Source organism: Dipteris shenzhenensis, chromosome 4 (genome assembly GCF_047967505.1).
Source record: "Dipteris shenzhenensis isolate YYH24624 ecotype China chromosome 4, Dip_SZ_1.0, whole genome shotgun sequence".
In the NCBI taxonomy this organism is placed as follows: Eukaryota; Viridiplantae; Streptophyta; class Polypodiopsida; order Gleicheniales; family Dipteridaceae; genus Dipteris; species Dipteris shenzhenensis.
In genome coordinates, this window is record NC_141599.1 from 25,496,428 (window position 1) to 25,568,516 (window position 72,089).

General features: G+C 43.3%; 1 protein-coding gene across 4 annotated transcripts; it reads left to right on the forward strand.

Moving 5' to 3' along the window:
* Nucleotides 1–17,161: 17,161 nt before the first annotated feature.
* On the forward strand, nt 17,162–57,831 carry LOC147902641 (malonyl-CoA decarboxylase family protein). 4 transcript variants are annotated; one of them, XM_087373273.1, is made up of 19 exons: nt 17,300–17,350; nt 17,474–17,538; nt 17,710–17,823; nt 18,185–18,259; nt 33,350–33,444; nt 34,043–34,133; nt 34,247–34,367; nt 34,500–34,695; nt 34,832–34,976; nt 35,073–35,163; nt 43,553–43,611; nt 43,744–43,821; nt 54,248–54,331; nt 54,497–54,663; nt 54,971–55,099; nt 56,523–56,595; nt 57,194–57,279; nt 57,360–57,493; nt 57,589–57,831. In XM_087373273.1, exons 3-18 carry the CDS (start codon nt 17,749–17,751, stop codon nt 57,469–57,471), a joined length of 1,677 nt encoding a protein of 558 aa, XP_087229399.1. In that variant the 5' UTR covers nt 17,300–17,350; nt 17,474–17,538; nt 17,710–17,748; the 3' UTR covers nt 57,472–57,493; nt 57,589–57,831. The 4 variants fall into 4 exon arrangements, with proteins under 4 accessions (XP_087229398.1, XP_087229399.1, XP_087229397.1 ...); XM_087373272.1 differs by lacking the exon at nt 17,300–17,350 and adding an exon at nt 17,162–17,250 and having other exon boundaries at nt 57,360–57,831; XM_087373271.1 differs by having other exon boundaries at nt 57,360–57,831.
* Nucleotides 57,832–72,089: the final 14,258 nt, after the last annotated feature.

The window sequence follows — 72,089 nt, forward strand, 5'->3', positions numbered from 1 at the left end:
GGAGCATGATGCTCAAAGACCGATGAGCAAGGTCCTGAACAACCGAATAGTCCTCTTGCCCCGAGCCGATGGGAAAATCCGAGGGCGACCACTTACTCCTACGAGATCTTTTAGTCTTCTCCATTGGTGGGTCTGCCATCTCAGCATCTGAGGGCTCTGAGAAGGACACCTTCTTCCTAGGGCGGCCCGGTCCACGGTTTGGAGAGGGGTCCGAGGTGGTACGACTTCTTTTCCCGAGGTCAAGGATCTCTATGTCAGAATCCTCAGTGCCTGATTCACTTAGAAGATTCACCCTTGGAATATTGGGACATTCCGTGCGATAATGACCCTTCTAGTGGCACTCGTAGCACACAACATTGGCACGTTCTCTTGGAGGGCGATTGGATTGATTTCTGATGCCCACCATCTCAAGCCGAAGATCATTCAAGGCCTTGGCTAGGTCATTGACTCCGGGTTCTTTAGCAGGAGGGGCCGCGGGAGTAGGAAGGAGGGGGGCTCGTGGGCAAGGCTGGGGAAATCTTCCAAGCAGAGGTTGAGGATATACTCCTTGTTGAGGGTAAGCATCTAAGGGAGAACCATACATTTGAGGTGGAGGCGGTGGATACATCCTTGATGAGGGGTGGGGGTATGACCCTGAGTTAGACCCCCCAGGTTGTTGTTGCAAGAATTGAGGGGGTTGCGAAGGGACAATCGTCTTCTTTGAAGCGGGGTCAGACTGAACTTTATCAAACTTTTGAGCAATCTCATGTGCTAGCACCATAGTTTTTGGATTCTCCCATTTAAGCTTGAGGCGGAATTCGTCACTTGCTCCTGCTACAAGGTAGCCCAGCACATGTTGAGTCATTCCAGCTTGAAATCTGGCATTGTCCTCTTGCATGGCAATTAAACGGTCCAAGAGCACGACCGCTCGATCCACATATCGACGCGCCGTCTCACCTTCTGACTGCTTCAATTTGCCACCTGTAGGTACACATTCTTCGGCTCCTCTTCTTTGTCTAAATACTCAATCATCGCTGCTGTTAACCTTGGCCAGCTTTGGCGAACGTTGTCGGCTTGCTTCTCATACCACACTTGAGCCAAACCCTCTAGAAATGTGGGAAGAACCAACAGCCATCTATCTTCAGTAAGAGAGTTGAGAGAAACATAACGGCGCTTGAAGGCCACAAGATACTCATTTGGATTTTCTTCAACCCGTCCACAGAACATGGGAATGTCAACCATGCTTGGAAAATGGAAAAGAGAGAGAGGAAATGAGGCTTATCTATGGGCAAACAATGGAAAGAAGTAGCTTGAACTGAAAATCAGGTGAAGATACATCCACAAAGCACACATAGGCAGAATAGCTTGAACTGAAAATCAGGTGAAGATACATCCACAAAGCACACGTAGGGTGTGACTGGTGTATTGTGAAATACTACACGGGAAGAATCTTTATCATAGAATAGCTCATGGATAATCTTAAAAGGACCAACCCTCATGATATCGCATCCATCTTTACAAGTGAGGGTTAGAGACACGGCGCTGCATGAGGTTGTTCATCAAGGCAAACAAGAATGCCATGACAAATGTCAACAGTTGGAGAGCTTGCACATCACCTTCAACTTCTTCTAGTTCTTGTTATCGCCATGCTATTTCTTCAAGGGATGTGCGGTCTGGCATCCTTCTTTTGAGCAATGTCCTTGAGGACCTTTCTGATGATCTTCCGAAGTCGGTAGACTCATATCAAATATGCCCAACACTTAGTTTCATGATGACCATAACCTTTGCATTCCTTACAAATGATCACCCTCCTTCATGGCTTGTGGAATTGTTGGCACAGTTCCAATGCTTGCTGATGTCGTGGAACCAAGCCTTCGCTCTGCACCTTCCACCTTCCACTAACTTGTTCACACACCAGTTGAGAATCTCCCTGCACCTCAAGTTGCTTGATGCGATGCTCTTGTGCCTTTCGTAGCCCAAAAATGAGTGCCGAGTACTTGGTTACAAGTACTCGCAGGTGCAGACTTGCTATAACAATACACCTCACCCCCCGGTGAAGTAAGCTTCACGCCCACACTAGTAGCCTTGGTCGAAGGTTTGTATGCTCCGTCAAATTGAAGTAGCCAAGATGTCATCACACCAAGACCAAAATCCGAACATCCCAAGTTTCTCGGTAATCCAAGATAGGTAGAAGGAGAGAGTGGGGAGAATTCAACACTTGAGCAAGACGTTCAGCACCAAATAAACTTGCAATCCTTTGTTGATAGTTTACCTTTAAACCAAAAAGAATTACAACTTAAAGCTCAAAATGAGGCACAAAGGGTTGATTAGGTACAAAGGCATTCCTTGGTCGAAACATTACCAACCATAGCCAAGCCCTAGAAACCTTTGTAGCGAGATCGAGAAGAAATCATTCAAGACGAGCTTATCCACTAGAATTAATAAGCAGATGCGCCAAATCTCCCCCCAAGCTTGGAGAACATCCCACCCTTCGAAGAATGTCACCCTTTTAATTACCTCCGATGCAGCAAGTAGCTCGATCACTGCACAATGAGTAGAAGTGAAATCAAAGTCCTCCCAGTATATCACTAGTTCTTCACCTTGAATCAACCACGGTGTATCATTCCACCCATCGTCTCCTTGAACAATGCACTGGACAATCAGCTGTTGAAGGTGGACATGAAGATCAAGAAAGAGATCTCGCCAATTGGTAGCCGTAATGAGGGGAGGACCAAGCACCAAATCCTTGAACTCATCGAGAAGTGACATAAATATCCACCCTCCTCGTGTGGCATGCATCCAAGGAGTGAACTTGAAAAAGTTCCGAATCGGCGATCTAGTAGGAGATGTGAATAGAGCACATGAAATGAAATACTTTTGCTTTTTACAGCAAGAGGAAACTCCCCATGGTTAGAGAGTTATAGTTCCCAAGATTTCAATATATAAGCAAAATCATTACATTTTCATCACTTCCTATTTGCTGGCCCATTGATAAGTCTTTCTTTTGTGAATGGGGAGGTCTTGGGTTCAATTCCCACTCCTTAATAAAAGGAGAGGAGAGGAGAGGAGAAGAGAAGAGAAGAGAAGAAGAAGATAGAGATAGAGGAGAGGGGCGCAATGTGAGGATCTGTTACAGTTTTGCAGAAGCTAAGAAATCTATCGCGACCAGAAGACGTGATCTATCCACGGCCAGAAGATGTGCGACACACACACGAATGTGACAATCATGACAAAGAGATGTGTGGGTGCACCTAGGAGACGTGCGAATGCACGCACAGGACCCCAGAGGAAGCGCAGATGTTACCAGAAGATGCACTGGAACTGTAGGCAGACTAGAGGTGCAGAAGTAAGGATGCGCAGATGCATAAAAACTGCGACCAGAAGCAGATTGGAGGCACAGAAGCTGAGAACCGCAGATGGAAGGTGTCACAGAATCACACCCAGTCGTAGGAGAAACGAATTTTATGCCACTACCCATGGAGATTTCGATCCCAACAGCCACACCAGTTCTATTACCTAGAAAAGAAATCAGGACAAGAGGCTAGACACTAAGCATGGCGACGCACAAGGGCCATAGAGGAAAGGAGAACGTGAGGGCGAAACGTTATCATGGGTGGGGAAAAGGGAGTAGAAGGGGAGGGAATGAAGAGGGAGACTATGGCACAAGGGGAAAGGGAGAGGGGAAAGAGAAGCATGTACATGATGGGAAGAGGAATGTAAAGATGGAGACATCAAGGGAAGAGGGCCATGCTTTATTTGAAAGGAAGGGAAGGGGGAAATCAAAGTACTAGCTAGGTGGCTTTACAAGAATGAGCGTGACCCGAATAGCCCCCTCCTTTTATAGCCGAGAGAGGGGGTCTCTCCCAAGAAATGCATCCTCCCACATGCATGGTGTGTGAAAAATTCTCCCATGTGGGCTAGGCGGTTATGCACTCTCAATTGTGTGCGACAACCCTTTGCTCACTTTTCCACATAAATCAAGCCCCATATCTCAAGTCTATAATACTCCCTTGGTCTCTTCCCAATTTTATAATATGTTCAAATCTCTAGGAGGACAACTGGAGGGTTGGCACAAGGAATCTTGCCACCTCATCCTATTTTCCCCATTATTTAACTTGCATCCTTGGACTATCTATACCCCCCCCACATGGGCCTATCCTACATGGAGGGAATAATCCAACATAATATCCATCTCCACCTATTTTATATTACTTCTCTCATGGACTTTAGGCCATATCTCACTAAATGCAGGCATGGGACCACCTAGGTGGAGGGGTGGCACATGGAGGAACCATGCCACCTTACTTTTTATAATATTACTACCATGGATTATGTACATCACACCTTATGGGTCCTCTTACGTGGAAGGGTGGCACATGGTCATGCCCTGCCACCTCAACCCTGGTCCCTATGCACACCATATTTTTTAATACTATTGCCACACATACAAACACACACACATATTTATGCCTTTTTCCTTAGACAAATTTATCCATAATAACACCCAGCTTTGCTGGTAGCCCAGCCTAGCGTAGGTGGTCATACACATGATCATCTAGCCATGACGTGCAATTAGATGGTTGCCATGGGAGAATTTCTCAATCATCAGAGCCAAGATCATAATAATTCAATGGGATGAGGGGGGGAGGAGCAGTGGCACATATACCCAGCTTTGCTAGTAGCCCAGCCTAGCGTAGGTGATCATATACATCATCGTCTAGCCATGATGTACGATTAGATGGTTGCCATGAAAGAATTTCTCAATCATCGAAAAATGCTAATCTGGGCAACCTGTGAACTAGATGGCCCCTCATGCAAAGTCATTGTTATTACAGTCAACTGAAGAAAGGAAAGATCAAAATAGGACATCAGATTAGCATTGAGTCAGTTCATCAAGCTGTAATAATAACAATAGTTCTCATTCTAAACTATTGTTATTACAGCCTAATACACCGACTGAATGCTAATCTAAGCTTGTGAACTCGATGGTCCCCCATGCAAAGTCATTGTTATTATAGTCTGATTTTGGCTCAATGCTAATCTGAGCCTATGAATTAGATGGTCCCTCATGCACAATCATTGTTATCATAGTCTGACTCCGACTGAATGCTAATCTGAACCTATCAATTAGTCGGTCCCTCATGCACTGTCATTGTCACTAAAACAAGCTCGGTGGCTGTTTGGGATTAGTATACTATTTGGGATTTATTGAAACAAGCGCGGTGGTTGTTTGGGATTTACTAAAGATTATATTTTGTGGGGGTTGCAGTTAATCCTAAACCAACAAAAATGCATTTCGTTGGTAGTGCCTACCTCCTCTAGCCTTAACTATCATACAACTAACCTATCATATTCATCAATGTAATGTGGGGAATCTATCGGTACATGGGTCTTCAAAGATGGCAAAGATCTCACTAGATTACATCATTGAGCATGTCAAGATGGCTTGATTTGACAGATTAGAATATGTGAACAATTACATCTTGGATAGCAGGAGAGCAAACTAGTTTAAAAACCTGACGGGTCTCGATTGAAGGAACAGCGGACGAACAGAGATGGAAAGCCACAGTCCTGCCGCTTTTGTCCTGAGCTTGATGAAGCCATTTCACAAGGGATCCCTCAATAACCCAAGATTGTTGTAGATGAGATTGATCTCTTGGAGGAGGAACATAGAGTTCCCAAGAGTGTCATTCACAAGATGGTCATATTGTATGAGGAATTGTGGGAAGGCCTTCAATACTATAAGAACCCACAGTTTGCGAAGTATGTTGCTGAAGGCTCCCACTGTGTGAAGTGTCGAGCCTGCATCCTGGAATCCTTGCATAAATATAAAGTCCTTCAGTGATCTCAGACTTTATCTCTTGTAATCTTGGATATATATTACCCAGGACTTTTTTAGGGGCTGACCACCCCTCTAATACAGTCGGCTTTTCAATAGAACTTGAGTTAAGTAGTAAATTGTCTTCTTTGAAAAAAATGTGTATTTATCCATACTTAGATACGATGGTGGTCTCTTTTCAAAATGTAGAAGAGTAAAACTTGGTTGTATACTACCTGGGTATATAACTTTAGGGGCTGACTATACATTTGGCTTTTCTATATAACTTGAGTTTTAAAGCAATAATTCGCCATTTATATGTCCTTGGATACGATTGATTCACTCAGCTGGACCTTATAATTTGAAAATGTTGCATTTAGTTGGATTTGAAGATTCTATTTTCTTATGACTGCTTCACTCATGACATGCGATTAGATGGTAATTCTAACCGTGTGGTGTGTTCTTACAGTCTATCTCAGCTTAATGCTAGTTTTCATTCTAAATTATTGTTATTATAGCCTGATAATCCAACTGAATGCTAATCTAAGCTTGTGAACTAGATGCAAAGTCATTATTATTACAGTCTAATTCCGGCTCAATGCTAATCTAAGCCTGTAAATTAGATGGTCCCTCATGCACAATCATTGTTATTACAATCTGATTGTGACTGAATGCTAATCTGAATCTATGAATTAGATGGTCCCTCATGCACAGTCATTGTCACTAAAACAAGCTCGGTGGTTGTTTGGGATTAGTATACTATTTGGGCTTTATATTTTTCCTTGTTTGGGATTTATTGATTGGGATTTACTGAAACAAGCGTGGTGGTTGTTTGGGATTTACTAAAGGTTATATTTTGTGGGGATTGCAGGTAATCCATAACCAACAAAAATGCATTTCGTTGCCAGTGCCTACCTCCTCTAGCCTTAATTGGTATTTGAGATAACCCAATCACGATTGCATGATGTTCCAACCACCGAGCTGGTTTAGGACAATCACATTAAGTCCAAGCCGAAGTCCAAGCCAGCCTGGCTCTGGTGTTTGAACTGAACTAGCCACACGGTTGCATGATATTCCAACCACCGGTGTTTGAGCTGACCCAACCACGATTGCATGATGTTCCAACCACTGAGCTGGTTTAGGACAATCACATTAAGTCAAACCAACTTGGTTATGGTGTTTGAGCTGAACCAGCCACACGGTTGCATGATATTCCAACCACCAGGCTAGTTTAGGACAATCACATAGCTGGTGTTTGAGTTGACCCAACCACGATTGCATGATGTTCCAACCACCAAGTTGGTTTAGGACAATCACATTAAGTCCAAGCCAGCCTGGTTCAGGTGTTTATTGAAACAAGCGTGGTGGTTGTTTGGAATTTACTAAAGGTTATATTTTGTGGGGATTGTAGGTAATCCTTAACCAACAAAAATGCATTTCGTTGCCAGTGCCTACCTCCTCTAGCCTTAATTGGCATTTGAGCTAACCCAATCACGATTGCATGATGTTCCAACCACCGAGCTGGTTTAGGACAATCACATTAAGTCCAAGCCAGCTCTGGTGTTTGAACTGAACTAGCCACACGGTTGCATGATATTCCAACCACCAGGTTGGTTTAGGATAATCACATAATTGGTGTTTGATCTGACCCAACCACAATTGCATGATGTTCCAACCACTGAGCTGGTTTAGGACAATCACATTAAGTCAAGCCAACTTGGTTATGGTGTTTGAGCTAAACCAGCCACATGGTTGCATGATATTCCAACCACCAGGTTGGTTTAGGACAATCACATAACTGGTGTTTGAGTTGACCCAACCATGATTGCATGATGTTCCAACCACCGAGTTGGTTTAGGACAATCACATTAAGTCCAAGCCAGCAGCTTGGTTCTGGTGTTTCAGTTGAACCAGCTACACAGTTGCATGATATTCCAACCACTGGGCTGGTTTAGGACAATCACATTAAGTCTAGGCCAGCCTAGTAAACTATCCCAAAGCTCAATCACAAACAACCACCGGGCTGGTTTAGGCAACCACTGACCTGCGTTGTATCAAGAAATGAAACAAGTAAAGTATCCCAAAGCTCAATCACAAGCAACCACTGGGATGGTTTAGGCAACCACTGACCTGCGTTGTATCAAGCATGTGTATGATGTGCTCGTCAAACATCTTGTATCCCGTCTACTTTCTACAGATGTCCTTGTTATTTGCAAAAACTCTTGAGAGATGCACGAAGAGTGGAAGCAATGTCTGATCATCACGATCCAAGTAGTGTATGGGCTTCAACAGAACACAAGAAAAGGAGAGAGAGCCTAAGTGCGGAATTCATTGCAATAGTGGTGACGTTTTGGCACAAAAATACAAGGTGTTGGTAGGGTTATCACTCTATGAACTTTAGAGTGCAGGTTAAAGCTTGTGAAGACTCGAGAATGGTATTTACCTGAATGGCATGATGTTGCTTCCTCGAATGCTACCACCAATCATGACATCACAGCTCGAATTCTTCGCTCTAATGGCAATGATCGAATGCGTGCATCTGCAACAACTGCTTCCTGCTGTTGCTCTACAAGAAATCTTCTATTCCTTGTGCCCTGACCAAGATTTTCAGCTTTTCTATCTCACAACCTCTATTTGCTTCTCTTGTAAGCCATGGCGAGCTGCATGTTACCATGGTGAGGACGATCAATGAAAGACGACAATGCCAAACCAAAACAGAGAGAAGCTAGCTAGTGAGGCAAGCAAAGAATAGAAGACAACTTACCCAAAAGAAGACAATGGCAAACCAAAGTCTGTGCAAGGTCACGTCGAGGTGCGTGCGGGTTGTAGGGTGTTTGCAAGGCGGGGGCAGGTTGCAGATACTTAAATCTTCCAAGATTTGATGGGTGAGAGGTGTGAAAATTCAAAATTTACGGGAATAGAAAAATTTCAGCCATCAAAATTTTCCCCCTCCGATGATACACGTCAGCAGAATTGGATATCCCAAACAAGTGCAATGTGGCATAAAATGCTTGAAAACACAAATAGGCCAAACGGCACGTTATCAGGTTTAGTGTTGTGTATTATTAAATGCAATGACCTTTGGCATGCTTATGAGCCATATAGAAAGCAAGTGCATGGAAAAAGAAATAATTCAAATTTGTAAATAGTGTTGGATTTATTAAAATATCTTTTCACATGCACAAATTGCACTTTTCCAACTCCTTCCATTTTAGGGTGAATCCAGATACCAATACCAACAACTATCAATGTTTTAAGACCACCATGCGCTAGTCCCAATAGTTTGGATTCCAAATTTTCAACCTGTTTTGGTTTTCAACAAATCAAAAAAAAGTTATGGCATCACTTTAGCCCAACATTGGAGGCCCATTAACCCATGCATAATAATCTCATTTAGGTGTGTCTTTGGGTTGAGGAGAAGCTCACATAGTGTACTTTAGCCTGATTACTTGGTTGCATGTATGTATAGAATAAAATTTTGATGTTTTTAAATAAATTGCTATATCCTATAGTCTTCAGGATGCATGCTTCACATGTAACATAGCACTTGTAATGCTTTAACAGTCTCATTCCAAATCCTTATTCCATAATTTTTTGCCCTCATGTTCAAGTTTGAAATGTGTACTACAACTTGAAGACAAAGTTTGCCGAATTCCGTTGAGCAATGCATAAGTTATGGGTCATGCAATATACCTATATACAGAAAAGTCCGTGAACCTCACCAAAAATGGCTACACCCAAGCAAATAATGACCCACATAGTATCATTAACCAATTTGTGAGGCTCTTGGTAATTTTCTTTTTCTGAAGTCTCTTGATCAATCTTCATCCGCACATGTGGCTTATACTTTTAAAACTTCTTACATTGGGAACTGTGGGGTAACCTTTCCACTGGTAAGGTGTTCCCAAGTAAGGGTTCATTTGCTGCGCATACTCCTTCTAGCCCCTCAGGGGACCATTCAAGAGGAGGTGGGTCAGATTTTGAGGGAGCTAGCTTTGCAAGATACAATTCAATGATCCTTGTTTGGACTCATCCAAATTCATTGAATTGTTTGGCCTTAGCTTTTCTGTGATTTCCTCCTTCAGCTTTCTTGCGGGATCTTCTGCTACTATTCAAATTTGGAGGTTCAAATTTGGGAAGCTCGACCACCATTAGGGCATGCAGAATGGCTAAGTCATTGTCAAAGACTTGATCTTCAATTTGAGCATTCTCAGCCTTAGTTTTGAGGTCCTAAGGAAAATCTGAGTCATTATTGGTATGGGTACCTTCTTCAGGTTCATTATTCCACTCGAGGTCAACCATAAAGAGTGGCACTTCTAGATCGATTGGTTCTTCATGTGTGAGTGAAGGATCTACCTGCATGACCCTAGCATCTATCTGCGAGAAGGTGGGGTCTAATGAATGGCAGGTGTCAATGGTTGCCAATGTTTGTATCCAATTATGGGCATTGCTTTGTGTATCATCCGCTATGGAATGTTGTTGTAGGAGAGCTGATTTGGTTGAGATTGTCATTGAAAAGGTTTCATCCAATGCTCTAGGCACAATTGGTTTTATTGCTCCTATCCCCACATTCACCCTGACTGCATTGTCACAATTTTGGATTGTCAATCTATCTATTCCCCAATCATGGAGGACTAATGCTTCCTGCAGCCAAGGATGTCCCAGCAAGATTTGATAGGATTTCTTAGGGAGATCCAATATTGTGAATTGAAGGGAAAAGTGGACTCCTATGACTTTTGTTGACACGTCATTCACTATTCCCAAGGGTTTTTCCCGTGAATCATCGGCAAGACGTATGTTGAAATTAGCCTTTTGCATGGGTGGGAGACCCCATTCATCATAGAGCTCCTTAGATAGAACATTTACACCTGCTCCACTATCCACTATGGCTTGGACTTCATTATATGCCTTGTGGATCAAAGGCACAGTGATGTTGCGTATGTCATCTCTCTCACCCATCCGCACAAGGATATCTTCTATGTCTCCTATAGGTGGAGGGGGGTTTGCGAGTCCAATTTAGCCTTTGAAACTCTCCCAGAGATTGGGACAATTTCGTAATAGGATTCCAATGGGAATTGACACAGGAAAACTTAGAATGCCAGAAAGTGCGGCTTCTTCGCGGGACGGTAAATTATGTTGTAGATTTTGTTGTTGGAATAGAGGCTTGAGTACAGTATCAATACTCTGTGGGGCCGTCATGGATTGGATCTTGCGCTTGCTTCTCAGCCTCAAATTGAGATCTCCACCTCATTAACCACCTTCTTCACGCTAACTCTAGGGGAGTCACACCAAAGATGATGACAATATGATAGCTATATGATTTTTAAACCCCTCAAGCTCAAAGGCTCTAGTGTTTGAAGTGTATCAATGCCAAGTATTGCCAAGTAGCTACAAATGGCAACAAACACCAAGATCATCCCTATGTTCTTGACCTTGATTGTTCACATCAAAAGTAAGTTGATCTTTCAAATATGTCAAACATGGGATCTTTTGAAGTTGTATAATTATTCCTTAGGCTACAAGACCATAAACAACTTGAGATGCCAAGAAAGCCACCATTGCATTTTGATCCCACATCACATATGTGGGTTTGACCTTTTGGAACTTAGCCGCTAGCTTTGAAGCCATCCGCAAGTAATACCTCAAATTTCATTTAGCAATTGGTACTCTCCCTTGAGTTGTTAAACTATTAACATAGAATCTCCCACAACCTTTAGACGGGTGATTTTGGTTTTGATCACTAACTTGAGCCCCACAATCAAAGCTCTCCACTTGCCGATATTGCAAGTGTACCCATATTACATCACAACTTCCACTATGATGTGCCCTAATGGTGTTTGGAAGCACTACCTTGATTGACACTTCATTCTTTAATCCTCTAGATGCCGTGTCAAATGCTAGTCTAGCCTTGTATTATTATATACCCAAATGGTTAGCACAAAACTTGTTCAAACAAATGAACCTATGAGAACTTTCCTTCCACGTACACAAAACATTCCACCATCAAGAATACAAATTATACAACATTGATTGATGCCAAACACTTACATGTAAATGAAATGAGTGATTCAAACACCTATGCACCTAGTTCTTGTTATATTCTAATACATCAGGGCTTGTTATCAAAATTATTTAGGGTTGAAAACAACTTTTTTGAGAGTCTTGATAAGCAAACTGTGTTATTTTGACCTACTTCAATGATTCTTACAAGTGCTTGCCACTAAAGCTTTGAAAATTCCCTAGAAATAGCTCATGCCTAGAATTGAAAAAGAGAACCAAGTCATCTTTCTTTGAATTAGAAATCTAGGGTCCATTTGTCGTGTTTTTCCTTGAAAGAGAATTCAAGTAGGCTCTTTCCCTATGTTTGTCTAATGAAGAGATCTCGAAAAGCCTCTACTTGATTGCTTCATGTTGTCCCAAGTTTGTTCAAGTACTATTCAAAGCACCAGAATCTTGGTTTTGATAAGTAGTTTGCATTTGGTGCCATACATTAGGAATTATGGAGTATAACATGTGCCTTTCTTATATGTTAAACTATATGTTAACTCGTGCCTTTCCTCTTGAACCACCTACTTCATGCCGACTCTCTAGGGAGTCAGACCAAACACAACAATTGACAACTATACAATTTTTTGACTCCTTGGCTTGCAAGTTCTAGCTTCTAAATCTTGTCAATACCATATAGGATTGATAGTCACCAAGTACCTGAGAAGTACCTATAGATGGAAATGAACACTGAACTGCCTATGTTCTTAACCTTGCATGTACACACCATGTTCAATTCTATGCAACACTTTGTAGCTATTTGCATGTGCACTGCAATTGCCATCCTACCTTGCTCGACCACTAGTTTAGCTTGAATGGGCTTCATGCTTATGCATGCCATGCTCTATTGCCCCAACACTTTGTGGTTGATGAAGGAAATCACATCATGCTAGAATAGTTTGTTATGGGGTAAGCTCATTCCACTTCTAGTCGCCTTGTCGCTCTACTGGACCCTGCTACCCAAATCTTATATATTTGGAATAAGCTTCATGTATTAAATTAGAACTTGATCCTTTGCATTAACCTGTCAAACATGTTCATAGGAACTCCATTCTTGGTGGTTCTAGCATACATGGAATGAACAAGATTGTGATTGGCTAGAAAGAGTCTTACTTGTTGATCTCCTTTGTATTGTTAAGGTATCACCATGCCATCTTGCTAACATGACCAATCAAACTTGATTAGAAGATTGATGTTGGTCCTTGTAGAATGTTGTTGACTTTCTCAATCAATTGAAGGAAAGACACAACAACGAGGAGGTCTTTGGAGATTATCCTTGCCATAGTGAATTGAAAAACTCAAAGAAAAATATGAGAACTAAGGAAGACGGTGAATTCTAACAACGTGTTGGTACAAAACTCAAACAATAGTGTCAAGCTTACCTTGGCCTCTCTTCTTAATCCTTGTCCAATGTAAACCTTTAATCTTTCCAATTAGGGATGAAGCTGGTCATTGGTTCTCACGTTGTGAGGAGGCAAAATAATGATGGGCCTAATTTTTGAGCCGAGGAAATCGTTGTATATATTGTACATGTTGTATATTTCACAAGTAGGAGCACCAGCAGGTGGGGATTAGCACTAATAAGCACAATTCTAGGCTCGTGTGGGTAATCTCTAGGCATGCGAGCTAAGAGATTGCCTAGAGGTTTTGATTTTGGTTTTGTAATTAATAACGATATTTTAAATATGATTTTATGGGGAGAACCTGAGTATAGAAAGTGATGATGAAATGCTCACTGCCCCTATCAGATAGCTAGCATACCCATAGACCTTTGATTATGGACCTTGGGAAACTAGTACTAGATTGCATGTGTTGGAGACTCTAGGAAACACTAGGACGTGAGCACACTCTACTCAGTACTAGAGACTTCATGACAAAGATGAAACAGCTTGCAAGCTAGTAGCTTGAAGAAAACTATAAAAAGCACTTGGCAACCACAAGACCTTCCTCATAGAAACACCTAGGAATCCAGGGATACCTTCCAATCAGCCCCCCATACTCAATCAGCCCTGCTCCTTTAGCTCTCTTGTCTTCAAGAAATAGCCCTTCATGCAAAAATGACCTTCTCTTGTACCAGAGTTTCCTTACAATCCAAAAACACCCCTATGGACAAATCTATCACTACTAATAGCTCTCGTGCCAAAGAACAGGGTTGTTCAGCTAAAAAACTAGATGGCCCTACGTAAATAGGATTTTTGACCTTTAATACCATAGATTTAGATCTCAAATTCTTCTAGAAAGTTGTAGGTCACAACTCCAACTTTCCCCCCAAAAAAAAGATCTCCACAAGCCGAGTTTAGAATCAAAAGCTATGTTGAAAATAGTAACTGTTGCTTTTTCTGGAAGTCATGGCTTGCTTTTCCAAATATTTGCCTACTTTTTATTATCTATTCTACTTTTTCTTTATCCATTCTTGGCTCATCCTAAACATTTATCATCCTGTAGCACCTTCCAATTCAACAAAAGATGTCTCATAGTAATCCATAGAATCGCATGTAGCTAACCAGCCTTTATTGTTGGCTTGAAGAGCATATATTTTTTTGGCTTGCATAGAGTTATGGAAGCAAGCTATGGAGAAGAAGTGACAAATTGTTAAAGGCTTGACGAAGTGTAAACCAGGGACACTTTCAGAGGTTCTGTAGGTGCTAGTTGATTAGTTTGATCAAAAGAGAGCTTCCTATTTGATCTTGTAGGGATGTCCCAGTCTTATCAATGTCTAACAAAATAAGCTTAGTATAAGCTTCTATAGATAACTTTCATGCATTTTGCTTCTCTAAGTTGACAAATTTGGAGCGGATGGAGATGTTTGCCTATTTTTTGTTGCTTGTTGCCATGTAGAAAATTTTCAAATGGTGCAACTAGGCTTCTTAATGATTGGTCATCGCATGAGGCCATTGATGCATTGTTTAGTGACACACTCAAGACAAATTTTATATTTACATTTGCCTCATTTGCTGTAAACTGTTAACAAATGCGAACAAGTCTGCATGTACCAGCTTTGATACAAGCAGTTCTTGGACTTCAAGGGGTCTTTTGAAGGATACCTATGTGATGCAAAAGAAAAGTTGGTGGGTCACTCTAAACCATTGCATGTCTCTAACTCAATGATGGATTCCAAAGTTCCAATAAGGATGGAAACCTAATAATGATAGTAAGCCAATACTCCCAATAAGATGGCCAAAAGCTATTCCATTACATGCATACTTAAATGACAAGATTTATTAGTGTCTAGATTGAGGAAGCATGTGGAGTATTGGAGGCCTTGGATGGACAAGGATAATAGTGACAGAGTAGATACGTCATATAGATCATGGACCCTTCTAGTACTTAGTTATTGGAAAAAAGTGACCTCTTGCATGAAGAATCATACAGGGAGACAAGAAGAACTTTGCCACCCATTTGGCTAAGAAGCCATTGGAAAGATAGCATGGTGACTAATGAGGATGAGGCAAGGGACGATGTTGATGTATTATCACTATGTTGGACTAGCTTGTGTTAAGCTAAGAGAGAGATTTGAATCTTAAAATATATTTATCTTGTGATGATATATATATGCAATTCAAACAGGCGTCACAGTGACAGATGTGGAGTTAACACCTCGTTAATGAACTAAAAAAAAGTAACCATGTAGTACCAAACTCAGGCAAAAGGGGATGCAATGATGTAGTTAGGTAATGTATTGTAGCCTTTAACTTAATTAACTTCAAAGATGAACTAAAGATCAAATATGAAACATATCACGTTTTCATGGTTTAATCCAAAAATCCATTGGTGAAGAAATGCAAGCAAAGATCTTGTAAGATTATCTTGCAAACAATCACTTTTAATCGATCATGAGGAATTGCAACAAGGCTTATTATACATCCAAATGACCATTTTGACCTTTTGTACGTCTACATTGTCTCGCATTACTACAACAAAAATGTTGAAAATGGTGGAAGCTAGCTTGATGCCTTTGCTACATTGCAAAGGTTACCCACAAAGAAGCAACACTTGACAATTATAATCTATTTAACTAAAATATCAACATTGATTGAGAAAAGTGGTAATGAGGGATTCAATATAAACAATGCAATGAAGGTACAATCCGAGCACTAAAATCTTAACGAAAGATGATCTAGAATACAAAACCATCGTCAAATCTTGTGCAAACAACTACTTTAAGAACCATCCTAAGATTTGAGGAGATTGATAAGGGCTTGATAGTTAGCATTGCATGTGCTAGATTACCAAAGTGAAACATCAAGGACATAATGATGGTGCACTCCACCATCCTTTTTTAACAAGATTGCAAGCACATAAATTTCTCTTTAAAGTTTATTATGCAAGCCTATGAGAGCATATCAATTTGATCACAATTTCAAATTTGCATAGTTTCAAAATCACTAGATTGTCTCCTAAAACTATCTTTGATGTTAATAACCTTCTTTATTGAGCTTTTTTATAACTCTACTTAGGTTTCTTTACTATTTTATAGTTGTATGCTCACCACCAATAATGATATAAGATATAAAAAATATCTAATATAATTAGAGAAACTTTGAATAATTTTAAACAAGCCATGGATATCCTACCCCAACATTCATCAAACTTTTAAACAAGGTGCTAAACAAGTTGACCCTATTTGCATCAAGAATACGACACAAGCTTTCTTATAACTACTAACTTTTCCAAAACCAAAGTTAGGAAGAAAATTGGTACAACAAGTGTCTCAAAAAGGATACATAGAAGATGATACTATGGCTATAATCATGATCTCCAACAACCATTACCAACGCTCCAACAAACAACTTATTGCAAGGTTTTTTGAATGTGAAAGCACGTCAAGCATTGAAGAGCTGTGTGAATCTCTTTGATAAAGGTTAAAGAATTTTGCAAATCATGCAAACTTAAATCACGTGATAAATTCTAATCAAGATGACACTAGTAACAAGCTTTTACCCTCCTTTCAATACCTATAAAAACTTCACGTGAGTCGTGCAAGAGTGGACTGTATGTATGTCATGTCATTTTCCTTACATTTGTATACCTTCCAATAATGAGTGGAAGCTTGTCATGATTTATGAGTGAAAGGTTGTCATGATTTGTTGAAAACTCAAGTGAATTGTTGTAACTATGAATAGTATATCACGCATAGCAATTATCTATCCTAGGGACATGCAACAATCATTGGTATGCAGCAAGCCAATAACCATGGACGATATGTAATAAGAATGGATGAGGATCATAGTGGATATGATTGCTGAAAACCATGGATGACCACTGCGAGGGATGATGAGCAACAACCACCCAGGGATGTTTACAGCTAGGGATGATGAGCAACAAAGAGGGATGATCTGTAAGGAACGCCACCACCACCGAGGGATGTCGATGATGGTGATCAACAACAAAGAGGGATGTGAAGGGGGGTGAGTCTTGTGTCATTGTATTTCCCACCCACCAGCTTCTCTTTTTTGTTGGGTATGTTGTCATGGTCCCTTACACCTTACAGATCCGTCAACCTCTCACGTAATTCTTCCTCTGAACTTTCTTGTAAATTTCGTGCTCCTTTATTGCCTGCTTGTACTCCTCAGTTCTTTACGGAACTCGGGCAATTTCGATCCAATGATTTGCTAACGATTGCTACCACAGATATATCCTTTCATGTCGTTGGTTTCGCATCGTTCACGTTGGGAATGAGCTCTTCTATCGTATCTGTACGTGAGCTACTTAAACATTTTGAGCTTTTGGTTTGTGTTTTGAGGCGATCGCACGTATGCCCAATTTGTATTAATGTGATCGAGCTGACGAACGACACTAGGGAGTCGCGTTTTTTGTTGTATTTTAGTCTGTTGGGTGATTTTCCGTTATGATTGACACCGGGACAGATATGAGCCCAGAAGGGTGGCTGGATACTAGTTCACATTATGCGGCTGAACAGTTTGGCAGCATTTTTGAGAATGAAGATCAGGCCTGGAAACATCGGCAATGGTGTTTCACTTGTAAGTACATGCTGGAATTTGACAATCTAATTGCTAAAATATCATGTTTTCGCACATACTAAGATCCGCTCATTCACGGTGTAATATAAAGCGCATGAGATGCGTCTCATTGCCCAAGGTACCGAATTCAAGTGTACTGGGAGTGTATCTCAACTGACATGTAATCAGGCGAAGTTGATCGGAATAATATTTTGAATACAGCGATTGTGCCATCCTTGCTGCTGCTGGAAAGGTGTTCCTAAGCCTTCAACAGCTGTCTGTCTGCTCAGCAGTGTCCTTGTTGATAAGCATTTGTTGCAGGAACTCCTATAGTGAATAAAGTTGCTTCGAAGCATTTTATGCTATCCTCTTGTCTCACCAGATTCTGACCGGGAGATCTGTGAGAAACCAATATCAAGTCCCTACTGGGTTTAAGCTTGCTTATCCCAGTCTAGAGGTACGCTTATTTTGTTTAAATAAGCTTGCGACATGAATCTTTTGCAGGACAGCTCTAGATAAACACAAAGCATGGTTAGATTTTAGGGGGATCCATATGAGAAATTAATTGTGCAATTCTAGCTTTAAGACAACGAGCTCGGATGGGGAGGCTAAGATCCATGTTGGATGCATATCAGGTGGCATGTGAGAAACGTTAACAAAATGTAGTTGTGAATGATGGAAGCCCCTTCTTGAATGGGGCTTTAAGAGAGACCGAGGTGTAATATGGCATTTGTGAGATAGCCCACTTGACATTGCCATAGGCGTCTCAAAATCCATGAGGGCAACATCCATTAGCTGGAGTAGATTTCTTGGGGTCTTTGGTACCAGACAATATTGTATGCAGTGTCTTATGGTACAAATGGAGTGCTTCAAGTGTAGGAAATTTGATGGAGGCCTTAGAAGTATCGTACTCTGTTACAATTTTCTAAGCTGTACCAATGAGAGTGGTATGATGCCACCAACAGTTCCTTGACCTGCTATGCCGAGACCTGAATTCATAGATTAGAGCTACAATTGATCCTTACACAGAGTCAGTATCTGTCACACGGGATATAGAAAACTCGGTGTAAAAAATGGGGCTTTTTTGAGTAATTCCTCTTGGAGCAAATTAAGCTAGAACCCTCTATACGCGCAGTCAACAACTTCCCCAGTAGAGCCTCTCCTTAGACCAATATTTGTGCAGCATGTGGAAGACAGTGCCATGTTGGAAGTTGTTTTGTGTGGCAGCCTTTGGTTGGGCCAGAAGCCTCATCCCTTGATCTCCACTGTTGTCATGATGTTGCAGGACAAGCAACATCTATAGGATGCCACTATTTTATTGGGGCTTCTTTAGATCAGTTCTCTAAAGCTCACTCAACTCCTCAGAGCCCAGTTTACTTGGCTCTTTACTTGGTTTTGCACTATCTTGGTATCCGACCCTTCACTTTCCATGGTTGCCAAACGGAGAGTGCCCTGTTTGTCAGTCTTGGGTGCATTTTGGTATAGTGCTCCTGGAGTTCCTCTTTCCATGTGGAGGATGGTATGCAGATTCAGCAGAGATTGTATTGGACACCTTTAGTGGAGACTAATTTCATGAGAGCATAGATGGCTTCAGGCTACCTTGTCAGTGCGTAAGATGTAGAAAGTTTGGTCATCTGGCCTAAGCTTGCACGTGCTTTGCAGGTCATGGTCCTTCTCCGAAGGACCAGCACACTCTTCCCAAACAACACCTCCCCCCCCCAACCCCGTCTGCCTGGTCTGGTCCCCTACCCATGTGAGGACCACGATCCTAGAAATCAACCAGCAGGAGGGTGATGGGGACGAGGGTTAAAGGCAAACAGTAGGGGAAGCATGTGTATGGCCAAGAATGCTCGGCACACAGAGTCGAGAAACTTGGCAAGAGAGATTGAAGTGGCAGGGCAAGTGGACGATTTTTTGATTGGCATGCTTCTGCTCCTGATTCGTGCAGAGGCTGAGGGGGAAAGGGTGGAGATACTCTTCTATGTCATTGTAGACGTTTAACCTGGGGGCTGGCAGTAGGGGTACACGGTCATGCCTTTGGACATAAACTTCTGCACAAAAGTTGACAAGGAGGAACTCATAACCGCCCTGGGGAAGATGATGAGTGGGATGAGAATCAGTTGTAACAGGTTGGATAGCAGTTGAAAGGATGGTCAGTTGATGACCTGGACTCTGAGCCAGAATCCAAGGAGGCTAGCAGAGGGCACCAAAATGCAGGAGCAGTGGTCAATAAGGGAATGGTTCAAGTTTGCTACTAGTACTGGGGCTTCAAACTTGAGCATTGAGTAGACAGACCACGCATCATAGTAGAAACTAGATACTGAATGGCACATATAGATACTTCGTAATCTTTCAGTCTTTTGTATTGAGTTTACCCTTTACTCTGACATTGATGTCAAGACTAAGGACTCAGTGGTATCTACTATTATGATTGTCTTCGGTGTTTATTTCTATCACAATTGGATGATGGTCTTGCTTTGTATGTTTAGAATTTGAAGTGTAGAATCTGATCTCTTTGGTGTTTGTAGCAAATGGAGACAGAGAAAGAGGGTTTTTTTACTTCGTGGAAACAACTCCAAGGAGCCAATAATGACTCATCCGAAGTCGATCCAAGGATCGAACACACAACATACACAACGACAAGATCACACACAAACTGTCAAGAAATAAATAAATATTAATGTCCTTGGAAGGCCGGGCCGCAAGGGCCTATGGGACAAGGTACATCAAAGGGAGAAACTCATACAAGCCTATGTGGGCTGAAGCAAAGGGCGCGCTAGGGCCCTTGTTGAGTGCTATGCTAAGCTAAAGAGCTCCGTAGATGGACTCCGCTTAGATTGCTAGGCTTTTGCTTGGCATACTCCACAAGCGCTATGTAGCTTCAATGGCCAAGATACAATCCAGCCCAGACCCCAAGGGTTTCACCTAGAAACTTATGTCATTGAATATAAACGTGGGTTCGTATGGAGGGGGCTTTTTAAACCAGTTTTTACCCATTAAGGCTACACTAAGATCTCATGAACTCATATGCACCCTCCAATAGCACTAGCTTCAATGGCCAAGATACAATCCAGCCCAGACCCCAAGGGTTTCACCTAGAAACTTATCTACATCAGTCTCAGGCAGCTACTGTCTAGTCTGTCTCAATAGTTCCTCTATCTGCCGTCGCATCTCAATCAAATAGAGTCCAATGCAGTGCAGACCTAGTCATGGAAGTGGATCAACTATGAGGGTGGACCAAAGCCGTGTCCCTCTTGAAAGGGGCAGTGGTATCGTCCCTAGACCTCATAGTAGGCTGGGCAAGCACACAAGAAGTGCTCCTCTATATCGACCTCCCCCAATGTGCATAACTTACAGATCCTACTCTTTGGGTGTGCTTGTAGCTCTCCATGCCTCAATTCTCAACTGATGGTATGAGACTTGCATCTGTGCAATGGCAATCCTCAGTGTGTGTGAGACTCCTCTGTCCTCAAGGTAATGGGGTTTGATTACGAGTCCATCCTTTGATACCCTCAAGAAGTGGTCGCGATACTCTCGCGATAGAAATGGATCTTGGTGGGGAACTCCTAGTCCCCCCCCCTAAGTCTTAGACGTATGGAGCTGGAGGAGATCTAACCGTATGATATGGTTAGTCTCATCTGATAGGATCAATTCAAGCGGTGCATCCATGCTGTATTGAAAGGGGGGAAGCCGATCCATTTGAATACCCTGACTGGAAAACCATGTGGATATGCGTGCATACCATGCTATGCTGATCCCGATTTTTGCTAACTGTCTAGATGACTCTAGAGCCAGCCTCGACAGTGTCCAAGGCCAAACTCTGTGGAGGAATTTCACTGTCTGGAAGATGGCATTATTTTGGAGTGTTGTCATGGCGGACTCTTCTAGTACTATCTGGATGGGAGACTGAGGGCTTACTTCGAATCATCCTAGACCCCATAATCACCTTTAGCCTCTCAAATCTCCTCCAGTCTGTCATCAAGAGATCACTCTCCCAAAAAGGTGCTGCGTACATGGCAGTCAGCCTCACTAGGGTGTCGAAAAGCCAGTCCTTCATCGGCGGATCCTATAAGTGTGCCTGAAAACACAGCCTCTCTAGTCAAGCCAAAGCTCCCTCTCCTCGTGTGAGTTGTGCTCTAGCTGCATGGACCATCTTGAAGACTGCCCCCAAATATGTGTAGGACTGCAGTATCTCCATTGGCTCACCTTGGTAAGTGAAGCTATGTCGGTGCAGTACAGCACATGAGGTGTTGAAGGTCACAACCTTGGTCTTCCCAAGGTTAATTGGTCAAGTCTCTCTCTCTCTGCAAAACACCTCTAGGACCTCCAGATGTCTTTGCAATCCCTCCGCTAAAGATGATATGAGAACTATGGCATCTGCATGGGGCCGGTTGGTCTATGCTGTCTAGCTAGAAAACTCAGTATTGTGCTTTGAGTGGAGTCTGGTTGGACACCCTGATCTCGCGTAGGTGTCCTAAGTGTAGGCTCTTTGTATTGGACAACATCATGAATGAAAGCTGCCAAGCATCTTTGATCTGGGTAAGACAGGAAACTAGAGAGGGGTCCGAAACCATCCCTTAAGAGACAATGGTAACGACCTCGAATCTTATAGTGATAGTACTTAGGGCATCACAAACCGAAGTGCTCCTCCGACTTGATCTCTTGTCGATCACATAGAGTATAGATCTGACCGTCTCTAGGTGCCCCCTCATCCCGGCCACTCTCAATGCGTAGTTAGTGCGATGAGACATGGAACTCTCTATACATACCCTCAAGGAATGGGGGAGCTGGATCCGTGTATAGCTTGGTGGGTCAATAAAGCCCTCCTTTGAAATATGTAAGCAGTAGTCCTTGTAAATCTGAGCTTCACAGGAAGCTGGCCAGCAAGTCCTGAATGTGTGTAGCTATAAGCGATCCTCTCAGATAACCTGGTTGACCATGTGACAGGTGAGCGGAATAGAGGGGACTTCAATGCTATATTGAAAGGGGGTAATCTATCCATGTGGAGCCCTTGACTTTCAAACCGTATGCATGTACGTGTGTACTAACACCTCTGATTGCAGTGGAGATGCGTGAATGGCTTACTACAAATCATACATGATAGCAAGAGAACCTGAAGTCTCTCCACTCGAGTCCTGATAGGTTGGGCCCCCAACAAGGGCTGCCATTCAAAAACCATTGGGCGGACCAAGAAGTCAAAGAGAAGAGACTTGATCCGGGGATCTTGGAAATGAGAGTGAAAGCATTGCCACTCGAGTCTAGCAAATGCGGCATAACCCTAGCTTAGTCGGGTTTGCATCACTGGTCACATCGTGAAAATCGGGCCGGAGAAAAGAATCCCCAAGTCCTCCAGCGGACAAGACCATGGTACTTGCGTATCACATTTGCCTCACTCAGAAGGTGATGCTTGGCCCCAAATTTGAGTTGTCAGCATATATTTTTACAGCTATCGTTATACCAGCTATTGTAGGGCACTGAGACATGCGGTGATGGTAGAGTGCAGTGGGTCGTGTGTGTGAAGGGCGGCCTTATCTCGATCCTTGAGGAGCGGTATGTCATCGATATATGTGAGTAGGGTGGAAAGGCATGTGGAGTGCTTAGGATTAAGGCTGTGATCAAAGTGTATGTAGTGATACGTAGTGTGCGTGGGCGGTGTTGTGGTACGTGTCGTAAGATGGGGATGGATATACTAAAAAGGAGGTGGGCCTGTCCTATGCGCCAAGCGCCCTCAATCCCATGATTTGGATGGAGGCCACGAAACTGGTCATATCATCGATGGAAGCAGTGGCCATCCGAGGGATCCCTCAAACTTTGTTGTTGAAAGCCTTACTAGCCCTCTGTTGCTGCCCCATGGTGGTGGCCAAAACGGTGGCCTTCGCGGGATCCTGTTTTGCGACATCCACCCATCTAGGAATCTCTGCAATAGCTGACTGCATGGTGTCTATCCGTGCCTCCACTGTTGGCCCACTACTTTGTGCTATTGCTATGGCTGCAATCTCATTATGGACACATAAATTTGTGCCTCCAATACTGGCCCGTTGCTTAAGACTATTGATATAGCTGCAACCTCCTTATGGAGCTATAATATCTCTTGACTGAGGCTATGGTCCTACTCCATCTCTCGTGCACGAAGGCAGTCAACTCTAGGGCGATCTGCTCCAAACCTTGGGTGGAATTTGACGTGCCTGAAGTAATGTATATGGGTAGGGCGTGAATGGAGAGAGAGAGAGGCAGAGAGAGAGAGAGAGAGAGAGAGAGAGAGAGAGAGAGAGGCTTATTAAATGCCAAAGTTATGAGACAAAAAACTGAAAACATCATGAGAGTACACCCCTATTTGGGGGGAACTAGAGGTGTCTATCACATCTCTAATAGGCTACTAATGATATGGGAAAATAAGAAACCTCCATGTCTCTGATTTGTTCTTGCCCTATGATATGTTAGGTGTCAACCATGAGTAGCCTGAGGTCCTCATGGCCAAGGCGAGGGTCCCACTAGGAGTCTTGGTGTCTCTGGAACATATCCAAGATCTTCTGCTGGCGTCCTTGACTCCTCATTGAGGGGTGCACTTGTGGGTGACATGGGGCGGTCTGACGTTGAGACTCAACAATGATGGTGCCACTGATGGGATGGGTCTCAAAGGTCTTGTATCCAGTCTCCTATTGACTTGGCGTATTCTAGAATGCAGGGTCACAATCCCAACATCTCTTAGTCACTTCGTCTCACGTGATAATGATCTTCTATTGTCTAGGACCGTGTCCATAGTGGGCCTCATGAGTCTAGATCTGAGTCAGGTGAGGTCATGTATGATGAAAAGTGCGGCACGTGTCTGATTGGGGCAGTCAATGATTCTTCTCATATCCGTCTAAAGTTAGTCAAAAGACAATGATCTCTCCTTAGGATCCTATAGTGTCTCATGCATTGCGTCAAAATACGCTTCTTTGTTCTATTTCCTTTGAGTCACAAAGAGTGCAAAGTCTCAGCTCTCTATGACTTGTGGTTGCAATCTCGTGTCTTGCCTTGATCTAGAATCTATGGGATGAGGTCCCGATTTGACCCATGGTGATCTCTACTATGTGAGAGAGATGTATCTATAGGTACCCGGCACTTGGATAAATCCATCCTTGCTCAAGTGGAGGAAATGCTCAAAGGTGATTTTGGTCGAATATGGTTGCAGGTGGGATATCCTTGTCTTGTGATTGCAGGGGGATACCCCATGTCCTATGAATGTAAACCTGCCATAGGTCATCGCGGATGAGTTCAAAGTTGATGGAGCTCTTGTTGTGTTAAACACAAGAAAGGGGTGCCTAGTGAGTATTGATATATGGGTAGATGATTGTTAGACATGAACAAAGCCAGAATCGTTTGGTGACTCATGCATACCAACATTTTTCATCCCCCTCAATCGCAAGTTGCATAGATGATGAGAGAGATTACCAATGTAGTCTCTGTCTGCCGTGTTTGTCATGCCATATTGCCTGACGCTGTCCATGAATCATCCAAGAGAGCATCATGATCTGTAATATTTCAAAGCTAGCCCACTCATCCTCTCTAATGTCTACTCCCGAAAGGCACCTACGCATGTAGAGTAGCTGGTCAAACTAGAGAATAAAAATGGAGGGACTGTGCATTCACATGGTGGAAGCGTGCCTAGAAGCACTATGTCTTCAGTCTTGAGAGTAATGCATGCCCTCTAGTCAAGTGTGCTTCTGTTGCTGGTTTCATGGTGAACTTGGGACCTGTGAAGATTATTCCAATTAGTTCCCTTGTGAGAGTGAAAGCCTCATGCTGAAGTTGAGCCTCTTGATGCCATGTCATCAATATAAAGGAGGATAGGTGTGAGGGTTTGTGCTATGGCTACCCAGTGCATCCACAAAAGAAGCTAGCTCATCAATGTAGATACCAAAGTGGGGTAGGAGATAATGGGCATCTCTATTTCGTCCAATGGTTTTGTTCACATTTGTTGACAATCCTTGTGTGGTGCGTACTCTACTTGTGACTCTCTTGTACAAAGCCATGGACATCTTGTGCAATACCTAGGGCTCAGAGTCATGCGATGAACATGTGTTACTGAATTAGAGGCTTTCCGGAATCTACAAAGCAACAATATGTTCTCTGTTTCTAGTGCTTGGCTCTATGAGGGCTTTGAGGGTGAAGATGTGGTCCAATGTGGATCGATCTTGTCTAAAATCTGCCTATCCCCAAGCACTTGCATCCTTGTGCTCTTGGTATGCTCACTGATATGTATCTCAAGAGCTGACTGTATACCTTGACCATAGCCATCAAAGGGCCAACCATATAACTCCAGTAGTTTCCTGTATCCCACTATGCTGAGGGCTCTTCCCATGGTGAGGAGCAATGCAAAGGCTCGTCGTCCCCTTGTCACGCAAGTAGGTTCCAGATTGCACATGAGGAAGAGGGGGAGGGAAGAGGGAGAAGAGAAGGGGAAGGAAAGAGGGGAAGGGAAGGGGAAGGGAAGAGGGGAATGAAGAAGGGGGAGAGGGAGTGGCAATCACATAGACACCATGATAAGAAACAAGAGAACACTCAAGACAACTCATGGGAGAGAGAGATCTTGTATTCCCAAATGTGTGCATACAACAATGAAGACCAAAGTCAAACCTTCTATACATTCCACCTTTTGAAGGGGGCCAATTGTATTCTTTCTTACCTCTCTCTCTTTCTTGTTTTTACAAGGCGCTAGGGACCATATGGCTCCAAGACGGATTTCTATTGTCTTCCTTTCATCCTCTCCCTATTCTCTGCACTATCTTGCAAAACATATCACTGTTAATGGTGGTGGTGGTTAACATGCCTGTGGTGGTCGTCGAATAATCTTTGCGAGATGCGGCAAAACAGATGAAGAGGTGACCTAAAGTGTGTGTCGTACATGTCTTCGAAGGTCTGGATGTAGTGACCATAAAGATTTCTCACACGTAAGTACAACTACATAACTTGGGGGAATTGAGGATCGGTGTTGAGGTCGAAGACTATTTCCGAATGGAGCCGCTGAAGTTTTTCTTCTGTTGTGGGTTCGTTTGCAGGGATGTCCCTTAGCAGAGTGATCAACAGTTGGAAAAAGTACGTGGTTGCCGATGGCTGGATCGAGGATTGCAGAAAAATTGGCGTTAAACTCCTCCTTTTGCGCGGCGAGAGCATAGGAGGTAGCCACCTTTCGAAAATTGAGCTGGGGAAAGTCGTAGATGATGTTGGGATCCGAGGCCTTCAGGGCATCAAAGTCCTTCCACATCCAGTGTCTTCGGAGAGGCATGTAAGTGGGGTCGACTCCTTGGTCTTTCCCAGTCAAGCAGTACGTCCGTCAAAACACCTCGTGCTTCAAAAATGGGAGCCTCCATTTAGGTTGGAGCTCTACTTTGCTATCGGTGTTGGCACCTTGTTAATATCCGGGTGGATGTAGCCACCGCATGTTTGCCGAGGGTGGTCCCTACACCATTTGAGGAAGGTTTTCAGTAGGAGCTCGGTGAGGGCGCGGACTCCATTAAATCTTTCCGATTGAGTTGGAAACTTTGCAGTTTCCCCGCCACCTATTGACGTTGGAGATGTCTTCGAACACCTTTAAGGACGTGATCGCCTGGTACTGTGATGCCAAAAATTGATATTTTTAATTTGGCATTGGTATTGTTTTTCTCTATGTTTGATAAGAGTTTGAGTATCAAGTGATAGCCTAGCGGCTCTCACTTATTTCTATTTTCTATGATATTGTATGGGATTGAGAGGATGAGTGGAATGGCTCATTGTAAATACCATAGGTATGAATTATAAATACCTTGGTATGGGGTGAGAGTTATTTGTGTATGGGATATTATGGAGTTTTTAGAAAATAGGAAGAGTGAGTCATATAAAGAGGTGGGCTCATGTCCATGTGTTCCAATAATATAAGAGAGGCCACATGCCAAGCGTGTGGAAGGCATGTGGTCTTAGGAGTGTGAAGTCAAGAGGAATCCTTCTAGAATTCCTATGTGGAATAAGGAGGATGTGGACATGTGGAAAAGAGAGGGTCCCTATGGGCTCCATGTGGGGAGACTCTTGACTTTCTCAATATTTTAAGAGTCTTGAGCATCTTGTGATGGGACACATGGCAAGAGTAGCCAAAAAGGACATGGATGGTGATATACTGGCTTATGTGATTGATGGGGAAAGGAATCTACAGGCAGCAATTGTAAATGGGTGAAGGAGGGTAATAAAATCTCTATAAAAGGAGCCCTCCTCTCCCTTGTTCATCAATCTCTTCCACCATTAGGCCTCATGTTACTGTAGCTCTAGTCTCCTCAAGCCTCTTCCATGAGCCTTCTCTCCCTCTTGTAGATATTCTCTTATGTAGACTCTTGAGTCCATCTCTCTCTAGTTTATTCTCTCTCTATGAGTAGTCTTGGAGCTTCCACTCCCTCTTGTATGTATGAAACCTCTTCTTCTCCCTTGTGTTTGTAGTGTTGGAGTGGATTCTCACTCTATTGGTAGTGAAGGTCACTTCAGGTTCTCTCTCTCTTGAGTGTCTCTTCCCTTTTCTTTCTTTCAAAGCCTTAAAAGTTCTTTCTATTCGGCTGCTCACTGTGCACACATGGTCCATCTGTTTCCCGAGCCACCATGCAAACTTCTTCCCCTTTTCTAGGCGAAATCTATGAGGGGTGGATCGTTGATGAAGGTGGAGTCTTGAGGGAGCATCCTGCTCAGGCGAAATTAGCATGGGTGGAGGGCAGTTTTCATGACAGTTTGACCCCCTGTTAGTGTTTTGCTCATAACTTTCTGCTCGATAGTCCGATTTTAATGAAATTTATGTCAACGCGAAGCTCTCTTTAAGGCGCATGTTTCTATGTGATCAGATCTTGAATCAGATACTTCTGCAAAAAGTTATGAGTCTCTGTGTCTGACAGTCTGTTTTCATGACAGTTTTTACCCCCATCTAGTAAACTGTCCATAACTTTTTGGCCGCTTCTCTGTTTCTTACGAAACATATATCAGCACGAAGCTCTCTTTAAGGCGCATGTCTCTATGTGCTTAGATCTTGAATCAAATATTGCTGCAAAATATTATGAGTCTCTATGTTTGACAGTTTGTTTTTATGACAGTTTTTACTCCCTTCCAGTAAACTGTCCATATCTCTTCAACCGTCTATCTGTTTTCAACGAAACTTATATCAGTGCGAAGCCCATCTCAAGGCGCATCTCTTTGTGTGTTTGAATCTTTGATATCATGTCTCTACTGAAAGTTATAGGCCTATGTGTCTAATGACAGTTTGTAGAGTGTTTTGAGCTGTGTAAAGGTGTCTATGAAGGAGGTGCAATGTTTCCTCGGAACTTCAACAATGTATCGCTCTTCTCTTTGGCGTAGACCGGCTCGCTGAGATTATGGCCTCTGCTGATCCTTTCCTTCTCCCTATGCTTGATTACAACATTACTTGGGATGTTACCATCTTCATTCTCATCTGAGGAAAAAAAGTATGGTGTGGTATCTTGGCATAAAAGCTTCTTTTTAATATCCTTTTCTTAATGATAAATATCTTTGTCAGTCAGTTCGAAAGCAGCAGGAAGTGAACATGTACGTGAAGTTTATTACCCCCAACTTCATGTCATATCTTTTGGTGGAGACGCCGGGTACGTTTGGTATTGGATTCATCCCACCTTACTAAACGGTCTCAAGTGTACTTGATTGCATGTTATGCCTAGTATAGGCATGTGTTTCTAATGAGATAAAGAAAATGCCTGGAAGAACTCCGTTAGAAGAGATTGCAGTACGTTTAAGAGAACTTGAAGATTGTGAAGGTGATGCTCAAGCTATTCGCACAGTCACCATGATCATATCCTTTATGTTTGCACTGTTGAATATGTTGGTGAATCGACAATGCCGGCAGCAGGCACAATGATAGATTGGGGATTGTTCCATGCACTGGCAGCTTGGTGTGAAGAAGAGTTGAGTCTTTGGGTAGTTTTCGACTATAACAATGGAGTGGTGATTCTTAATGCTTTCAACTTCTTTTGCTATGCAAATGATAAAGAGTACAATATCTTGAAGCTTTTATGTGCACTTCCTATTGTGCGAAGGGTGATTCTGGAATGCATGTATACACAATGTTTTCATGGTGCTGGTTGGTCACTTATTTTTGAAGATTTTGTTGAGGATCACATTGTGGAGGGTTTTCAACAAGTGGTTATGCATAATAAGTTGGTCTTGGTATACTAAGGCTCTGTGGGATCTTGTTTGGATCTTGTTTGGGATATTATTTGGATCTTGGTGTTTCCTTTTTGTGTTTCATCATGGTGAAGATTCAGTGTTTCGAGGGATCCAAGGGAAAGACCCGGAGTCTTATCTTCGGGATTTTGTTCGAGGATGCCGGCTTTCTGGATGGTCCATGAAGGATCGGGCGGAGATTTTGCCTGATTTTCTTGAAGGTGTAGCCTTGAGTTGGCATGAGACTTTGCCGGACTCTACCAAGGAGGACTGGAACCAAGTGGTGGCAGCAATGAAGCAGAGATTTGGGACAATGGAGTCGCCAAATGCTTTGATGTTGCAGTTGGACCGGTTCTATCAAGGAGAGGGTGAGTTGGTCTCTGCGTTGGCAATCCGATATGAAACTTTATGGACAAAGCATGAAAGGGCAGCTTTGCGAGCTGTGGCATCTACATCATCGGCCCCTCAAAGTCTCTCAGGGATGGAGTACTTAAAGATGAGCAAATTTGTTATGGCTTTGGAGCCTCGTCTTCGCTCAAAAGTAATGAGTAAAGATCCAACAACATACGTGGAGGCACTTTGCATTGCGACCATGAAAGAAGCTTCTCTAAAGATCGAATCCTCTTTTGTGTCTTTAACAACTTTAACTTCTAAGGTGGAGGTAATGGGCACTCCTTAGGTACCAAAGTCCTCTGAGTTAGATCATAATATCTCCCAATTGATGGCAGAGTTTGCTGATTTGAAATTGCATTTGGTTAATGCACGACAACCTAGAACACCAAAGAGTGAAGATAGGCCTCGAGATAAGAGTGGGGTCACTTGCTATGAATGTAATGAAAAAGGTCATAGATCCATCGGTCTTCCGAAGACTCTAATAAAATTTCTTTCTTTCTTTCTTTCATTTCCTTGGCTTGCAGATGATGGATGGGGGGAAGAGCCGGGGCTTTGGGAGTCGTGGGAGAGGTCAATTAGAGGAATCTTGTAGGGGGTGGCCTCTCCGTGGTTTTGGTAGCGTTGCTCTATCCCTGTTCCCTTTCCTTTTGTCGTTGCGCCTCGTCTCCTGTCTTTTAGAGATCTTTGTTGGCGGCCTGTAGATTGGCGTCGATCTCGGCTTGGATTTCTTGAGGATGGCGGCTAGATTGTCCTTTGATCTTTTTCATTGAAAAGGGGTCGGCTTCGTGGGGGTAGGCTTGCCAATGCTGGAGCTGACAGCAAGGAGCTGTCCTCGCTGTAGGTGTCCGTTTTTTGACAGTTGCACCATGATGGACATAGTCGGGTTGCCGACTTTATACTGGGTGTGGCCGTATACAATAGAGAGCTCATTGTAAAACACTCTGCCTAGTTGGTGTGTTGGGCTGCTACAATCGGGACAACAGATTGGGCTTGATAACATTTTGGTGCTCTGTGAACGCAAGGAGATTTACCACCGTGGTGGTGGCCTCGGCGATGGTGGGGTTCTTTGCCTCAATAGGTACGCCGCCCTTGTGCTTGCTGGTGGAGTAATCGACGAGCCCCATTAATCGTTTCTCCGTTTGGTGCAGTGTACAAAGGGTATGTCGAGGATTGGGAGACCGAAGGCCAAGCGAACAGTATTGACTGTAAACCGACAGTAGGAGGTAGTGCTGGTGGCATCATCAAAGTTGGCCACGAATTGGGCTACCGTCTTTAAATTCAGGTAGCACGGGAGGCGGTCTGCTATTGGCTGTAGGTCCATGGCTTGGATGTAGGGGGCCACTTTGGGGTTGCTAAGGGCCTGATAACTGGCGGTGTTGTTTACTGCCGAAATCCACAGTGGAACTGAGAGTGAATAACGACCCCCCCAAGTGTGTGCAGCCACTCAGCACCAAGGGGCGAGAAGTTAGTAATCTGAACCCCATGCTCTGAGTAGGGCTTGATGGTTTCTGCATCGGCGATGTAGCGCTTCTTAGTGAGGCGAGAGGTGAACTGTTGAGTGGATTGCTCAGGTTCGGGATTGGGCTGGAGCTCAATGGGATCCATTTGAGAGGGGATAGGGAGGGAGATGGTGCGGGAGCTGGAGGCTGTTGGAGAAGGTGGAAAGGTAGGAGGTGGCTACTATGCTAGTGATATCTTTTTTGAAAGTAATTCTTCGGTAGTGAAGAGCTCAATGGTGTCGAGGGAGCATGAGGAGTCGGATGACATAGGGTAGGTGTAAGGAAACAATTTGAAGGGTTGCTAGATGCTGAAGAATTTCTGCAGAAATTTTGGCAGAGTTTCAGTACAACTGCCAATGCAGCGATTGGGGGCTGGACTGGCTGCTTATATAGGAAATCTGCTAACGCACCGGGTCAGCGTTAATGTTAAAGCTGCTCCGTCGCATTAGCGTTATGGTCCTGTGTCGCAGTGTTAGTGTTTATCATGGCGTTACCTCAGTCGTGGCGTTATATCGCTGCGAGTCGCAGCGTTAGCCTTATCACAGGGGGCGTCACATGTCTAGCAGATATCTCCCAAATTGCGTGACCATGGAGCTAGTGCGTCCATTCTTTGACCTAGGTCTAGCTGTGGGAGGATTATGGCATCCTCATGGAAATCCAATGTGTCCCAGATCCTAGTGCTGAGGATCCCCTTGAGAAAACCTTTCCCTGCTGCATGTACCTCTGGATGTCCTCATAGTTGAGTCAGGAATGACGATACCTGTCCCCTCCTTGAGGCCAACCTGGCGTAATCACACCTCTGTAGAGGAAAGTAGCAGGGTGCAATGTACACATCCGTGGATGGGGCCTCCTGAGTCACATCCCCATCTAATGGACATGCTCATCTGTACAAATGACTGTGGCCTTTGTTTGAATATGTGAGTGAAACAGAACACCCACTGCACCTGGCCCACGTATACTCCATCCATGTGGATGTCCGACCAATGTGTGGATGACCACATGTACCCATTGTTTGAAGCTGCATGCAATTTCGGATTATCATGTGTAGAAAATATAACCCTACATTGGCAGTTTTAGATGCAATTGCTTCTGTTTGGTTCAAATGTCTTTCAGAAGCCACATTCAATCTTGGAGCTGTCTCTAACATATCACCAGAATAGGGAGACAACTTTCTATGGACTTGCTGATGCTGGACTGGTAAAAAAAAATTATCTAGCAACATTGAACCAAGGACATCGCTCATGACTTTGTCTTTGTTGTACAAGCTGAGTAGGAGCTACTGACTGATAGTATGGCAAAAACGAACAGTATCATAGTGTTCATACTAGCACTGGTTCAGGGACATCAGTCAATTGCTTGCCTGATTCATTTGTTTTTTAAACTCTCTTGAAGTTCTGGCAGAAGTTGATGAGCTTAATCTTCCTTGGATACTTTCTTAGGATTGACTACATTTAATCCCTTGATTTGACCAGGGTGGTAAGCAGTCAGGGAATTTCAATGCTGCTGTATTATCCAGACATGGAGCGGTGGAGCAACAGGAAGATAAATCAGCTGCGGAGCAACCCAGGTCTGTTGATTCTCACAAAGAGGTCCGACCAACAGTAATCTGATGTTTGTTGCTTTCTGGATCGATATTTACATGTATATCACTTCTCTTTGAGACCCATTGGTGAACTATCCTGGGGGATGCCTTGCTTATAAGCATCAAGAAGCTAGGAATATCCCTTGTCAACACCAGCAAGCAGTGTAGGACAGTGTAAGTGCCTGCATCTTACTACTAAAGGCCTCTCAGTTTTCTCATCCAATTGGCCTAAGTCATGTTCAAAGCCACATAGAACCTTCAGTCTTACATAGAAGCAAGTACAATAATCAAACTCTTGCCTCCTGGAAAACGGAGGGGAATGCTGACTGGTATAGGTCGAATTTGACATCTTAAAGTGAATTTGATATGCCAAATTGACATTTTGTACAAAATGAGGAACATGATATTCTATCTTAAAATTACAAGGAATCAACAGATGCAAATGATTTGTGATTTACAAGCTCCAATTGCGATTTTTTATACTGGTGTCTTTCATGAGGAGAGCTGCCAATGCGGGATTGATAATAGGCATAACAGCCTTCACGAATAGTAATGATTGAAGGCTTTGGGATTGCAAATGCAGGGTACTTGAAATGGTACAGGAGTTAATTCATAAAGTGGTTCATATGAAGAATACTGACAGTTCAGATTCTGCACTAAGCCAGCTTCCGGAGGTATCATTGTGTATCCCTTCTTGTCTCATTCACAAAACTTTCTGACAGCATGTTCTTTAGAACATGTCTATTCTCGGATGGGGGATGTGACTAGCATATCGAATTGCATACAGGAATACCAAAAACTTGATTTGGCCAATAGACAGCATGCTCTTCACATACTTGCTACTGAGTATGGGGTAGACAGGGCTAATATTCAAAGTCTCATGCAGCACTATTTAACTCTTCAACATGGTAGTAACTTTGAGACTTTATTTGCAGTTTGCAACAGGCTAGCTACAACAATGCTATAACAACTTCGTTCAACTTTCTGTGCCTATGACTAGGAGGGTTTTCTAGTATTGATAAGTTTTTACTTTTCTTCAGACTTTGGCCACTCAGGCGAAGAAGATGATAGTGAAATAAACCACGAGGGAAGCTCAACAGTTCTTTATCGTACAGAGCAAAACTTGCGATCTGCTCTAACACCACTTTCTGCACTGCTTTTCAAGCGACTGAACTGGCAGGCTGGCGGCTTAAAATTCCTTTCTGATTTGCGTGCTGACTTAAGGAATGCGATTGAGTATGTATACACAACATGCATCAGCATGCCTGCTGATGTGATGAACTATTCCATGTATTTTTCTGTATTATCACTTTCGGATGGCTTTTATTCTTTTGAAACATCCAGCCTTTGAGTTCATTTCCTATTATGGCAGGGAACATAATCTGGCATCGTTTCGTGCCTTAGATATCGAGTTGAAAGAGGTCTTAGAGACAGCTTTAAGCCCTGCAGGCTTGGAACTTCATCAAATAACATGGAATGATCCTGCATCACTGCTAGAAAAAATAGTGGCGTATGAGGTGAAGAATGGGAGTTTACACATCAGCTCCTTTCTGTCATATTCTGTGTCTCTTCCCACACATCTGACCTGACCTGGCATTCATGTCTTTGTGCAGGCTGTTCATCCTGTTACCAATCTCTATGACTTAAAGCGCAGACTTGGATTTGGCCGTCGTTGCTTTGGATATTTTCATCCTTCAATACCAGGTATGAGAAATGTGCTGGCTATATCTTTAGCTAGATGTTAAGTCAAATGTTACTTTTGGTAAGTAGCAAGAAAGATTTCAACATTTGCCTTTGGTCACCCATTATGGAAAATCTGATACGTTATGCAAAAGCTTGGCTGCATTTCAAGTGCAAAAACCATTGAGAGATTGAAGTCAATGCTTCAATGAGAACCATTCTTGCTCCTCCCTCTCTCGCCACCACAGCTTCATCCCTCACTTGCAGCTCCTCTCTCTGAGCCATCTCCTCTGGTGGTTGCTCTTCCTCTTGCAGCCTCTTACTAGTTTCCCCTTGTTTGTGCCGTGTTCTAGCTGCCCCTGCCTGTGGACCCTCTCATCGTCTCTTCTCCATCCACTCTCTGCCACACCCCTTTTCAGCCCTGGTTCCACCCATCCGCCTCCTTCCTCCAGCCACCCCTTGCAGCTGCCTTTGACTTCCCTTGCAGCTACTCCACCCGCTCCTCTCCAGCTGTTTCCCTGGTCCTCCTTCCTTGCAGTTTTTTCCCTCCAAACATAGCAGTTCAACTTTCTACCCACCTCATTACTCTCAGCCAAACTTGTACGGCTGACGTTGTTTTGGGGTACACATTTGTATTCATTGCCTGTGACATATATGTAAGAAAACCATTGCATGCATACTGCGCCAACACCTTTGGTGAGTAAGGCATTGGATGTCTAGGCAACAAGCTTATAGGTCTGTAAACACATAGCTTTATGCATGTACATGGCAGGTGTGGGCTGGTCCATTCCCTTTTGGGCCTTGTTATGGGACTGTTTGCCTATGTGATAAGCTTACAGGCTTCTGCGTGGTCCTCTACATCTCTGTGATGAGCCTCTCTTAGGATTTTAATACCTTTCCTTTGTCAAATTCTTAACACTTGGGCTTAGACTCCTCATGCCTTAAACCTTTTGCATACTCAAAATCCAAGAACAATCAGGGTAGGTGAAAGATCATACTACCTGTTTTATAATATCAGTTTCTCTGCTTTCAGCATGGAGATGTGGATCCCAATCTTATCCGACATTGCAATGAGATGAATCGATGCATCACCTAGGATATTAGTCGTGTCCCATTGGCTATGTGTTTTGGGTTATGCTTGGATACTCCACCTGTTATGAGCTAAGGTTTGGTACGTGCTGTTGACTAGAACAGACTTGCCTCTTATTTGAAGGAGGTGGGGTGAATCATTTTTCAAAGTACTGGTACTTGGTTCCATATTGGTGTTTCTCTTGGGTCAATCCACATGTGAAGTTGCATTGTAGTTGGAATATAGTAGGACCTCAGATGGATAGGTGATAGAAAATCCTTAGAGAGACCATTGGCAATGCATATAAATGTAAATAGCTGGTTGTTATGCCTGTTGAATTAGTTCCGGTCAAGGATTTGTTTTGTCAAGGTGATTAGAAAGTGCTATGAACTTGCATGCGCGCATTAGTTCAGGTTATATTTTAGTCGTATGCCTAAGGCATGTGCCTAGGGAATGTCAAGACCCAAAAGGGGCTACGTTAAATGCATGGGGGCTGATTAGTATTGAACTTTCTAGGTATTCGGTATTCAAACTCTGAAAGGAGAAAAAGGATTGTTACGATTTGATATAGCAGGGTGTAGATGCCTGGGAGGGTGTAGAGATATCTACAATGATATGGTGTTGTAGGCCATAAGTCAACTATATGGTTGACCAGTACTCTATATACCAAGTCCTTGTATTGTTTCATTTTGAACATTTCAGTTGGAGTTCACTTCTTGTTCTCTTGTGTTCACAACTCTTCTCCATTCTTGTTCCTACATGTGGTATCAGAGCATCCATCACTACAGTCCATTCCCGCGCTTGCTTTCAGACTCCCATAAGCTTGGTGCTCTAGTTTTGTTCTTTGTTGCCCAATTCTGTTCCATTTCAGCTCCCATAGCTCGCATTTGACCCCGGCAGCCCACATTTTTCTCTAGTTCAGTTTGGTGCCTTGTTTCATCGCCAGAAACACTCCATCGGCTGTTTTTTGAATTTTGAGGTCTGATTTTGACGTTTTTCAAAATTTCAGAGCTACCTGCAAACAAATGGACCCGTCCTGCACCATTTCGGATGGGATTTTTTTTGTTGCAAAATTTGTTCGTACAGTTGTGCAGGCGTCCATACGGCTGTATGACTCTGTATGGAGAGCTGCATGACAGTGCCAGGAGTCCGTACGACTTGTCAGAAGGCAATTCCGAGTCCGTATGATGCAAGTGCATTGCAAGGTACATTGTTCATTTGCAGTGTTACACAGCTTGAGGCTGTTTTGTTTTTAGTGGGTACAACTTCTACAGGTTGTTTGCAGCTCTTTCAGACTTGCATTTGGATTCCCATTGTGTTGGGTGCAAGATTTGTGGCTGGAACAAGCCTTTTTGGTGCCTACTCAGCTTGCATTTATGAGTCTTGAGACTCATTGACAGCTACTTGCAGTTGGGATTGCATTCTAGCACGTGAAGTGCTTCAGAATATTGCAATTTGAGCGAGTGCTTGGCTGATTTTTGGGGCAGAAGTACTTTGCATTTGGGCCATTGTTTGGCATTGCATTGAGCCATTGTTTGGTTGCAATTTAGCAGTATTTTTTGGGGCAGAAGGATAGTGCTTGATTGCATTTTGTATCCCGGAAGGGCATTGTGATTGAGCAGATTTTCGGGGCAGATTTTTGCACTTTAGGGACAGATTTACTGCTATTTCAGAGCAGCCACTATCAGTATATGCCATTGAAGTGATTGCATAGCAGTCAGTTGCATTTCAGGTGCCCATTTGTTGCCTTTCTTTGCAGATTTATTTGCAGGTATTCTTGAGCCAGCATCATGTCTCTTTCAGAGAATTTTGGGACCATGACTGAGGCCGACAAGTTGGATGGCCCCAACTATGCTTTGTGGTCATTTACACTCAAGAATATCTTGGTTGGAAAGGGCTTATGGGACATTGTGAATGGTGATGAGGCTAGACCTACTGGACCTAGCACGAGTGCATCATCCACTTCGAGCACTACCACTCAGTCTTCTACTACCGCTCCCACGGAGGATCAGAAGAGGTTTGATTGCAGGGATGCCCAAGCGTTGTCTTTGATTACATTGTCTGTGAGTCTTCACATTAAGTCCACTATCAAGTCTTGCAAGACTTCAAAGTCAGCTTGGGATAGAGTGAAAAGTATGTGGAATGTGAAGAATGAAGCAAGAAGCATTGCTTTGAATAATAAGCTCAATAACTTGTCCATGCAGGAATGTCAAACTATTTCAGCTCATATTGCAACGATTACTGACATTCGAGATGAGCTCGCAGTTATTGATGAGGATAAAGAAGACAATTTCATGTGTCTCAGTATAGAAGACCACATCTCTGTCAGTGTAAGTCTTTGAGAAGTCCCCTGGGTCAGACCAAAGGATGCGATCTCTGTGAGTGTAAGTCTCTGAGAATACCACATCTCTGTCAGTGTAAGTCTCTGAGAAGGTACTTTTACGTGTCTCAATATAGAAGACCACATCTCAGTCATTGTAAGTCTTTGAGAAGCCCCCCGGGTTAGACCAAAGGGTGCCATTGGAGCTCCACAACACCATACTCAAATTTGCTCTATGTTCCCGTCCCATAGGCCCGACATTGTCTTGTGCTCTGCTTTGCCCTCTCGAATCATCACTTTGCCATCTTATAAGCAGCCCACTTCCCTTTTGCTCTCTCTCAGATAATCACAATGTTGTAGAGATAGAGGTGCAAACAGTAAGTGATCAATGTTGTAGAGAGAGAGAGAGAGAGAAAGAAAGAAAGAAAGTGTATTATTGTCCACTAAAGGCCAAAATGGGCCCATGGGACATCAAGAACTCTGCATACAAGATAGCACAAAATCAACGTGCCACAAAGAAGAGGCATCGTCGAATATCATCTAAGTGCTACGCAATACAATGCAAGTGAAAGTACATAATGTCAAATCTGAGCCTAAATACAAAGTAAACTAGATGCAAGAAAACCGCCCCTGGGTGCAAAATGGGGGGATGAGTACAATATGCCAATGCAAAGATACAAGTCCAGGTGTCACGGAGTCTGAGAACCAAAATAATACTGGAAATCCTGTCCATCGACTCTGCCTCCTGCTATGAGAGTACAAATCTGAGCAAAGGTGAGGTGAGCGGCTGGTGGGGCGAGATCTCCATGAGTAAGTCTCCTCCGAAAAGCTGCCATCATCCTGGATCGTCTGGAGATGAAGCGGCGAGTACGTCCCCTATGTAACAAGATCCTGCGGCGTCTACAAACTATCTCATATGTACATCCACAGGGTGGAGGCATGTGTCCTGTGTGAGCTCTGACCTCCTCATGCTCCTCCTGGTCTCTGTCCTCTGGTATAGCGTGTGCCTGAGCTCTATCAGGCTGGGCTCTATCACGCTCCGGTCTGTGCTGATGGTCTCTGAGGTAGTCTCGTCGAAGCATAGAGGCCTCCCTGACATAAAGAGCTAGGCAATGCTGATCCTTGTAGTCCATCACTCGTGAGAGAGGTCCAAAGCCATCCGTGAAGAGACAGTGGAATCTACCTCTGAGCTCATAATATAGCGGGCATCTGCAAATGAAGTGCTCCTCTGACTCCACCTCTCCCATGGTGCAACAAGGGCAGATCCTGGTCTCTCGGCCTGGTCGCCGTCCATCCTCCATGCGTCGCATCCTACCAGCCTCTATCTCGAGCTGATGCGAAGAGACTCTAAGCTGGCCAAGGGCAATCCTCAGTGAGTGGGACATGTGGATACCTGTATAGCCTGGTGGAATGACAAACCCATTCTCTGAGATCCGAAGGAAGTGGTCACGATATGTGGCCATCTTCGTCGGAAGCTGTGTGGGATAAATCCAAGTGCGATACGTATGAAGCTGCAGCAAGTCTGCTCTCGTGACCTGGCTAAGCTCGTGGCGAGTCAACTCGAGATGAGGGGCATCCATGCTGTATCGGAAGGGAGGTAGTCTATCCATGTCTAGTCCAAGAGATGTGAGCCACCTAGTGAGTCTGAAGTACCAGCAGTATCGGGCCCCAGATCGTGCCAACTCCATAGAAGATGCAAGTGCTAACCATGGCAACCGAGCTCTGCCTGCTGTTGAGTCTCCAAACTCCCTAACCCTGTGCAAATACATGACCGACTGAAACGCTGCATCCAATGCAAGGGGAGTAGCTCCAAACTCTGCTAGCATGATCTCGTGCGGAACTGTAGCCTTGGCCCTAATGAGCCGAGAGAACATGATGATCTGTAACCTCTCTACTCGTCTCCAATCTGCAGCGCCGAGGTCTCCTGCCCAGAAAGGAGCTGCATACATCGCAGCTGGTCTCACCAATGTATCAAAAAGCAAGGATTTCGTATCGGGATGCTGAAAGTGGGACTGAAAACACTGACGCTCAAGATGAGCCAACGAAGCATACCCTTTACTAATCCTATCTCGTGCTGCATATGTCATGGTGAAGACCGGTCCCCTGAAAACTGCCCCCAAATAAGTGTACTCTCTAACAAGCTCAATGGGCTGTCCGTCATAAGTGAAGCAAAACTCATCCGTGCTGTAAATACGATCAGAGGTGTTGAAAACCATAACCTTGGTCTTGCCAAGGTTTACAGTCAACCCCCTGTCCTGGCAAAACCTGTGGAGTGCCTCAATATGTGCCTGGAGGCCCTGAGCAGTAGAGGAAATGAGAACCACATTGTCCGCATACAGGAGGATAGGAATGGAGGATCCTGAGAGAGTAGAGCCCACACCGCCTGTCATCTGTACAAACATCTCTAGCTCATCAATATATAATCCAAAGAGAGTAGGAGAGAGCGGGCAACCCTGCTTCACCCCAATCGTGCTGCATACCTCCTCTGAGAGCCCCTCACGTGTCCGAACCCGACCAGTGACCCTCTCATACAAAGCCATGATAGCCCACTGTATCTCTCCACTGAAGCCCATCTGACGAATCCTCTGAAACAATCTGAATCGCAGAACTGTGTCAAATGCCTTCCTGAAGTCCACGAAGCAACAAGTCTATGTGACAGCAAAAAAGCCATCTAGTACATCTGCTTTAGGGAGGGCATATGGCAGCTCCCAAGGAGTGCAAAAGCAACCCCAATTATTTAAAGTACCTGCATAGTATTCTGAAAGAGTAATCAGCCATACATCAGTTTAAGACTGAGAGTCTTTTGGTTTGGATTTAAACTCTTTGATTAGTGCTATGCCTTCACGGTAAACTGCTCATTTTCCATCCTTCCTAGCAGCCCTGACTTTAGCTAATTCCGTTGCCTTATTCTTCAATTGAGCTCGTGTAAGTTCTTCAGCTATCCATATCTTGGTCCCTTTCAACTTGTAAGATTGTCGAAGAAGCTTGTTCCGTAAATCTCGCGACTTAAATGTAAGGATAGCATGTCCTCTGGAGTGCCGGATATTAGTTGCTTTGTCATCATATCATCATCAGCTCCAGTCGCTGCCATCTAACACCTTTTCAAGCAGTCTTTACTGCCCACATGGAAGCTAGCATGCTGCCCATGTGGCATCCCTGCTTCTTTCTCAGGTTTACCCCAATGGCATATCTGAGACCTTCTTGGTGCACCTTCCCCATGCTCTCCTCATTTGGGGTCTCACAGATGGGGAGGTGACCTACCAAATTCCAACAATCCTTAATGAGATTTCTACTCAGATCCTAGCTTGCTCTACTCCCCAACTTCTCACATCTATATGCAGTTGGTCCTTGGAGAGCAGAGATCGATGCCACCATTCTATGGACTTGGTGGGCGAGACTGGGCCGCACATATATCATTGGCTTGCACATTGGCAGGTATGATTTTCAGGGACATGTTTTCTTTTGAGGGTGATAGGCAACCATCATTCTCCCCGTGTTCTTTATGATATTGGACGTAGTAGCACTCCAACGAGAGCCCCCCCCCCCCCTGGCCCAGCAAAGGCTCCTTGCAATAGATTCATGCTTGGAGGAGATACATTGGTAGAGGCTTAAGGTGGTTGTGAAGGAAGTGCTGGGCTATTGACCTCGCCGACCCAACTAGTCTCTGGTGCTAGTCACAATGGAGACTCTAGTTATGGGAGGGTCACCAACTCCCGACATGCATTGGTTCGGCCGGATGAAGCCTCACAACTAGAGACAATGTCCTTCTCCAATATTGCTCGTATTGCATTGATAAACATCTTTAGTTGCTTCCTCTCCTTGGCCACCCTCACATCAGAGGTTCTGCCTATAGAAGAAGGTTTTGGCTAGCCTTCTCTCTAAATTCTAGACTTGGATTTGGCCCATCGCTATCCTCAAAAGGTCTACTTCTTTTGTCTATTTGTGCATTGACTCCTCCCCAATTGGCTTTTGGCTAAAGCTAATGGGGAGAGGACCACAAGACATTGCTGCACATGAGCCGCCCAATAGTTTGTACAGTACTGCTTCTAGTGATATCTGGTAGCTCAATTTATTAGGATCATGGTTGACCTTCTGTAGGCACCTTGGATGCTCACATGGGCATGCTAGCGTGGCTTTGAGAGAGCATCCAATACTTTCTATGAGGCAAAGGGAGGTTCCCCATCATACACTCTGAGAGGTTCCCATCATACATTGTGAGAGGGTCCATTAAGGGATCACCTAGGTCCCGTTAATCCTGTCATAGCGTCTCTCCTGCCTACATGATGTTTGGGATGGTGGCTGATACCATGGCCTAGTACTTCTGGGTTGCATGTTGTGGTGATGTGTATAGCAGACTCATCTCTTGCTACCTCAATGAACATCTGGGTGGGCATTTCTAAACCTGCGCTTGATTTGGGAGCATAAGTAGGGAAGGTTCTAGGAGGAGCTTAGAGTTTTGCTTGCATTTTTGCAAGGCTTAGCTTGCATGCACCTTTCACAATCTCACAGATCAAGGAACCTGTTGGTTGTACAAGTGCCCCATACTGTCTGCTCTAGGTTACCTCGGGAATCGACCTGGAATGTGGAGATGCACACTGCAAACAGTTGGTCTTTTTGTTTTGCCTATACCCTAGTGCATAGCTGGTCATTGTATGGAACTTTGCAAGAATAATGTAAGAAGCTCTTTTTTGGAGAAAGAGGACACGCTAATTCCTAGCTTGATTGAGAAGAATGGTTCTCCTCTGGAAAATAAGTAGGCAGTGAAGAACAGCTTCAATGTAGGGACAGGGATGAGGTGGAAAGAAGGTCTGGTTTAATGCCATTTCTATTGCTGATTTTTTTAAAATTTTCAACCTCTACACTAATAATATAAGTATCTCTTGTGCTTGAAAGTGGACACTTCATTAATGATGTTAACAGGTGTTTTTTTGTACTATGAAGTGTGCAATTAAGAAGAACAATTATTGACCTTGGTTTGATATGTTTCTTTCTTAATCAAGATTAACCTTTTGTTGATATTGCAGGAGAACCTCTTATATTTATACAAGTAGCTTTGACTAATACAATCCTTGAGTCCATACAGGTAGATCTTATAGCAAATCATCAAGGCTAATGAATTAATTATTGCAGAGAATGAAGTTTGCTTAAGTAAATTCTGATGAAGTGGAACCCTCATTTGCCTAATGTTGGTGTGTTTTGGTATGGTAAATTTAAGGACGTTCTCTGGGATGAGTCACCCATACCTGAATGTGAAGCTACAGTTGCTCTTTTCTACTCTATCTCATCGACTCAGGTGCATATATCATATTTATCGATCTCTCATGTTTGAATTCTTGTAAATGCACTAAATGCACTAGGGCTATGACATTATGATCTGCAGTGTAAAGATTTGAGTAGAACTCGTAAGTGTTTCGTTTCGATATAGACTGACTGTAATATGGCTTGGTATTTGGGCCTTAAATGGCCTGCTTATTACTGTAATCAACTCTGTCAATTGCTGGATTGTTATACCTGTGTTTCTGGAGGTGTATGTCCATTCATGCATGTATTTATGTAACCGTGCATATAGAGCCCGCATATGTTTTTTAATGAGGATGGTGAATAAATGAGCTCTCATTGATCAAGGGGAAGCTTACAGTGAAACTTCTGTTTCTCTTATCCTAGAGCAAATGTGGATTCTACAAGTTTCCTGTCGATAAATAACTGAAATATTGAAATGTAGCTTTTCCAACCATGTGCATGTACAAGGTTGTAAGGTTTGCATTTTATCCATTGAAATTGAAAAGGTACAAATACCCACCATGAAGGAGTGCCAAGATAGGTTGTTTGTCATTCCTTCCAATAACATAAAGAAATTGTCTTAATTTTACACATTGAGAAAAACCTAGAGTCTGTTGTCCAGCTTTCCCACCAGCATTGAAAGAATACATGATCACCAACAATATCTTAATCAATCTAGAATCCTGATGTTATCCTTGCTATAGTATATGTGCGACTTATGCACCAGACATCCAACTGATGATAAGAGTTTGCATGTGCAGACGAGGTCACATGCGTGCACCTGCATCATCCACCCAAACGTATTTCTTGTATCTGCATCCACACACAGCCCTGCGCATGCGCATGCACATACTACAGCACCCTTGCATGCATGGACACGCGCGCACACATTTTTTTGTAAAAAGAAGCATGCCATTTAGAAGAATGTGAAATATTCATAGCTGTCCTAGAGTGGAGCAGCTGCTACTCAAAACTAAAAACAATGGTAAAACACTTCTAGATGGGCCAGAGGAAGATCGCCAAGAGTATGTGCATCTTAGAGAGACTGATGTAGGGACTAATGAAAGAAATGATAAACATCCACCGAAGAGTGCCATACAAATGAATGTTACGGGCATGGTATAATGACTAGAAAGCCGAGTAGCGACAGCAGCAAAATAACTGAACATAATCTGGTGTAGAGGCATATCTACCATTCAACTAGAACTGCCTGCCAAAAGGAGTCGTAGGAAAACGAGCAGGAAGATAAGTTCCTGATCCAGGAAGAAAATCACGAGCAACGGGGCAGGTCCAGAGCAGATGCAGGATCATCTCCCTCGGATGTGAACAAGAAGGGCAAGCCGAACAAGTTGTACGCTTGGCAGCCAACAAAGAGCCCACTAGTAATGTGCGTACCAAACAGTGCCACAAGAAAACCTGCTGCTTGAGAGGGAGTTTACTATTCGAGATGCATCTGTGACAAACCTTTCACCAAAAAAGGGATTTGTCAAGGTTCTAGAAATGACTCCCATGCTCTTGAATCCACGACCATGGAAGTAAAATATGATAAAGATGTGCAAACGAGAAAGCAGAAAAATACAGAAGGTTGCAGCATGGTGGTGAGAACACGCCAAATAGACATGTGATGCAAACCCAAACAAAACTGCCACTTAGCCTGAGGAAAAGAGAGTGTGAAATCCGAGTCATCCACCACATCACCACTATAGAAATACCCAAACAATTGTAGAGATATACAATGATATGGTGGTGTAGGATAGACTAGGACTTAGTCTATTTTGTGTGTTAGTACTTGGACTATATATACCAAGTACTTGTACTTCATTTGGTTGAACATTTCAGTTGGAGTTCACTTGTGTTCACTTCTTGTTCTCTTATGTTCACAATCCATCTCCATTCTTGTATCAGAGCTAGTCGATCCAGCCTACTTGCTTCCTACTCTCCTGCGTGCTCCTGTTTCACTTTTGTCGCGGAAAAGAAAGTTCTGTTGCTGGGTGACTACTCTTCAGCTCACCCACAATTCGTGAGAGCTCCCTCTAGCTCATTTAGCTCATTCCATACAACTCTCACTCCTGCTCTTGTACTTGCTCCCATACCAGCTCCAGCCTGCCATTTGTTGTCTGTATAGAAAGAAAGAAAGAAAGAAAGAAAGAAAGGTTATTAAAAGTCTTCGAATGTAAACCTTCCCTCAAAAAGGACAGCAGAAACACTCTCATTTCTTTCCCTCTCTCCCTCTCTCAATAGAGACACTAGGGCCCAAGACAACAGTCGGGCTGGACCCCCCCGAAGGATTTTATTACTTGAGAGAAGATGAAGTACATAGTTCAGCGTAGAGCTGTTCATACATAATCCAAAATGAATGAATGAATCATTACATGAGCTCACAGGCTCCCTTTCTTGGCAACAAGCCACTTGTCAACTTCTACATTACTTTCCTAATTACATGCCACTAAGGGCAACTCTGGAGTCTTCAAAGCACTTGGTCACGCGAACCGCTTCCTAGATGCTTGTTAGGCTCCCGTAGTGCTTAGGAAAATAACTCTTCCTAGTACCTGCAATAATTAATTAAAGCGCACCACCATGGCACCCATTAATTGTTAGCGCTTTGCATGCAAATAACACACTGTGGACTAATTCTAGTCACGGTGGGCGTCCCCACTGAACACATGTGCACACATAACAAATATAAAAAACATATATTTATTCTCTGGTTGACCGAAGTCAATGCTCTTGATCATAATTAAGGAGCTTTGACCAAGGGTCGAGGTGCCTTAATTATAGCCAAGTCTCTCCAACCGAAGTTGGCACATCTTGGTTAACCGTGGTTAACCCTCTTGGCGCATGCCAAGTCTCGTTGACCGAAGTCAACACTCTAACCGTAGTCAGCTCTGTAGTTCTCTGGTTAACCATAGTTAACCCTCTTGGTAATAAACCAAGTCTCCCCGATTGAAGTCAGGTTTACTTGACCAGAGTCAAGTATCTTTGACCGTAGTCAATTCTTTGACCATTAAAAGAACTCTTTGACCATAATTAACACATATAAAACTCTTTAATTATGATCAAATAAATGGTCAACTGTACTTTGACTTAGGATATTTACATTGTGGTGACATCCCCTCGGCTTCTATTCAGTTGACCTCAACTGAAAAGCTTCCTTGTAAACATCCAAAAGCTGTGGATGATCGGATAACATGTCTTCGTCCATCCACTTGGCATCTAATGCCGTATAATTCTTCAATTTTATAAGATACCTGTAAAACTCCTTGCCCTGAGGGCCTTTGCGTACAGTATGGTACACAATTTGCTCTGGCTGAAGGACCTCCTCCAGCTCATCCACTTCTGGTGGATCCTCTGATACTGGCTCTGTAGGCACTGGCCCCTGGAATTTCTTTAGAAGACTCACATGGAATGCATTGTGAATCCTTCAATGCTCTGGCAATGATAACCTGTATGCAACCTCATTTATTTTTTATGTAACCCTGAAAGGGCCATAGTATCTGGGAGATAACTTTGCATACACTTTCTGTTTGCCTTTAAACTTGTGGAGCCTAGCTTTTTCAAACTTCAAAAGTACCCAATCTCCTTCCTTGAGATCTAACTGTCTCCTATGCTTATCTGCAGCTCTTTTATGTTTCTCTTGAGACCTTTCGATTGCTGTCCGGCGAACTTGGCTGTAAGCTGTCTGGAGGTCTCTCACAAACTGATCAGCTACAAATATTTCATCCTTGGTCCTCAGGATAGGTGGCAGAATCACCTTCCCATAAATGACCTCAAAGGGGGCTTTCCCTGTAGAGCTGTGTACTGTATTATTGTAAGCAAACTCTACCAATGATAGGTACTTTTCCCAGTCTGAACCTTGGTCACCCACGTAGCATTTCAGCATATCCAATGCTGTAGAATTTGCTACTTCACTTTGACCATCTGTCTGGGGATGGAAAGAAGAATAAAAATTCAGATTCATCCCCATGTTATCAAATAAAGCTCTCCAGAATAGACTGGTCATTTTGGGATCTCGATCACTAACAATGGACTTAGGCATACCATGATGCTTAAAGATCTGTGCCATGAAAAGCTTAGCCATATGATCTGCCTTTATGGTTTTGCGAACCGGAATGAAATGAGCTTGCTTGCTGAATCTATCAATGATAGTCCAAATCCCATCATTCCCTAACTTTGACCTTGGCAAATAAAAAATAAAGTCCATTGTAATACTTTCCCATGTGCCTGAGGCACGGGAAGAGGCATAAGTAGGCCAGGTGCCTTCCATCTATCATACTTCACTTTCTGACACGTAAGGCATTCAGTAACAAACTGATGTATATCTTTCCGCATCCCTGGCCAAAAGAAATCTCTCTCTAGTGCTAGAGTTGTTGCTGTAATTCCTCTATGTCCAGCATAGGGAGGTGCATGGCATTTCTCCAGAATCTTTTTCCTCATCTCCTGGGTGATGCATAGGCAGTCATCTTTCATTAGATACCTATCTTTCAGGGAATAGTCACTGGTGGACTGCCCCTCATGCATCTGCTGTAAAATCTCACCAAAATCTGCATCATTAGCATATTGCTCCCTCATGCCTTCCAGGACCTAATGATTCTAGGACCTAATGATAAGCAATAGTCACAATATTGACCTAGGGTCTTCGGGACAAGGCATCTGCGACTCTGTTTCGAATTCCTGGGGTATGGACAATCTGAAAATGATACATTGACAGCATATTTGCCCATTTCATATGCTTCTCGAAAAGTTTTGTCTGAGTTAGAAAGTATCTCAGACTTTGGTGATCTGTTTTAACAGTAAAATCTGCACCCAAAAGATAATGCTTCCATGTATGGATGGCATGGATTACAGCCAATAATTCTTTCTCATAGATTCCCAGATATCTCTCTGCATCCCGGAGTCTCCTGCTCTCATAGGCCACTACATGACCATTCTGATGCAATGCAACTCCAACACATTCCCCACAAGCATCACAATCCACATCAAATGGTTGATACAAATCTGGAACGATTAAGATTGGCTCTGTAGTCGGTCTCCGTGTGGTGAAGGCTGTCTTTTGAGGAATTCCCCATCTGAAAGCTGCATTTTTCTTAGTAAGATTGTGGAGTGGAGCAGCTATGTCCGCAAAATGCCTGATAAACCTTCTGTAGTAAGAACACAGGCCTAGGAAACTTCGAACTTCATGCACAGTTTTCAGCTCATGCCATTCCTGAATGGCATGGATCTTTGCTGGATCCATCTGTATCCCATTCTTGAATATTATATGCCCCAAGTAATGGATTTCTTCCAAGAAGAATTCACTTTTCTTGCTGTTTGCATAGAGCTGATGATTTCTCAGCTCTTGAAATACTATAGCAAGATGTTCCTTGTGCTCTTTTTCGGACTTAGAAAAGACAATTATGTCATCGAAGAAGGTACTAGTGAACTGTCTGTAGGGTCGGAAGATACGATCCATCATCCTATTGAAGGTAGCTGTGGCATTTGTCAATCCAAAAGGCATCACCAGATATTCATACAACCCAAAAGTAGTGCGGAACGCTGTCTTGTGCACATCCTGAGGCTGTATCCTCACTTGGTGATAGCCACTCTTTAAGTCTATCCTGCTGAAAACTGAAGCTCCATTTAACTGATCAGCACATCATCAATGCACGGAATAGGGAATCTATTCTTGATGGTCATTTTGTTTAGGACGCGGTAATCGACGCACATACGGAATGAGCCATCTTTCTTCTGTACTAGCAGTACAGGGGAACAAAAAGGAGAAGAACTGGGCTGAATGAACCCCTTGGACAATAAGTCCTGCACCTGAGTCATAATCTCTTCTCGCTGAGTTGCACTAACTCTGTATGGGGGCCTATTGGGTGGCTCGCTTCCAGGAATGAGTTCTATGCCATGATCCTCAGGTCTCTCAAGGGGTAGCTCCCTTGGCAAAGCGTCAGAAAAACAATCTTTAAAATTTTCAATAAACTCAAATTTATTTTGATCTGCCTCACTTGTTTCAACATACATTTCCACATCTCTCTCTTTTACAAAAATCATGTAAGCTGAAACTGCAGACTTTATTTCTTTTCCAACAGAACTATTTGATACAATGGGAATAGTTTCCCCTCTATTCCTAGCAACCACACGATATTCTTTGCCCCTATGTATAAACTCCATTACTCTTTCAGGAAGAGTCAACTTCATTGCCTTGCGATGAAACCAAGGCATACCCAAGACTACATCATGATGTTTCAGTGGAGAAATGAAGAAGTCTTCCTGATCCACATAACTCTGTACATGAAGACAGAGCTTCCCTATCAAGGGAGTGACTGGCACAGGGTTCCCACAGAACATCTGATCGGCATCCAAAGCCCTGCCCAACTCCTCCGTCTTTATTCCCAGCCTCAGGGCCAGGTCCTCTGATATGAAGTTATCAGTAGCCCCTGGATCAAATAAAATCAGCGCTTGCTGGTCTCTGACTTTGCCCCATGATAGCAGCAATTCTCGTTCTTCTGGGTTTAAAACATGACCCAGTATGTCAGGAATTCCTCCTGCCATTGGCTTTTGCAATCCCCGTGGCTTCTCTGCCTCTTTTCCCTTCGAAGTTGAAGGCTTTTCTGGGCACTGGGCAGCCACATGCCCCTCTTTCCCACACTTAAAGCATTTCCCATCTCTGCGAAACTCAGCTATCTGTTCAGGAGTGAATGGGGATTTGCCTTTATAAAGTCTTTGAAAACTGAGTACCCCTCAGCTTCTGAGGCTGAAACCCTTTCTTTTCAACCTTGGGATACTCTTTCTTTTCTGATTTTGAAAAATCAGTTTTCTTTCTTTCAGCACGTCCTGCATGCAAGGATAGTACTGTAGATGGATCTTGTAACGGCACAAGACTAGCTATTGAAGCTGAATGCATAAGGTCTTGAATGTTCTTTGAGATCCAAAGCATTCACTACTGCCTGGATTCTTGGACTGAGACTTGCTCTGTATTTTCTCATTTGGGTTCCTTTGGAGATCTTTTTGAAAGGTGCAACCTGCAAATAATCATCCCAAAACTTTTGGTTGTACACATCCACTGTATCTCCTGCATCCATATGCAAACTGTCCCAATCTTGTAGAACATGATCTCTAAACTGTTTAGGCATAAACTGCTGGTAGAAGGCTTTCTTGAAGTCCTTCCACTTCTTTGGGGCTGACCCATCTGTGGTCTGTGCACTCCACCATGCACTAGCTATCGCTGTCAAGTGTAAACTGACCATTCTTAATTTGGAGGATTTTGAAAACTTTTCTGTACTGAATGCAGCATCAAACTGCCTGATGAACTGCAATGCTTTGTTTGTATGACCATATTGTCCATTGTAGGTCATAAACTTGACAGATTTACCTCCCTCTTTGAATTCCTTGGTCTCTCTGGAAGACTTTCTCTTCCTAGACTTCTTGTGTTTCTTTCTTTTCCTGGCTGGTTTATCTGATAAAGAAGAAGATACAGAAGTCGAGCTCGAGGTAGACGGTGAAGGACTGGGACATCGGTGATGATGCCTCGATCTCTTCCTGCTATGAGACCATCCCCTATGAGATCTCTCTTTCTCTGGCTGTACACGAGAGTGTGCCTCTGGCATTGGCACATCATATGCTGCATTAGGCATAGCTTCTGCTTGAAACAAATACTGAGCCCTTGGATCCTTTCTGAGATTTTCCATCTCTTGTATACGAGTGCGTACCATCTGCTCAAATTCTTGCTAAGTTTGCTGCACACTTCTCTGTCTTGGATGTACATCCCTATCTTGTGAATCCCACTGGATAGGTGATTGAGCCATTTTCTTACAACTCGTCCCACACTGTGTATGCAACTGATGCACGATGTCTTTGCTTTTCAAAGAGAAAATTTACCTCAACAAGAGGTGTCTTGCATTCACAATCTATGCCAGTACTGGGCTGTCAACTCAAGGCATAAACTTAAAGCTGTATGCCCCTTTTCTGGCTACTGCAAATGACTTCAAAAAGTATCTGTTTTGCCCTCTTTTCACTGCTCAAAGGCATGCATACTCTTTTTCTGCAAATCTCTGATTTTTCTCTGTTTTCTGCTTTTTCTGACAGTAAATACTCTCTCAGATGGTTGAAAACTGCTAGCAGAAACAGTCTCTGCAACTGTCTTTTTTTTTTTTTTTTTGTGGTGACAGTAACCAGATGGATAACCGGCTGCTTACTCTAACTAGACTAGCTGGTTCTGGTCTGGTTAGTCTGTGACTAGACCTCTTAACCAGATTAACTAGATTCTGAAGTAACTGAACCAGACTGGAATCTGGTTAACTGAACCAGTCTGGTCTGGTTAAGCTGCTCAGACTAGTTAGCTGTGATCTGATTAGGCTGACCAGACTAGTAAGGGTAACCTCACCCTTAACCTGAGTCAACTAACCACCGTTAACCTAACCAAAAGTAACTGTCACATCACCTGCCTGCACGTCAGCATTCACGCACGTGTCTCTGTCAGAGCGCCACTGAGTCAACGTCGGATCTTTACTCTCTTGCTGAATCGTCACAACCTGAGAAGGCTATGAGCCTTGGCTCTGATACCAATGTAAACCTTCCCTCGAAAAGGACAGCAGAAACAATCTCATTTCTTTCCCTCTCTCCCTCTCTCAATAGAGACACTAGGGCCCAGGACAACAATCGGGCTGGACCGCCCCGAAGGATTTTATTACTTGAGAGAAGATGAAGTACATAGTTCAGCGTAGAGCTGTTCATACATTAATCCAAAACGTGAATGAATGAATCATTACATGAGCTCTCAGGCTCCCTTTCTTGGCAACAAGCCACTTGTCAATTTCTACATTACTTTTCTAATTACATGCCACTAAGGGCAACTCTGGACTCTTCGAAGCACTTGGTCACACGAACCGCGTCCTAGATGCTTGTTAGGCTCCCGTAGCGCTTAGGAAAATAACTCTTCCTAGTACCTGCAACAATTAATTAAAGCGCACCACCATGGCACCCATTAATTGTTAGCGCTTTGCATGCAAATAACACACTGTGGACTAATTCTAGTCACGGTGGGCATCCCCACTGAACACATGTGCACACATAACAAATATAAAAAACATATATTTATTCTCTGGTTGACCGAAGTCAACGCTCTTGATCATAATTAAGGAGCTTTGACCAAGGGTCGAGGCGCCTTAATTATAGCCAAGTCTCTCCAACCGAAGTTGGCACATCTTGGTTAACCGTGGTTAACCCTCTTGGCACATGCCAAGTCTTGTTGACCGAAGTCAACACTCTAACCGTAGTCAGCTCTGTAGTTCTCTGGTTAACTGTAGTTAACCCTCTTGGTAATAAACCAAGTCTCCCCGACTGAAGTCAGGTTTACTTGACCAGAGTCAAGTATCTTTGACCGTAGTCAATTCTTTGACCATTAAAAGAACTCTTTGACCATAATTAACACATATAAAACTCTTTAATTATGATCAAATAAATGGTCAACTGTACTTTGAATTAGGATATTTACATTGTGGTGACATCGAAAGACCCAAGGGTCTATGAGACTGAAAGAAGCCTTATACAACGAGCTGAAAGGGTGGAGCCTCTAATCAGGCATCATCACCCACAATGAATACAACATAATCATATCATATCAGATCTAATACATGAGAGAAATCTGGAGCCATGGCCATGGTGGAAGCTCAAGGATGGTTCGGCGATGAGGCTGTGATGACAGGAAACCTATGAAGAGCGCTGACCGTGGTAATTCAGTTTAATAGAATCAGAGTTAGTGTTTTATTAGGATTGGAATTAATTTTACACGCTAATACTTATTCCCTTTGGTAACCTCATCGATATGTGAACTATTAGGTGTCACCTTGGTTGCGAGAAGTCTGAAAGCTATCTAAGGTAAACTTTACAATACTGCCAAATCAACTTATAGGAGAAACAATGAATGAAATTTAATAAAGGGAGAAGAACGCTAGTTAGGCAGTAAACCGCCAGCCAGGGGCAGAACAATGCCAAATATTGCCTTCTGCACTGATGGACAAAAAGAACTCTTTACTCCAGGTCCTGCAAAAATGTGCAGATGACCCAAAAGCCACATGTGTCTCCAAATATTCTGAATCTTTATGATTTTGTACGGAAATTTTGTCCTTCCAGGCTCAACAATATAGGGAGTTGAAATCCACAAACATCAAACAAAACTTAGTTGTTGTCCTAAAGTAAAACTTTGTGTGGAACAAATGTTTGCAGTGCCTTTAGTTTCAGCATGAGTATATCCCTCCGAAATAAGATTTTCATGCCTATTAGCGTTCAAGGCACTGCCATAGCATTTGGACCTGAGGCAGCGGCAAAGGAACTGTTTGCAATTTAGGTGCCATGAAGTTTATCTGCTCGCTCAGGTCTCCTATTTTGCAAAAAAAAAGAGTGCATCCCTGTTGGTCATCTGTATATCTAAATGTATTGTTTCATACTTGGAAACCCAGCCAGGTCTTGCAGGTATCAATCTCGGAAAGTTTCTCATCAAACGCGTTGTCAGACTGCTGCAGCAAGAGATGCCAGCAGTGCAGGTTAAACTTTTGTCCGGTCCCCCTTATAGGACAATTTCCTAGTTCCAGTCAAGTTTTGGAATCTCCTGTTGTTGCATTTAATAAGAAGATAACGTTTTCTATCTTTAGGATTAAGGGGAAGTCTACAAGGACCTTACTAAGTTTTTTTCCATTTGTTTGGTACAGACTTTTGCAACTCTCAGCCCAATTCCTGGTTTTATGTCATGGCTTTTATCAAAATTAGCATCACAAGCCACACTTGCAAAAAGTGAACAAGATATGGGTGACACAAGCATTTTGAGAGAAGCCTTACTTACTCCTGCCGAAGAAAAACTGCTCTCAGAGGCCTCTGAGTAAGGGCTTTAGAATGCTTGCCAAATTTCACTTTTTCTGTCGTCAATAGCAGGTTGTAATTGGTTGAAAAATCTGTTTAATTTGTTGGAGTTTGTTTGTCTCCTTTATTTGATATAGACATAGAAGGGGGGGAAAATAAGTTTTTATCGTATCATGATGTAGTGATGAACATTTGGAGCATCTAAGTAAATATTGTTCAAATTTCTTGTCTTGTATCCCATGGGCATTTTAGCGGATGATTTTTATCTGTCTTCTGAAGTCTTCGGTGAAACTGACAGCACTCTTGACTTTTTTTTCACAATGTAGGGATGTGACTGAGGATAGCAATGCTGTACCTTTGTTGTTGAAGTTGCTTACATCGCCAGTGCATGAGTGGACTAAATCTGAGCGAGTACAGATAGCCATCAAACCCATTTTACTACGTTTGTGTGCAAGGTATGTGGCAAATCTTTATGCTGCAGGCAGCCCAGTGGCAATTATCTCATGGTCACACTTACTCAGTGGACACAGGAACACAGGCACATTTTAAAGCACTTCAAGAAGGGAAATGGGCACAAACGAGAAACAAAAGGACACATCACACAAGCTGCATGTTGAGGGAATCGGACACTATCAGCATCTGCACAATTGGTTGCATGCTACACAATGTGAACATTAGAACTAATTGAGGCATATTAGAAGCTGATGAACCCATAGGTACAGGTTGTAGAAGGGAAAAAATGTCATCTGTTTGAATCCAGACCACAGATATGTGAATAGGACTGTCCCTCTGAATTCTAGGAAGATGTTCGTTCTTCAAATGGGACATCAGAACTCAATTGCATGCCATCTGTTTTAACTGACTTATACTAGATTACATATATAGAGATAGAAATGTGTCTCAAAATTCTTGCAGGGTGTGTTTAAAGAGATTTTAAAAAGATTTTGCCTCTAGGATGCATCCACTTTGCGGTCAGCTTACAGGTGAGCCTTGCTTTGTCTAGCTCCCATGTCATAGGGTTACATTGCTAGGATTTGAGATACACTTTACCTTATGAGAGCACTTCTCAATGTGAAGGAAGGGCCTTATATATACATTCTCCTATTTTGCTCATTTGCCTGTCCTTCAATGTCACCACCTGTTCCATTTGGATCATCAGATGGTTTGCCATGCTAGTATTTGCTACATCTTTTATCTTGACTACTGTGCCAACTCAAGTGTCACCTCTGCACCTTGTAGTCAGCATAAGTCTTCAATGTAAGGTGCCTGTATGCAATTAAGGCTGGCCTCATGTATTCAGAATACAGGTGCGGGCCATGTCCTACAGTCCTGCAACAATGTGATTACACAGCATCTTGGATGAAATCCATATGACACTGATAGACGCCTTGTCCTTAGTAGCTACCACCGTCAGAAGAAAATGGAGGCACACTTTGATAAAGTGATGGCAAAAGGTCATGCACACAAAAAAAAAAAGTTGATGCGCAATATCTGCATTTTTTGTTCAATGGATGGTCTCAGCTTCTTTACAGTCTTTGATCAAATACATATTGTCCTTTCTGGTCCTCTAGCTGCATGGTAACTTAGAGGTTGGCCATTGTCTGCCTTCTTATCACATGCTACAAGGAATCACGTATATAAAGTTTTTTTTCCCATTCTCTGTGGTGTATAATCGGACTAGTCCTCTATGAAACTCTGACTACATTGTTCTCAGAATTTGCTAATGTATCTTACTTTGTCAAGTTGGAAAAGCCATGACATAATAGGATTTATTGTGCTTCCCATGTAACATTGGAATGAGGAGAAACATGGGCATACATCTTTAGGAAGCTCTTGAACTGAAAGAGAAGGGGGTATGACATTGGATCTTGCAACCAGATACCTGCTGAAGGAAAAGAAGCGGGGTAGGGCACTTGATGCTGTTACCAACTTTCATGCACAGAATGGAGCTGTAAGTGACTGATAGCATTGTTCTCATCTGTTGAAATCGTAACAAATGGAATGGTGCTGCATTTTATTGACCTGCTTCTTACATCTCTACTGTCTTTGCAAGCTTTTGTTATTATTTTAATCACTGGATTCGTTTGGGAATTTTTTTTGAGCAGTCTGCATGTAGGACTTGCTCTTGATGCTGTATTGCATACCTTCACTTACATAACATGCACATCAGCCTTTGCCTCAAGGTGTTTCCTGCAAATAATGTAAAGCTCGGATCTAAAGATAGAGGACATAGGAAGAGGCCATAACACAAGGGACATGTCTCTTTCATCAAGCCAACAAAGGGTTTTTTATTATCATGCCTCAAAGTGCTCAACTATTCTTAGGATTTTCGCAGACAGACTACCATCTCAGTTGTCTCGATCATTAGGCTGTTCTAACGTTCCCTGGCAGCATCAAATCTCAATACCTTCAATTATGTTGCTTTCAGCTTCATCTCTATTGTTTTTCCGTATTGATGATAAGGGTGAATGTTTTGAGGCCTGGTTGGATGACTTTATTCTGCTTATTTTAAAGCGTAATTCTCATATTCTATTTTGTTTTGTTTGAAGGGTATTGAAAGGCTGAATTGGATGGGGGATCGATCTCAGCATGGTCTTAGGCAAAGTGCAGGCATTATGGTCAATTATGTCTACAGGTGCCTTGCATAATCTTCTGATTGCATTTTTTAAATTAAAATTGACAAGACTGTCACTAATTTTTTGGGGTCTTGTTCAGGTTGGACAAAATTGAAGAAAATAGTCGACTATATTTTGAGAAAGGTGTTGTGTCCGCTTCACCAGCAATAGAAGAAATTCTGATTCCAGCATTTGGAGTCCCTCATGACTAGAAAAAAAGCGAGTCTTTAACAGGTGTCTGGTACCCGAATTTTGGTGCTGTGAGGTGATGATAAAGACTTTTGTATAAATTGATATCAGATTTTACCTCACATTTTTCATCTGCGCAGGCTCAAAAAGGACGAAACTGCATTTTGAGATATGTAATATTACAGGGTTCTACTGAATAAGCCTATGTTAGCATAACAAGACATTTGTGCTGGAAATCTCCTGCATATTGTATTATCTTTGCAGATGGCTTCTAGGATATCTGTGATAATTGGACAGTATTGACATGTTAAGGCTGGAAATCCGGCCAAAATAAGACACGCCAATGGATGATCCATGAATTATGCAATCACTATTTTGTTAGAAATGACCCAACAGAGGGTACGCACAGTGGAAGACTGATAGAATTGCCCAGGAGCTCACATAGTGTGGTGTGGGGTGTGGAATCACAAACTTCTTGAACTTATTTGCATAGAATAGATGTGCAAACTCATCAATAGACAATGAGCCAGCCAGATAGAGAAACCACCAAAATAATATATTTCCGTCCAAAGCTATGGACACAATACAAAAGAGATAGATCCATAGTCCCACCAATGGTGTGGTCCTCTGATCTTACCACAAGGTCCTCCTATCTGCCGGCTATCTCTAGACTTGAGCCCACGACCTCCACCTCGAGCGTCTGTAGACTTTCAGTCCATAATGATCTTCTCAACCTTGCTGCCCTGTATGTCAGCCTAGGTAGGCAGCCCTCTGTGAGCTAAGTCTGCAGCTCGTCAGCCCAGGTCACCTCCTGGTCATAGGCCCAACTGATGCTGCTCTGCTGCTCCTTCCTGCTCCCTGAAGTGCTACTCCAGAAGATATGAAATGAGGCCACAAGGCCTGCCTTTTACAGGCCCAAGGGCCTGCCCGAAAAAACCGACCAGCAGCATCATTCTGGCCGACCCAAACAGGCCAACCAGTCTGCTGGAAAACTGCCCTTAAGGGCTCTCATTACAAGGGCCGTTGGCCCACAACACTAGGGCTTTGGCCCTCCTTTCAAGGCAAGGGCCCAGCCCTATATAAAGGCAGGTCCCTGCCTACTAGCAACCTCCTTTGCTGCTCCACCATGCCTCCATGTGGCCGACCTGGTATGCTGGTCTGCCCTGCCCTTCTGCGTCATCTGCCCTGCCAGACAGCCCGCCATGCAGGCGTCTCCAGTCTGCCCTTGCCGCCATGTGTGCGCCTCTTTTGCAGGCGCATGACCTGCACTTCTTTCAGCCTGCTGCCCACATGGCAGCCTGTTTGCTGCCCATGTGGCAGCCCTTTTTGCTGTCCTGCTGCCCATGTGGCAGCCCTGTCTTTGTGTTTCTTCCTCTGGGCATGTCTTGCCCTAGGTCACCTCCTCCACGCTCTCCTCATATGGGGGCTTACAGATGGGGAGGTGACCTCTCCAACACCCCCTCTCACCGGCACATCTCAGCCCAATGCCAACTTGTCGATGATGATGCTCCAGTAACTCCCTGGTTGTAGTCCTCTGGAACACTTCGATGTCGAAATCTTTTCCTAGCTTTTCATCCAGTGGCTCCTACTCCACCAAGTCTGGTTCTGCTTCCGCACGCCATCCTGGTACACAGGTCCATCTCTGGTAGCACCTCCTGGCACCACCACCTTCAGTCACGTTCCCGCCTTCGAACTCCAGCAATCCAGCCGTCACGATCTTCCAGTTGTCCCCCTCATAATGAGTGAACAACCTGGAGTCTTCCAGGCACCATGCTCTGTGCGTCTGTTTCAACCCGTCCTTTCTTAGGCAAGGTCTGCAACAAATGAATATTTCCAGATAACTTGGACCACGAACTCTCACTGAGTTTTCAAGCAAGTACTCTCTCTTCAGTACACCTTGTCCATCACCTTCCAGCAGTCTGCGTTCGAGATTTGAAGAAGCACCCACACTTTTCCTTCTGCCTTCGAAGGCCAATTCCCCTTCCAATTTGGCATTATCTGAGACAAATGAAGAGCAAAGTCTCTCCACAGCATGCTATAAAGGCTCAAATGAAGAACATCAAGTACATACCAGATCGTCGTACTGCCTGTGTGCTTGCTCTGAAAGCAACCATGCACCTCATTGACGCACATGCCAATAGCCTGTGTAATCCTGTACTGTCCCCTTTTGAAGTCCAACATCCATTTGAACATGAGACCCTAGGGCAATCCATGGATTCCACTCTTGTGTTAGTGTCAACAGCCACACACCTGGAAGATACCAAGCACTCCATGCTGTCCTTCACCTTCACAAAGGCATCTGACTCCTCGTCGAGCCACATCTCAATGTTAGAAATCATCATTGTGGTTTCTAGGTCGGTATATCTGACCTCAGTAACACACGATGTTACCAGGAACGACTCTTCGATTACCACATTTGCTTTGGCCTTTGTATCACCCTTTGAATTTGAGTCGGACTCCTTCCTTTTGTTTTTCTGATCTGCCTTCTTCTTTCTGCAGACCTTCGCAAAATGACCCGGCTTGTCACAATAGAAGCACTTCTTCTTTTGCTTCCTCTTGGAAGTAGCCTCATTATCAGAGTCGTCTTTCTTGGACTTGCCACTGTTAGGCTTGCCCTTTCCTTTGCCAGCGTAGTCCTTCGCTAGCAATGCCTTGTCGTCTTTGTCGTTGTTGTAGAGCTTCTCCCTAGCTTCCTCTTGTAGCAGACTGCAGTAATGGACCAACTCTTCAACAGTCAGAGATTTGGTCCTCTGTCCTGTTGTCATAGTCATAATAAAGCTTTTGAAACTGCGAGGTAGCTGCATGTAATTATCACCATGGACGATTTCGATGAATTGGTGGTAATCTATGTCAATTTGGAGGCTATGCGTTTCTCGTATGACATGTTTTTTGCACGTTTGTCAGCAATTTGGTTTTGTCTGTGTAGCTCTTCTTTGGAATTCGGGTGTAGTATGAAATGGTTTGGGTTTTGACTGTCGGTTCCGTCTGAAACTGCTTGCGTGATATTTCCTTGTGATGTGAATCAGGTTTTGCCCGTGTTGGAAAGTGCTAGACTGCTACATGAATTGTGTTGACCCTTGCGTGCAGTAAACTCATTGGAAGAAAAGGTTTCTAGTTCTATAGTTGTTGCCTACATGCTTGGGTTCGACTATATTTTGGTCCGTGTGAGTTGCTATAGCAGAATTGCGGGTGACATTTTCAAGTGGTGAGAGCATCCAGATCTGTGTTTAGGTCACAGGCGAACAGTTCTTTGCAGTGTAGTCACATGTGTGCGAATAGTTGCTTGCAGCGTAGTCAGATGGGTGCTCTGGTCATGCACGAATAGTTACTTGTACGCAATTCATACTGCTTTGCAGTGAGAATGCTTGCGATATTACATCCGCCTCAATTTGGTTTGTGTGTATATGGCGTGGTGAGCTGGTGTGCATGTGGCATATGCATATAGGAAACCCCACGTTTTGCATTAAAAACCATAAGCAAATTTAATCATTGAGTTGCAATGTTGTAATTGGATGATAACAAGAAACCGCACACTAGCAAGTTCTATTTTCGTGAAGTGTATGCTTTTGGTCATGCATTCATAATTAATGATAACTTAAATGTGAGCAAAGGAAGTAAGTGGTAATGTCATAATTGGTGATATCTTAAACCGGCAATAGTAGTATATCCCCCTTTTTTTTTTTTAAGCAAGAGATTAGGTAGATGCAATAAGCAAATTTGATTATGGTCTCGTGAAAACTTATATAAGTGAAATCCACTTTCCTTGGGTTTTTCAAAAACCTTTTAAACACCAAATCCTTGCTTGAAAAGAGATGCCATTCTTCCGAAGGGAAAGAGAAATAATATCATTGCGACTGAACTCTCTCCCATAACTATCCATGTTGGTAGCCTCTCTATCTTGAGTGGAGTTGCATCCTTGTTAAATTGCCCCCCACCCCCTCCTGTGAAAACGTGTGGAAACACCAATAGTCCTTTGAAAATATAGTTGTTTGATCCACCATGTTTTGATGATAAGAAACCTAGGGTGGTTGATGTTAAGGAAGAGTACTGTCCATGTTTAGACACCACGTACATTCTTGCTTTGCATGAGGTTGATAGCTCTTTGAATGAAGACAAAGAGATGCCTGTGATCAACGTCTTGAAAGTGTCGAAGATTGATTTGATAGTCAAGAATTGCATGTTTGATGGAAAAGTTCTCAATAAATATGGAACCTACATGCTCTCTCATGTGAAGTATCCCAAATGTCTAAAAGTAGATCTTATTGACAGAGCAGTTCACGGGAAAGACTACTCAAAGCAACTTAGTGAGCTCAAAGGAGTATGCAGGAGCAGACACGCACAGAGTAGCAACCGCAACACAATGAGCAGCTCCCTCAACAAACGACCCACCTATAGGTTCAATGGCTCCTTCAGCAGGCGATGTCCACAACAGCTGCCTCCACGAGCGACGACTACTATCCAAGAGCTCCGGCCTCCACAACGGCTCCACCACCACCTCACCATGAACCGGTTCAATGCTCTTGGCGACCCTTTGCTTTAGTGCTCCTTGACCCGCAGCTTCGGAGCTTCTCTCACGTCCATACTCACGAACGCTTGCGAAACCACAGATCCGTTGGATGGAATCTTATGAGATTCCTCTAGAATCTTAAAAGATTCTGACAGTCCCATGTGGCAGAGAGGGAGGATCTCCCTTATCCTCAACCTCACCACACATTGAGGTGTGGTCAGCCAAATGACACATGGCATGTTGCCACATCAGCAAGAAGATCAGTGTGCCACATCACACCCTTGGAGCATACCACGTCATCATACCACGTAGAATGCCACATCAGAAAAAGCGTGTCCATGGTCACATCAGCACAGTAATCATCTGATGCCACATCATCATTGCCCAGTGCCACATCATAGATTGCCACGTAACCTTGGTTTAGTGCACTATGGTTAGATCTGACCATGGGTAAGATTGCCATACCTAGTCACTTGCCACCTCACTTGCCCAATCAGCATCCATGTAAGTAGTGCCTTCTAAGCACAATGCCACATAGGCACACTGCACGTGACCACTTGTCTACCACATCACCCTCCAAGCCACATCATTTTTGGGCCTTCTTGGGATCAAAGTTTGGCCTATCTTTCCAAGCGCCATGTCTTTTGATCCAAGTGAAATTTCACAGTGATCAAAAAAGCAAAAATGCTTGTCATATTACACTCTACGCATTGAGCACATCAAATACGCCATTTGACTTTTCCACAGGTCAGCATCCTAATCCTTTGTAGTGTACCCAGCACATAAAAATGAACGAAATAAAACTCATTTGTTGCATTTTACGCTTTGATGTGTAGTCTAGCTTAGACTAGCATCACCGTAGAGGAGATCCACCAAGCCAAGTCAACCATTGTCACATTACCCGATTAGTTCCCACCGGCGTCAGTCCATGCGGTTCTATCATCAGTGTACACATTCACACATTTGTTCAGTCTCTTGGGATCAATGTTTGGTTGGGTGTAGCCAATCGCGGAACTATTTTTGGGGCCATTTTGGGGTTGAGATTTTGAATTTTGCACAGATCCGCACTCTCATCGGAAGTTTTTTCGGCATCACGATTGTTGTGCTGGCGTAATAATGAGACAATCTTATCGTTGTCAACAGCGCAGGGCTCGACACATGGCACTATATGCATTTACTCGTGAGCACAGAGACTGTTGCTCTACCTCTAGCCTGACTACATCACACAGCCTTTGCCTTGCCATCTGTCATTGTGCAGCTTCGCCATCTGTCACTGCACAACACAATCTTTTGTTGCGTTGACCACCATGCTAGTTCGAGCACAACCACATTGGCCTGACTACATCACAAAACTTTTGCCTTGCCACCTGTCATTGTGCAGCTTCACCATCTATCACTGTGCAACACAATTTCTTGTTGTGTTGACCACCGTGTTGGTTCGAGCAATGATGTTGGCATGGAGAGACCACCACGTTGGCATGAAGACCACTGTGGCATGTTAATCTCTAAAGGGGACCCCTCATGATCCATATCCGCAACCACCGTGCTGGATGTTGGAGCTATTTTAGTTCTAAACCAAGGAAAATAGTCTTATTTTAGAGATATTTTAGTCGTATTACTCCTGTGCAATAATTTCTCAACCACCGCACATGTTCTTGGAGCTATTTTAGTTCCAAGCTAAGGAAAATGTAGACATTTGCAAATTATGATAGTTTCCTATAACCACCGCGCTGGTTATTGGATTTATTATAGTTCTAAACCAAGGAGAATATACTCCTATTTTGAACTTTCCTTGCAACCACCATGCTGGTTATTGGAGTTATTATAGTTCTAAAACACCGCGCTGGTTAGTGGAGTTATTATAGTTCTAAACCAAGAAAAATATACTCCTATTTTGAAGCTATTGTAGTCCTACTAGTCCTTGTCCAATAATTTCTGCTATTTCTTGGAGCTATTTTAGTGCTATTTTAGTTCCAAGCTAAGGAAAATGTAGTCCTATTTAGAGCTATTTTAGTCCTTCTGCAACAATTGCTTGCAATTGCACCGGTTGGAGTAATCCTAAATGAGGACATTTGTGAACCATTTTCAATACAGTAACAACAGTTTTTTCAATAGTTTCTTGTGTAACGATCGCTATGGTTGTAGCAAAATGTAAACGAGGATAGAAATATGCCATTTGTGCTTCTTTAGAGCCACTTTCACTACCGAAGTAACAACAACAATAGTTCTGGTGATAATGGTACTACATTGAAATTGAAACAAAAAAAATTCATCCGATAGTTTTTGTGATAATATTCCATCAAAATTGAACCAAAATAAATTACATTCGAAGCAAACATTTAACAAAACAGATTACATCCAAAGATGCTAGCACTTTGCTTTGTGACACTTTTTAAAACACTTTTAGCACTTGTTAACACCACCGTTGTGGCAGGACCTGGTGTCACTTTTTGCCCTTGTCAGCACTTTCTTACACTTTTGACCTGGTGCCTTGTATGTAGGGGACAATACGAGCACCTCGTAGTGCTATCATATTCAGGACTTTCTTATAATTTTGACCCATTTCTCCTCGTATGCAAGGGACAATATGAGAGCCTCGTAATTGAACATAACCTTCTTCATAGCAACTTCTTTCAAGGCACTGGTAGAGAGAACTCAACTTGGTGGTGAGCTCAATCGAGCACAACATTCGATAGCGAATAGGGAACTCAATCTGGTGGTAAGCTCCAGCACACTGACACATGCTCTCAGTGTGTTAGAGCTCATCTCCAAGTTGAGTTCTCCTTCCCCAGTGTCGAAGGTTGTGCTTAATTACGAGAGTCTCATCACCAAGTTTTCTTTGCCAGTGCCTGACGGAACAACGATGACCCGTTTCCCTTGGCTCCCCATCCTGCAACTCCCTTGGTCATGGCTATGGCTGGTGGAGTGTTGCAGGATGGAGAGCCAAGGCAAACAATGGATCCCATGACTTGGGCAACATTATGAAGGGACATTGAGGTTGCAGCAAAAGATTCATCACAGGGGTGGAAGGGGGCTTGGAGAGAGCGTGGAAGGGGGTAGGAGAGGGATTTTCCTAGGTGTTGTTTCTCTACCCTTAGGGCCTTTATATAGATAGACTTTCGCCCTCCCACTCTTTCCCCTTTCGTTTCTTATGTCAGTTTGTGCGACTCTGGGTGCCTATCGTTGCTAAGAGCACACAATCCACCCGCTGGATTTTGCTGGTAGCCTAGCCTAGCGTAGGCGGTCATATACATCATTGTCTAGCCATGACGTGCAATTAAATGGTTGCCATGGAAGAATTTCTCGATCATCGGAGGAAGATCATAATAATTCAATGGGATGAGGGGGGAGGACCGGTGGCACATGCACCCAACTTGCTAGTAGCCTAGCCTAGCATAGGTAGTCATTTACATCATTGTCTAGCCATGACGTGCAATTAGATGGTTGCCATGGGAGAATTTCTCGGTCGTCGGAGCCAAGATCATAATAATTCAATGGGATGAGGGGGGAGGAGAGGTGGCACATACACCGAGCTTGCTCATAGCCCAGCCTAGCATAGGCGGTCATATACATCATCGTCTAGCCATGATGTGTGATTAGATGGTTACCATGGGAGAATTTCTTGGTCATCAAGAAATTCTAACATTGTGATATGTTCTTACAGTCTATCTTCAGCTTAATGCTAATCTGAGCATGCGAATTAGATGGTCCCTCATGAAAAGTCATTGTTCTTACAGTTTGATTCTGACTCAATGCTAATCTAGGCCTATGAACTAGATGGCCCCTCATGCAAAGTCATTGTTATTACAGTCAATTGAAGAAAGGCAAGATCAAAACAGGACATTAGATTAGCATTGAGGCGTTTCATCAGGCTGTAATAACAATAGTTCTCATTCTAAACTATTATTATTACAGCCTGATGAACCGACTCAATGTAAGCTTGTGAACTAGATGGTCCCCCATGCAAAGTCATTGTTATTACAGTCTGATTATGGCTCAATGTTAATCTGAGCCTGTGAATTAGATGGTCCCTCGTGCACAATCATTGTTATTACAATCTGATTCTGATTGAATGCTAATCTGAGCCTATGAATTTGATGGTTCCCCATGCACAATCATTGTCACTAAAACAAGCTCGGTGGTTGTTTGGGATTAGTATACTGTTTGGGATTTACTAATTGGGATTTACTGAAACAAGCACGGTGGCTGTTTGGGATTTACTCAAAATTATATTTTGTGGGGGTTGTAGTTAATCCTAAATCGAAAAAAATGCATTTCCTTACTAGTGCCTATGTCCTCCAGCCTTAACTATCGTACAACTAACCTATCATATTCATCAATGTAATGTGTGGCGAATCTATTGGTACACGGGTCTTCAAAGATGGCAAAGATCTCATTGGATTACATCGTTGAGCATGTCAAGATGGCTTGATTTGATAGATTAGAATATGTGAACAATGACAGCTTGGATAGCAAGAGAGCAAACTAGTTTAAAAACCCGATAGGTCTCGAGTGAAGGAACAAAGGAAAAGAGATGGAAAGCCATAGAGGCAATGATATTTTTTCAGCCGCTTGTCTTGAGCTTGATGAAGCCATTTTGCAAGGGTCCCTCGACAACCCAAGATTGTCGTAGATGATATTGATCGCTTGGAGGACAAACATAGAGTTCCCAAGAGTGTCATTCATAAGATGGTCATATTGTAGCAGGAAGAACTGTGGGAAGGCCTTTAATACTATAAGAATCCACAATTTACAAAGTATGTTTCTGAAGGCTCCCACTCTGCAAAGTGTCGAGCCCTTGTCCTAGAATCCTTCAAAGATCTCGGACTTGATCTCTTGGAATCTTGGATATATATTACTCGATTCTTTTTTAGGGGCTGACCGCCCCTCTAATACAGTTGGCTTTTCAATAGAACTTGAGTTAAGTAGTAAATTGTCTTCTTTGAAAAAAAAAAGTAGTAAATTTTCTTTGTATTTATCCATCCTTAGATAGGATGGTGGTCTCTTTTCAAAATGTAGAAGAGTAAAACTTGGCTGTATACTACCCAGATATATAACTTTAGGGGCTGGCTATACATTTGGCTTTTCTATATAACTTCAGTTTTAAAGTAATAATTTGCCATTTATCTGTCCATGGATATGACTACTTCACTCAGCTGGACTTTATAATTTGAAAATGTTGTATTTAGTTGGATTTGAAGGTTCTATTTTCTTATGACTGCTTCACTCGGACTTTATAATTTGAAAATGTTTCCTTGAGTTGGACTTTATAATTTGATGGGCATTTTCCCATAATACAGTACGATTCTATAACTTGCAATTCATTTAGGATTAGTGGTCACTAGCCCAATGGCTGAATTCTGATAATAGATAAAGAGAACCAACCTAAAGGGGACTGTTTTAGTATAGCACTTTGCAACAATACGATCCATTTTAGGATAGCTATAGCTTGCAATTCATTTAGGATTTGTGGTCACCAACTCAGTGGCTGAATTCTAATAATAGATAAAGAGAACTAGCCTAAAGGGGACTGTTTTAGTATAGCACTTTGTAACAATACGGTCCATTTTAGAATAGCAAGGCGGTAGTGCAGGATAAGAGGTCGAGATAAGTGTTCTCTAGTGCAATGTTCTACATACGAGTTCTACATGCAACATGCAACATGTGAGTTCTACATGCAAGTCCTACATGCAACTTCTATATGCAAGTTCTACATGTAGAGAGAGAATGTCTTACAATTCCTACATGCAAAGAGAGAAGCTCTCCAACTTGTATAAATACCCCATAATGGAATGAAGCCCACACTCTTTGAGGCATTGTGTTGAGTTCTACTTGGTATTCCAAGCAATTATCTCAAGTGTCCATGCTTCCTTGCACTCCACGTCCAAAAGCATGTCCTAACCTTGCAACTCCTCCTCCTCTCCCTCTCCTCCTACACCCCCCTCCTCCTCCTCCTCCTCCTCCTCCCTCCTCCTCGCTTCTCCTCCTCCTCCTCCCTCCTCCTTCTCCCTCCTCCTCCCTTCTTCTCTGTCTCCTTTCCCCCCATGCTCTTACATCTTCTTTCTCTCCCACTCCTATGCTCCCCCTAAACTCTTAGTTCCTTAACCCTTAACCTCCATGATCTATGAGGGAGATGAGTTCTCCACCATGTACTCTACCCTGAACCTTGGATCCTCCTTCTAACCCTTGAACCTCTTCTAAACTCTGAAACCTCTCTCTGAACCTTGGAACCTCCTTCTAATCCTTGAACCTCCGTCTAACCCTTAAACTCCTCCTAAACCCCTTGACCCCCAATGAAGGCGAAAGCCTTCATTACCCAAACCATGATGATGCACGTTCCTTTCACACATGCATGCATTATATTTACTTACCACACTTAAGCCTACATCTCTCACTAGAATAGGACTCGAGGTCCTAAGCTACACTTATACTACAAACGACAACATCGAAATATCTGTAGGTGACAAAAAGCCTCGGAACCCTACATATGGAGAATACCCTATTCTTCTTGCAGAAGCCGTGGAAAAGAGTAAACATTTGGCTGAAAGTGCTCTCAATGGAAGCAAGAACGGAAGAGGGAGAGAGAGAGTCAGAGAGCCACACAAGTTTTGGTGGGTGCAGAACCACCCTAATCTTCTTTTTCATTCATTTATATATGTGTTTGAGTATTGTACATAACCGGGGTAAAGGCACAGTGACCTTTAACCCCCACAACCTCCCACTTAAAGGACAATGTGCCTTTAAGGGAGGACAACCAGTGAGCATACTATCCAATGCCCATCAATACACGACAATACTCAAACTGCTGACTAGGTAGACTCTTCGTCAGCATATCTGCAGGGTTATCATCTGTATGAACCTTGACAAGCTCTATGCGCTTGTCCTCAAGTACCTCCCTGATGAAATGGTACCTGACCTCAATGTGTTTGGTCTTTGCATGAAAGATCGGATTCCGTGCTAGCTGAATAGCACTCATGGAATCACTATGCAATATCGGTACACCTGTATGAATCCCCAAATCTCCCACTAGCCGATCAAGCCATATAGCCTCCTTGCAACCCTCTGTGGTTGCAACATACTCAGCCTCTGTGGTAGACAAAGCAACGCACTTCTGTGCGCGAGACATCCATGACACTGTACCACCTGCAAAGGTGAACACATAACCAGAAGTGGATCTCCTACTATCCACATGCCCTGCATAGTCTGAATCTGTGTACCCATACACGCCTGTCTCCTCTACCAAAGCAAATGCACATCTCCTTGGTACCTTTCATGTACCTCATGATGCACTTAACTGCCTCCCAATGCCTCTTTCCTGGATTAGCCATATACCGGCTAACAACTCCCACTGCAAATGCAATGTCTGGTCTAGTAGCTATCATAGCATACATAAGACTCCCAACTGCTAATGCATAAGGAACCTTGGCCATCATGGCCCTCTCCTCATCTGATTTGGGACTATCTATATGACTCAGTTTCACATATGGAGGCAATGGAGTACTCACTGCCTTCCCCCCCTCCATATTGAAACGCTGCAATACTTTTGTAACATACTCTTTTTGTGAAAGCCAAAGGAGTTTCCTACTCCGATCACGCATGATGCGCATACCAAGAATATGACCTGCAAGTCCCAAATCCTTCATATCAAAGGCCTCATGCAACTTGGCCTTTAATGCATCTAGCTCATAAGTATTCTTGCTAGCCAATAGCATATCATCCACATATAGTGCCAAGATTATCAGGCTATTATCCTTAGCCCTTTTAGTGTAGAGGCAGTGATCAATTTCACTGCTTCTAAAACCCTGGGACTGAATGAAAGCATCAAACTTCTGATACCATTCTCTAGGCGCTTGCTTAAGACCATAGAGACTCTTCTTCAGCTTGCAAACTAAATGCTCTTTGCCCTTTTCTTCAAAGCCTTCTGGCTGCACCATGTAAATTTCCTCATGCAAATCCCCATGCAAGAAAGCTGTCTTGACATCCATCTGGATAAGCTCCATATCCTCTGATGCCACTAGTCCAAGCATGCATCTAAGTGTGGTCATCTTCACAACCGGAGAGAATATCTCATCAAAGTCCACACCCTTCTCTTGCTTGAACCCTTTAGCAACCAAACGGGCCTTGTACCTAGGCACATCATCACCTGTGACCTTCATTTTGTAGACCCATTTACATGGCAATGCTTTCTTTCCATGTGGCAAAGAAACCAAGTCCCAAGTCTTATTCTTCATAAGTGAACTCATCTCTAATTGCATAGCATACTCCCACTTGCGTTGATCCTCGCGCATCATAGCCTCTTTGTAGCAAGAAGGCTCCCCGCAATCAGTAAGCATCACATAGTCTACCCCTGGAACAAACTTATCAGGCGGTCTAGACACTCTAGAAGATCTTCTCAAGGGCATTTCAGCTTGCTGTCCCACCTGCATATCAGCCACATTTGGCTCATCATTTCCACCAATAGATGATCCATCATCTACCCTTGATTGTATACCTGTGGGAGTACTTGGTGGTACCATTTCTTGCACATTTGGTGCATGGACAGCTTGCTGTCTATCAACATATGCAGGTGGATTCACATCTTGGAAAGTGATTCTCCTCATTTCCACATCCCTCATGGGTGCCTTATGCATCTTCTTCTCATTGAAGACTACATCATGGCTGCGTATGATCTTCTTTGCTTCTGGATCCCAGAGACGATAGCCCATCTCTCCACTTTCACCATAACCCAAAAAGATGCATTTCCTAGACTTTGGATCTAGCTTCTTTCAAAGCTCTTTTGGCATATGTGCATATGCCTCACACCCAAATATACGCAAATGAGAGTAAGAGGGCTTCTTGCCACTCCATGCCTCTTCAGGAATACCACCATCCAAACTCTTACTAGGTGATCTATTGATCACATGCACTGCAGTCTTCATTGCCTCAGCCCAAAAACCACCAGAAAGACTTGCATTGGAAAGCATGCATTGCAACCTTTCTTGAATGGTACGATTCATCTTTTTTGCAACTGGATTTTGCTCTGGAGTACGAGGGGATGTGAGCTCCCTCTTAATCCCACGTGTATCACAGAACTGCTGAAAGTCATGAGAGAGATACTCTCCACCATTGTCAGTCCGTAGGCATTTAAGCGTTCTACCTGACTGATTCTCAACCAAGGCCAGCCATTTCTGAAATACCTGGAACACATCACTCTTCCGAGCTATAGCATAAGCCCACACTTTCCTAGTTGCATCATCAATGAATGTCACATAGTATTCAGCCCCGCCTAATGACCGTGTAGGCATGGGACCACATACGTCTGAATGCACCAAATCAAGCATTTCAAACTCTTTCTTTCCCCTTCTTTTATGGGCTGATTTAGTCTGCTTCCCATAGAGACAATGCTCACAAAATTCAAAATCAGAGAAACTCAAATGCGGTACATAACCCAAATGGCATAAGAGTTTCATTCCATTCTGGCTCACGTGCCCCAACCTGCAATGCCACAAAGAAGTGCTTGGCTGGTCGGTTATTGCAACAACATGATCAAATACCCTTGATACATGTAAGGGATACAAAGTCCCACACTTGGCACCCCTGGCCAAAAGCATAGAGCCCTTCTGAATTTTCCAACTCTGAAAGCCAAAAGTGGTGTGAAAACCAGCATCATCTAGCTGACCCACTGAAATAAGACTCTTGGTCAGCTTAGGCACATGTCTCACATGTTTCAAAACAAATGCAGACCCATTTGCAAAAGAAAACTTTATGTCACCTACTCCCACTATGTCACATGCATAGTCATTTCCAAGATGCACACAACCTGTCTTTCCACTGTCATAAGTGGAAAACCATTCCCTATGGGGAGTAACATGGAATGAAGCACCAGAATCCAAAATCCAATCCTGGGAATATGCATCATCTGAAGTGGTAAGCAACTCTGCAGATAAAATAGACATGAAGAGAACGTCATTGTCACTATCATATGTGACTGCATTAATCTCCTCGATCTTCACCTTTCCTTTGTCCTCCCTTGGACTCTCTTCCTTTTGATTTGCACCCCAATTTGCATTCTTTTTCTTATCCTTTTGCTCTGTTTTTAGCTTGTAGCAATCCTTTTTCATATGGCCCTTCTTGCCACAATGGTAACACTCAATG

Bases quoted from the DNA above. Each gene is read 5' to 3' on its own strand.
- LOC147902641 (XM_087373272.1), top strand. From the start codon at position 17,749: ATGCGGCTGAACAGTTTGGCAGCATTTTTGAGAATGAAGATCAGGCCT. The intron at 34,368-34,499 runs GTAGTAACTTTG...ACTTTTCTTCAG, and splicing joins CTATTTAACTCTTCAACATG to ACTTTGGCCACTCAGGCGAA. The intron at 55,100-56,522 runs GTATGTGGCAAA...TCTTGCAACCAG, and splicing joins TTACTACGTTTGTGTGCAAG to ATACCTGCTGAAGGAAAAGA.